A 72,089-nucleotide genomic window follows, 5' to 3' on the forward strand; every position below is an offset into this window, starting at 1 on the left:
TTATGCCAAAAAGAGGAATAGTGAAACTTGGATTTTAATTACCAGAAAATAGAAAAATGAAGAGCTACGAGATTTAGGAGTTGAATAAATTTCAATCTTTTTAGCCTTCCAACAATCTCAATAATACCAACTTCTTATGAGACATTCACACAAAAAAATAGCATAATTAACGATTGATTAAGAAAACTAAGATGATAATATTATATCATCGTGTCTAGGGGTGTATAAAATCGAACCAAAAATCAAATCAAATCAAAACGCAAATCGAGTCAAACCAAGAAAAAAAACCCGACTAGTGGTTGGTTTGACTTGGTTTGATATTGAAAAAAAATCCGACTATATTTGGGTTGGTTTGATTTTAACTAAAAAAAACCAATCCGAGACCAAACCAACCCGACATTATATATATAATTTTAAAATTTTATTGTATACATAAAAATAGTTACTTTGATATGATTTTTAAATATTTCTTATACTTTTTCATAGTTTTAATCTTTAATATATTATTTCAAGTTTGAAACTTAGAATTCTGAATGGTTCAATAAAGATTATAGTCCACAGATGTTGATAATTATAATAAAGCTTAAATCATAATCAAATTAATACTAATGCAAAAAGAAAATCAATTCAACACTAAGAATGACAATAATATTGAATATTTGTTCTTTAATTTTACATTGGTTTAGACAATTCAAATACATAATCTAATTTTAATTTCCTTTAATATTTAGTCATGTAACTAATACTTATTAAACTTATTTTAGCATGATTTAGTACTTTTAGATTATGATCATTTTCATTATGACTTGTTAATTTGCAATATTTGTTTTACGCGATTTCATTATTATTATTTTTTTGTTGGATATTTTAGTGTCATTACTCATATCATATTTTGTGTTATTTTCTTAAGAAACACCTTAGATAGTTGTATTTTGGTAGGACTAAAGAAATATTTGAAGTACAAGTAAATCATATGTTTGTATGAATACTTTACCGGAAAAACCCGAAAAATCCAAAAATTCGAAAAACCAGAAAAAATCCGAAAAAACCCGAGATTGAAAAACCCGACTTTTATTGGTTTGGTTTGGTTTATAGATTTAAAAAGCCAACACAAATGGTTTGATTTGATATTTGAAAAACCCGAACCAACCCGGTCATGTACACACCTAATTGTGTCATATATATATATATATATATATATATATATATATATATATATATATATTACCTTAAAAGCATGAACTTAACTTGAATGCTAAATTACTATAATATCCCTAACTTAGGTTATGACTTTTCTGATAAGTTGTGACTTTTTTCAAAGGGTTGTAATTTTTCGATGAGTTGTGACTTTTCCAAAGAGTTGTGACTTTTCCAAAGGGTTGTGACTTCTCGAAACGGTCATGACTTTTCAAATAAGACACAGAAAACATTTGTTCATACTACCATTTGTTGACTATAAATAGAGGGGCTTCCTCTTATTTTTCAACCACAATTTTTTTAATCTTTTATTCTTCTTCTTCTTGCATTTTAAAAAATCTCGTGTGATTTATTGTCGTTGAGTGACTTCGAAATTTAGCGGAATATGAGGTACCACTATTCTGATTAAGCAAGTCGTTTTATCCTAAAGGGTATATTTCTTAACCTCGGGTATTTAAGGAAAATAATTATGATGATACAATAATAATTTTTTTGCTTACTATATACATTATTATGTAATGTTCCAATATATGAAGTAAACATTATGTAGTCTAAATTTATTTGGTTTTGTTAAAAATTATCTTGTGAGTAGATATATGCTTCTGAATATATTTTTCCAACATTATTAGATTATCAGGAGTTAGAGAATTGTCACTGTTTGTTTTTTGGATGATCAAGACAAAATAATGACTTTATTTGGCTTCTTATGTGATTTAGATTGTCAGAAAATTTGCATCAAAATAGTTATTACTATATAAATATTGAACGTTTGTTTAACCGATTTTACTATTTCTTAATATTTCAGTATTTTCAACGAAGAAAAGTTCATATGACTTGTAATAACGTTAGTTGAAGTTTGTATTAGTTTAATTTTTATTATTTATTTAATAGCTAATTTTTATGATATATATATATATATATATATATATATATATATATATATATATATATATTTGAATAGGTATTTATGTATGTCACGAATGTATTATCAAGTTAACAAGATCTTCTAACTTCAAAATATATTATTTTAAAATGTTCAAGTTCTTTTTTTTAAAACAAAAAAAAAACTCACATCAAATGTGAAAATATGTGAATATATATGAATCACTTAAAATTTATCATTAACAAAATAAATTTTATATTCTGTAATATGGAATACATATTTTCGACTTGTCCCTACACTAAATAAAAATCTAATAACTATAAAATAAATAGTAACATTAATTAAAAGTCCTATTTATTTATGTAAGTATAAAATTTATTAGAAATTCATCTATTGCACATTAATTCTTTAGTAATAACATTATAAATTCTCTTAGTTATTACTTATTATTAATTATTGCAAACATTATTCACACTCTTTTACATTCTTTAGTTATAATATTATGAATTCTCATAGTTATCACATTAATTATTTCTATTTTTCATCTTTCTTTATATTAAATTTTTATCAATAATTTTTCGTATTACTATACCGCCCCTATATTAACACGGTGTTGTTATTTTTCCTTGGACGAAATATGCTTGGTTGAATAAATTGAAGATTGTTACAAGTATATGAGCTATATCTTTGTTGGGAGTAAGATAAACAAGTGATTATATATATGATTTCACAGATAAAATATATTCTTTAATTTTAATTTTTAGTTTCTCCGGTAAATAAAAAGGAAACATTTCTAAGTTAACTATGGACAGTCAGATAACTATCTTTGATTTATGTCACAGTCAATCAAGAAGTCATAACTTATAAAATTAAAATAAAATATACAAAAATAGTTCTAAAATATAAAATGTAGTTGTTCTCCACATGTTCATATGACATCTAAATAGATTAACGTAGAATACACGTGGATAGCACATCTGGTTAGATGACAAGAAAAATACACAACAAATGTCGTCTATAAGGTAATATTAGTGAGATACGACTAATTACATGATTGAACCTCATCAAATTGAAATAAATATATACATTATTGCATTTAACTAATAAAATTTTTCATTGATCATCTTCATAGGTTCGCGTGAATAAGAGATATATATGACGATTCACATTGAACATTCACAAAAGAATCTGCAATATTATTTTGTGCAAAACTTATTATTCAAATATTCGCTTAAATTTTCTGAATTGATAATCACGCGCAGCACACGTGTTGAAAACCTAGTTACCTTAAAAGAATGAACTCTTAACTTGAATGTTAAATTACTATAATAACTCTAACTTAGGTTGTGACTTTTTCAATGAGTTGTGACTTTTTCGATAAGTTGTGACTTTTTTCAAAGGGTTGTGATTTTTCGATGAGTTGTGACTTTTCCAAAGAGTTGTGACTTTTTCAATAAGTTGTGACTTTTCCAAAGGGTTATGACTTCTCGGAAAGATCATGACTTTTCAGATAAGACACAAAAAACACATGTTCATACTACCCTTTTTTTACTATAAATAGAGGGTCTTCATCTCATTTTTCAACCATATTTTTTTTAATCTTCTACTCTTCTTCTTCTTGCATTTAAATTTTTTTGTGTGATTTATTGTCGTTGAGTGAATTCAAAGTTTAGCGGAATATGAGGTACCACTATTCTGATGAAATAAATCGTTCTATCCTAAGAGAGTATATTCCATAACCTCAAGTTCTTGAGGAAAATAATTTTAATGATATAATAATTATTTTTTTGCTTAATATATACATTAGTATGTAATGTTTCAATATATGAAGTTAACATGATGTAGTCTAAATTCTTTTTTTTTTTTGTTAACAATTTCTCTTGTGATATAGATATATGCTTCTGAATATCTTTTTTCATAATTTAGAGAATTGTTAGGATTTTTTTTTATGCTCAAGACAAAAAAATGACTTAAATTATCAATACTACTTATGTGATTTAGATTGTCAGGAAGTTTGCTTCAAAATAGTTATTACTATATAAACATTGCCCTTTTGTTTTACTTATTTACTATTTCTTACTATCTCTGTATTTTAGACGAAGAAAAGATCATATGACTTATAATAACGGCAGTTGAAATTTTTATTAGTTTAATTTTTATTATTTATTTAATAGCTAACTTTTATGAGATAAATATTTTCATTAATGCAAATATATATTTATATTTGGGTAGGTATTTATATTTAAATTAAAGTATTATATATGTCACCAATGTATTATCAAGTTAAAAGATCTTCTAACTTCAAAATATATTATTATAAAATGTTCCGAGTTCTTTTTAAAAAAAAACACACAACAAATGTGAAACTATGTGATTATATATAATTCATTTAAAATTTATCATTACACAAAATAAATTATATATTCAGTAATATGGAATAAACATTTACATTTTGTCCCTACACTAAATTAAAATCTAATATTTATACAAAAAAAATAGTAACATTAATTAAAAGTCCTATTTATTTATGTAAGTATAAAATTTATTAGAAATTCAGCTATTGCACATTAATTCTTTAGTTATAACATTATAAATACTCTTAGTTATTCTTAATTATTGCAAATGTTATTCACACTCTCTTACATTCTAAGTTATAATATTATGAATTTCATAGTTTTTGCATTAATTATTTTTATCTTTTATCTTTCCTTATATTAACTTGTGACCAATAATTTTTCACATTATTATACCACCCTACATATGTGATAACACAATACTGTTATTTTTCCTTTGAGGAATCATGCTTGGTTAAATAAATTAAAAATCATTTACAAGTATATGAACTATATCTTTGTTGGGTGTAAGATGAAGAAGTGATTATATATATATGATTTCACAGATAGAAATATTCTTTAATTTTACTTTTTAGTTTTTTCGATAAAAATAAAAGGAAACCTTTCTCAGTTAACTTTGGACAATCAAATAACTATCTTTGATTTATGTACACAGCCAATCAAGAAGTCAAATATGAGAGCCAACAACAAGAACATCATCTATTATGTTATAACTTATAAAATAAAAATTAATATACAACAAATAGTTATAAAAGATAAAATGTAGGTGTTCTCTTCACATGTTCATATGACATCTAAACAGTTTAACGTAGAACACACGTGCAAAGCACATCTGGTTAGATGACAAGAAAAATATACAACAAATATCGTCTATAAGGTAATTGGTGATATACGAATAATTACATGATTGAACCTCGTCAAATTGAAATAAATATATACATCATTACATTTAACTAATACAATTTTTCATTGATCATCTTCATAGGTTCGCGTGAATAAGATATATATATATATATATGACGATCCACATTAAACATTCACAAAAGAATCTACAATATTATTTTGTGCTAAGCTTATTATTCAAATTTTCGCTTAAATAAGAAATACTATTTACTATAACATATATTTTCTAAATTTGTAATCACGTGCAACGCACGTGTCAAAAAACTAGTATACGCTAAAAGTGGGAAGAATGTTAGGCAAAAGTTAGATTACAATTCTATCCCTACATTAAATTTAAATGTTATAAACTATTTAATAAATTATATTGAATAGTAAATCATCATATTAGTACATGAATCAACCACTTTCTTGAATGTATTCTTTTTATTAACTTCATGTTGGAGTTAAATTCATGAATTTTTTGTTTTGTTCATCTTCCAATTGGAAATATGAATGGTTATATTTACCCTTAACAAAAACAAGAAAAATCATATAGATCTATATTATATTCTTTTTTGTATATAAATATTTGTATTAATGTGAAGTACATTACATAGATTTTATTACCTCTAACTCTTCATTATGTAAATATATGCAACTCCCACTAATTATACTCATTATGATTTTTACTCACACCTCTCATCCATAATCAAATGGATTAATGTCATATTCATAACAACTTTAAGTGCTTTTCAATCATATCCTATAAATAGTGACATTTGACACAATATTATATACACTTGAAACAATTGGGAAATAAAAAAAGAGAAAATCTCTATGCTCTCTTCTCTTGTTTTTTTTTTATTTTTAAATGTTTATGTTTCTTGTTTGTTGTTATTGTATAACTTTTTATTGTTTTATTATTAATAATATTGAGAATTTACAGTGATTTTTTACTTTGTATACATTAACCTAGCATGTGGTATTTTAGTATACTTATTTGAATATTGTATTTGTACAATAATTAGTTATTTTTATTTTATGCACTTTTAGTCAATTTTATAACTAAGGATGTATTCTTTTTATTAGGAAGATATATGTAGTTTCTATTGTAAAAACGGTGGATTTTTTTAGTAAATACCAATAAATTTGAAGCGGAGAAAATATGTCATTTGCAATACAAAATTTATATAAAAATTTTTGAGATAAAGGTGCAACACACGTTTTCAGAATTAGTATTTTATAAATACGATAAACCTTGTATTGATTAGTGTGTTCGTACATGGAGCTTACTTTTTACCTCCAAAAAGAAAAGAAAGAATTTCAAATATAATCTTCTTAGACTAAAATATCTTATTTTAATAGATGTTTTTCTACACAAATATAGATGTCAACTAATTATTTTCACTTAACCTATTATTGTTAGTGTATATTCTTATTTGGGCTTTAATTAGCTATTGGAAAAATGGTATGAAATAGCAAACTTAATTCAAATTAAATATTATAGCCATAGTTTATTTTAATTGTAATTCGCAGAAAACATTCCATTTTTGCCATCTGATTCGGTATACAATTAGCCATTTTCGGTATACAATTAGTCATTTTATACATTTCGATATAAAATACGTTTGTGTTTGTATAAAGCGACAGAAAAGTGTATATACAAATATAAATACATATATATTTTTGTCATATACACTTATAATTATACAAATACAAATCTTATTATACAAATTACTATGTATAAATGAATTTATACAAAACTGAATAATTTGTATAAAATTGGATGTTTCTAGCGAATTATACAAATCAAAAGCTCCATATTAAACATAAAATTTGCCATGGAGCGCAATTATGCAAACTATAATTAGAACATACAAATATGATTTTTATGTTTGCTATATGTGAAAGTTGCTCTTAGTTATTTGTGATTTTATTGAAAACTTGCTAACAACATGACAACTTGTAGATTTAAGGAAAACTTACTTGGATGGGTATCTTTTGATAAATAATTACTGATTTTAGCGATATTTTTTTATTTATTAACATTTTTAGCAATACTATGTTAAATCTGCAATATGTATTAAAAGTGAATTATGTATACAATATATATGTATTATAATTTTTAAAAAAAATATATTATGCTTATTTGGTAAGAAATTGACACATTGTATTATAAGTGTATTAAAATGTGAGAAATATATTATCTATCAATAAAACTTGTATTATATGTGAATAATAAATTATTCTTTGTAATATGTATTAAAATTGTATTATAAATGTATTAAAAATGATCAAATGAGAAAAACAATGTTATTGCTATAAATGGTAAATATTTTTTTAATGTTATATATTTATGTAAGTTTCCGCAGATTTAATCGGCAATAAATGGCCCAGTTTTATTTATTTGGCAAATTTTTTTTTTAAATATTTACTTGACATTAAATAGTCATAATTATTTTTCTTGAAAACTGTTCTTTTTCTTATTTTCTCTCTCTAATTCTAGACACGTTATTTTCTCTCTCTCGTTATTTGTCATTATCAAATTCAAAATAGTTAAATAAAAGGAAAAATTACTTGGATGAGTATCTTTTAATAAATAATTACTGATTTTAGTGATATTTTTTATTTAATACCATTTATAAAAATATGTCGTAATACTATGATAAATCTGCAATATATATTAAAAGTGAATTATGTATGCAATATATATGTATTATAATTATTTCAAAATATATTATACTTGTTTGGTAAGAAATTGACATATTATATTAAAATGTGTGATAAATATATTACCCATCAATAAAACTTGTATTATATGTGTTTTATAAATTGCTCTTTGTAATATGTATTAAAACGGTATTATAAATGTATTAAAAGTGATCAAGTGAAGAAAAATGTTATTGCTATAAATGGTAAATATTTTCTTAATATAGAATATTTATGTGAATGTATACACTTTAATTTAATAATAGATATTTTAAATAATTTCCCTCCGTAAGGAATGTTAATATTAAAAATATATTGATACTTATTTTTTTTCACAATTTGATTCTCAAAAGTACTTTTTCAAAAAAAGATTGTCCAAACACAATTTGCTTATCAAAAACACTTTTCAAATGAATTAACTAAACAAAAAATATTATTTATTTCAAAACTTTTTTCGAAAAACTATTTTTAAAAGTAAACAAATTATAGCAATAATGTCAAACAGACTCTAAAACATGATCTATCGAGGATTTGAGTTTGGGAATATAGGTCACATATGTAGAAATTATAATGGGTCAACATATTGTGTACCACCAAAAATAAAGAATATGCTTTTTAAATTCATCTGAAAACAAATTCTTGTACATTTATGTTCAGCAATAACGATAAATAATCTTTAGCATAGACTCAAATAATCTCCAATATTGGATTACATCTACCTTGACATGAAATCTTGTTACATAGCTCCAATTTTATGATGCACTTTCAAGAGAAATATCAATACTGATAATAACTCAAGAAGAATCGTTCAAGTCTTGACAGATCAACAGAAATAAATGAAAATGATATGCAACAAGAATATGATATAAGGAATTAACTATATTTGTACCTTCATGTATAATTAAAAATTTACTTCAATAATTACTAACATTATTTTTCAGAATATACATTGTGCATGACTTGAAACAAACTAGTATATATAAATTTAATCAACTTGTTAAATGTTCTTGTGAAGTCTGCATGCGAATTCTTTCATTCCTAGCACATTCCACCTGGAAATAATAGAAGCATTACATTAGGAACTACTCATTTGCTGCTGACAAAACGATGTGCTAGTAATTTTGAACTAAAAATTCACATTCATATAACTGTTGAACAAGAAAAGGCTCTTTAACTGCGTAACTGCGATAAAAAGAAGATAAAAACTTAATGTGAGATGTTCTTTTTTAGATAAATTTCTTGTCTCACAGCATCATGATTCCTACAATTCGAACAAAATTAGATGTCCTTCACTAAAAATCTGAAAGAATACCCCCACCAACACCAACACCCCCTCCCACAAACCCCACCCCAAAAGAAACCCAAGGTTCTTGATGGGCTAAGTTCTTCTAAAGTACCTGCGCCACAAGTTTCCTTGAGTAATTATGATAAGAGGAGTCATAGTGGTTACAACACATACTTAGCTTGCACAAATGTGAATTTGAAGGTTAGACTAGTTTTCTTTAAAAGCCACACTAAACCTGTCCATATCCAACAAAGCCTGCTTCTATAGAGATGCAAAGCTGCAGAGTCCACATGCTACTCTTTTTATACGTTGTGTCCCTCAATGAGTCAAACTTTAGCAGGATGTATTCAAAAGGTGCAAAATAAATGCTCCCCTCAATGAGTCAAAGTTTAGATGGATGCATTATCAAAGTGCAACATCTTCAATAAAAATTAAAGTGAAATAGAAAGATTTTACGATTCATTTTCAAATATAGCTTCTAAATGTATTATGCTTTCTTCAGATCATATTAATAGGGACCATACCTGGAAAGCCTCTAAGATAGAATTGTAATGCCTTTGCTCTGAAACTGCAGCTGCATATTGCCCCTTGAGAGCTTCATGAGCTTTCTGCTCAGACTGTAGAGCAATTTGCACCTTTTCCAGCTTCTGGGATATGCAGCTCACTAGTAAGTGTTCATATTACAGACCATACAAGCGCCACTAAGAAATATTTTGATTTTTTAATGCTTATGCTGAAATTTGTTTCGGATGAGAGAAAAGCGTAGGCAATAGGCAAGAGCAAATATAAATGGCAGAAATATAACTGTCAGTGAAAAAATGGAATATGACACAGAGAAGATCCAGTACTCCTCTACACAATTTGCCAAAAGGAAAATAGGCAATGCAAAGAGCCATCGAGGAGATCTTCAAGCTTTCCTTTTAAAGGCATTATTGGTTTCATGAAAGGTACCCCCAATGTCACTTACACTCCCACTGAATTAATTACTATCATGCAGGGATTAAAGATTGCTTTACAACATAATCCTACTCCCATTGAAATAGCCTCAGATTCATCAGAGGTAATCAACATGCTACAAAATGGACATCTGACTTACTGTCCGTCAATCTCCAAATGCAGGTCATAGATGTGTTGGTGTTTTTTTAAAAGTGGGGCAGCACAAAAAGATTAAAAATGTCTCTCAATGGATTGAAATGACTTTCAATAAATTTATTAAGCATTGAGGGGCTTTAAATAGCCAACATAAAACATATAATCTGCATAATTTAAAATTTAAACAACCTAAAATATCTCAACAACATAAACAAACTAACTAAAATTCAAAATTCAAATTTATTCAAACTAAATAACTTATTTTGCTAAAAGTTACTGCAGTAACTAAAAGCAAACTTCAACACTCCTCCTTTGCTTTAGTTACTGCAATTGAAAAAAATGCTCCTCCTCAATTTTTGCTTTGGTAGTTGATGCTGGATTTTTTCATTGTTTTTGAACTTGCAAATTTTCTTCTTTTTTCTTTCTTCTTTTGATTTTGTTCTTCAAAAACACGTGCGATGACATAGGTTTCAAAATATGATTTTATTCTCAAAGACCAAATTTGATAGTTTTCGTCTGTGAAAATTTGTGGGGCATTCAAAGAGAGACAACTGCTTGCCATTATTTTGGTTAAAAAATGATTTAGAAAAGCCTGTGCGTTGAAAAAAGCACGGGTTGAAACGGTAGCCTTGATGGGTTAAAATGGGTAGCCCTTACGGGTTAAAAATGTATGGTAGTTTTTGGAAGATTTCACAGATCCCTTAAGATCAATGAAGCTCTTGTTACCACTGTTGGTGTTTTTTTAAAAGTGGGGCAGCACAAACAGATTAAAAATGTCTCTCAATGGATTGAAATGACTTTCAATAAATTTATTAAGCATTGAGGGGCTTTAAATAGCCAACATAAAACATATAATCTGCATAATTTAAAATTTAAACAACCTAAAATATCTCAACAACATAAACAAACTAACTAAAATTCAAAATTCAAATTTATTCAAACTAAATAACTTATTTTGCTAAAAGTTACTGCAGTAACTAAAAGCAAACTTCAACAAGATGCAGTCACAGGATAATCCAACAGTCAGTCACATACAGGGAGAAAAATCAAGTAGCTGATCTACTGGCAAAAGAAGGTGCAAAGAGGTAATGTTTAGATAGACTTACAATTTTGATAGTTCCTCTGATGTTTGCCAACAATGTGTTTGGACAGACATTCTAGAACTACTTTTGCTAGATATATCTCGGGCTATAACATTTCATGTGTTGGACACATCTGGCGAACAAATTATAGGAGCAATGCTCCCACTAATCTAGAATTTTGCCATATTGGTATGATAATCCTATCCAGTTAACATCCCCTCCCCCCCTCCCCAAAAAAAAAGCGTGCCTATTAATAATCACCAATTCACATGACACCGCCCCCTCCTCCAAGTCAATTTTTTGATGAGTTATAACGAAAGCATATTCCTAAACTTCTTGTATCTATCTAAAGGATCAGAGTCTGTGTATTGGTTTTAGTCCCTCCTCTAAACACTAAATTTCTGGTTATTATGAACCTTCTCATTGTTCTGAAAAAGCTTTTTTCTCACATACAGGAATTGATTAAATGCTCTGAAAAAATGAATTCTCAACTGTTCAAGAAAAGTCATACATGCTGCTCTTTCTTTGAGGTATTGGTATAGAGTTTTAAGTATTAAACTCTCCTCTAAACATTGAATATACAGCCATTATTCCAAAAAAAAAGGGTATCATTCAATTCTACTAATGGATTTACAATAGCACTATCATCTAAAGCTAGTTCTGTTTCATGGTGACAAAAGGGAAATAAAAAGTCAATCCAGCATACTCAACTTGACTTTACAGTCTAGAGTTGCAAATTCAAGTTTCTTTACCTTAAGTGATGGGGTAAGTAGGAAGTAAAAAAAAAGAAATCACATCATATATGTCTAAGGTTCTCAATATGTCAAGATTTATTGATTTTGAGTAGGAAAGATACTGTAGAATACTCCTTTTCTTTAAATTTGCTCGTCTTACTTTCCTTTATCCTTCATTTAAAAAAGAATGTCTCTTTCCTAATTTGGCAACTCCTTAATTTCAACATTCCACATTGCATGTTGAAGACCATAAATTTAAAGTGCATTTTGGTACATTGTATATCTTTAGTCAATAACCACAAGATTCAAGTCTTTTTTTATTTCTTAAACTCTATGTCTGGTTAAACTAAGACAACCAAATGAGAACGGAAGGAGTATTATATTAACACTAGTAAACGCGGGAATTTAATATCATGAAATTTATAAAATAATACTTAAAACCTATCCGTCATTAAAACTAAAACACTATATTATTTTACATACAAGATTACGTAGTAACGAACATTAATAATGTAAAGGAAAATGAAAATTATAACATCTTATCAATTATCCTTAATAACATAAGCATAAATTTATGATTGTAAAAAAAAACCAAGATATGTAACATAAGCAATGGTGTTAGTGAGCAACTCAACAGGAGCAAAGTACACGAATATTTAAAGAAGAAAAAGCAGAAAAATAAGAAGTTCAGAATTTTTGTTGTTTTAAAATGAAAGGAAATCCCTCTATTTACAAACAACAAAGGCTAGTGTGAACAAATGTTTGTTGTGCCTTATCAGAAAGGTCACAACTATTTGAAAAAGTTGCAACCCTTCGGAAAGATCACAACCTTTCATAAAAGTCACAACTTTTCATAAAAGTCGCAACTCTTCATTGAAGGCGCAACTTTTCATAAAAGTGGCAACTTTTCATGAAAGGGAAGGCTAGTTTTGGAAATAAATAAATTAAAGGGAATCCTAGTTTGTGGGAAGAAGAATAAGAAGTTCAAAATTTTCGTTATTTTAAACTGAAAGGAAATCCCTCTATTTATAGACAACAAAGGGTAGTGTGAACAAATGTTTGTTGTGCCTTATCTGAAAGGTCACAACTATTTGAAAAAGTTGCAATCCTTTGGAAAGATCACAACCTTTCATAAAAGTCACAACTTTTCATAAAAGTCGCAACTCTTCTTTTAAGTCGCAACTTTTCATAAAAGTCACAACTTTTCATGAAAGGGAAGACTAGTTTTGGAAATAAATAAATTAAAAGGAAATCCTGGTTAGTGGTGGCGCCACGTAGGCAGGCCTAGGGTTCTCTTTTATATATATGATATGATATAAGATAAAACAAGAAATTGTGTGTTTTTTTATAAAATAGTCACTAAATAGGCATAAAGAATAATAACCTAGCATATTGCATAATTAAAATGACAGTATAAGGAGCCTCTCTTCTACATTGATAATAATCAATCCATTATGAAGTAATCTCGCTTGTTTTTTCTTTTTCTTTTTTCGCATCAGATTTAGTAATCAATATCAATTTCAACTAATATATGAATTCTCTGTATCTAAGTGTTCAGCCAATTCACAATGATTATGATATTTTTCCGTCAGTTGTTAATCTACAGCACCTCTTCTACTTTTTCCAAGTTAGGAACTGGCTATACTTTGTGAAAGCGTAAGCAGAGCTTATTCTAGATCTTGCAAACAAATTTTTATTTGCGATCTACCATCACTTCATATAATACAAAAGAGCATCTCCTCTACCATTTGTCACAATAGAGATAAATGATGTTTCACAATACTATGTGATGTACAACAGTACTGAAATTTGGTGTAATATGATATATCATTTTTTGATCAATTCAGATTTTAGAACTTGAAATTGAGGGTGTCACGATAAGAGAAATTTTATGAAACTATTACACAGATACTATTTCCTCCAGATATAATAGCACTACAAAGTGTCAAAGCCATTTGTTTCAAACTAAAGAAAAACAAATAAAAATAAGATCTAACTCTTTTTTCAGTGCTACCTGAATAGACTGGTGAGAAAAGGAAAAGGAAGAGGAAATTATTTATCTTAACAAACACAAATAGAAAAGAGGCGGACATAAATATATTTAGAGTTCAACTTGTAACAGAAGAAGTGAAATTTATTTAACACCAGTAGTTCATAATCTTGAAATAAAGTAGCTTCTGACAATAGATAAATGTAACCTGACTGTAAAAAATCATTACACCGCAGATGTACATAAGTGTTTTAAAAGGAGTTTTTGGGGAGAATCAGGATGAGTCCCGGGGTGGGGCACAGTAAAAATGCACTAGGGAGACCCGGGGGTAAAAAAATATTGGGAGGTGTAAGCCCCATTGTTCTGGGCAGACGCCTAGTCACTGGGCGAGTTTTTGTTTTGGGGCGTAAGTCTAGAAAGCCTCTTCCAGATTACTAGAATTGCTAAACAAGTCTTTAATTTAATACCAAAACCACAACAGTCGGCTTGTTATAAAATTCTAAAAAGTTAAAAAACTTGAAAGTCAATTTTTAATTTTTTATTTTTAGTCCTAATTTTTATCCTCTCTCTTCATCTTTTGTCAGGTAAAGGGGAAAATGACTATTTTTGCAATTTAAAAGCAAAAAACTTCATCTTTCATCACTTGCTCTGGTTCAACGCTTTTGATTAGGTTTCTTTCTCACTTTTTCTTTCTTTTCAAGTTCTTTTGCTCTTTCAAGTTAGTTTATGAATTTCTACTTTAACTTTCTTTCCAAGTCTGGTTAGACTTTTTTGATGGATCAAGTTCTAATTAGTTTTTTCATAAATTGATTATTCTCATTAGCATCTTTAGATGAAGTAGTTCTATATACATTTTCCATCTTTTTTATATTTATTTCTATGACATTAATTTATAAACTATTAAAAATTAAGTCTCTTGGGGATTACGCCCAGTGTCTTGAGGCTTATGTCCAGCGCCTCGAGGCTTACACCTCACCCCTTATTAGAAAAAAATATCCCCCCTTGCACTCAGTCCTTTTAAGACACTGACGGATATCAGTTAAACTGATCTCTTTATCCTTTTTATTTTTAAAAAAATTCTCACTCAATCAAATAAATTGGAGAAAAAGCTTATAAGAGTAACCATGACAAACTGACATTTGCTAAAAGGTAGTAATATAAAAACCTTGGCAAAGACTAAGCGCCTAGGACTGAATTAGAACTATTATAAGATTTATTTTCCTGTTTTTAAGAGTTCCTCACTCATTCAAAAGAATTGGAGAAAAAGCTTATTAGAGTAACCATGACAAACTGACATTTGAAAAAAGTAGCAAACTAATTATATTGGCAAAGGCTGAGTGAATCCTAGGACTGAATTAAAACTACTATAAGATAATTATTTTCTGGTACTAAAATAAGAAAAGCTGTTTTCTTTTGGGAGTTTCTATTGAATGTATTTTCACTTTAAATCATTTTTCTTCTTACTCTTAGTTACATTGTGGCCCAATTTGCCAAAAGTAGCTCAGGTTAAAAGATGTTAGATTAATTTGTCTTAAATAATGAATCAATGGGTTATTTCAGATGTTAATAAATATCTGAAATATAAGATATAAAACTAAAAGACATGACATGGTTTTGTTAAATCATCAGAACATCCAGCTTTTCAACCACAGTGTGCATCTTTCCATGCACCAATTTTCTGTTCCATTTAATAATACATATTAAAATTTCAAATTTATCCCAAGCAGGACGACCAAGAAACTGCTTCACTCTCCCTTGTATATTAGTACAGATGCATTTCAAGAATGAGGAGCATGGATACCTGTTGAGTCCCGTGCAGAATTCCTTCCATGGAATCAATTAGTTTCTTTCGACCAGCAGGGCTAGTAAGAGCATCTTTGAACTATACAAAGAGAGACAAAAAATGACAAGATAGAAGAAATCAACACTGTCTACAGAAAAAATAGGATGGATCAGAACACAAAGGGAGGAAGATTCAAACAAAGTTTGGATATCAACAAGAAATCAATGTACATTTACATGGTAGAAACCCAAGAAAACTATCAGAGAACTACAAAGTGTATGAGATAGATTACAAAGTATTCTTTTAAATTTAATCTGTGTTAAATCAGTACAGTTACACAAAAGAAGAGTAACTCAGAAAAGCAGCAAAAGTCTTTCCACTCTTCAAGAGAACAAACAACCAAATACACCTCGCTCATTGATCGATAATAAGATCAATAGGTCATTTGACATATAATTTGATGCATTTCACCTCATACTTTGGTGTGTTTTAAGTGCTTTCATTAGTGAAAAATGACCTATTGATCTTAAATTTGAGGATTTAATGAGTAGGAAGTCATGAGCGAAAAGGAAGAAAATTTGAACTGAAATGAAGAAAAAAAGCAAAATCCAAAGTAATTGCATGCGGTTGGTGTGTTGCATGGTCATAGCATCGGCGACTGGCAGATTCTGATGAAGTAATTGCATGCTAAACAGTGAAGTAATTCCTCACTGCATGGTCATCATGTTGGGAGATTTAGTATCCCAACCTTTAGTTTTGAGTTTTTCCCTTTGGTTAATGGTTCGATACTTCCCTTAGGTGCATATGATGTTTTAGCGCTTTGGTTAATGGTTCGATACTTCCCTTAGGTGCATATGATGTTTTAGGACATTGTTGGGATGCTTGGTTTGGGACTCGAAAGACTGGGGCGAGTTTCTGCATCATCGGACAAGATGCTAAAATTTTAACAACTGAAACAGGGCCAAGTGCAGCCAGCACTTAGGAAGTACGGCCAACACTTGGCCAATTTAATAGCTGAAAATTGGTAGATGCTTACCCAAGTGCATCCAGCATTGCCCAAGTGAGGTACTGCAGATATAGCCCGGGTTTGATATTTTATTTCATTCTTTACCATTTGATACCTGAAGGGTTTTGACCTAGATCTTCATCTACAAGCTTGGTGTAAGTGACTCCAACTTGGAATTAAGTCTATTTCATGAAACTAACCAAAGATCTATCATCTAAACATGGAATTAGTTGGGTAAAATTAAGGATTTGAGACATAAACCAGAGAATCACTAAAGTGAGGTTTTGAGCAAGCAAATGGACTTGAAATAAGAATCTAACCATAGATTAGAAATCCTTAGAAAATGGATAACCCGATTGTGAATCTTGTTTCGAGGTTTGTCCATGCTGGTTGGAGTTGACTTACACCTAGTCTAGAATTATGGAACGATTCTAGAGACATTGTTTGACCTCATTGAGTATTATTTTGGATAGGCAGAATTGGTGGGATTTAGGACGGAATCGAATAGCAAATACACTTATGGTCAAGACAGGTCTTGCATCTCCTACCTTATGCAATTGACTGACCTGCTACTTCTTTCCTTCAATAATGCCTCGGCTTCACTTCAAGAACTATTTACCAAGGAAAGACTACTTTGTTTTGAATGGAAGTGGCAGGCTCGGTACGGTTCGCTTATCCATCGGCAAACAGGTGGCACACACTATACTCAATTGGACTATCGCCCAGTGAATCTTTCATAGAGAAGCACACCAGGTGCTCCCTTAATCTGCACTCCGGGCTACTCAAGTTCGTTTGGTAGATTGAGAGCGACAAAGGTGGTTCACAAAGGTTAAGGCTAGCTCGGACCGGGAAAAGTTAAGGATTTGACCTCAATGAGGAAACTCTTTCCAAATTGACTTGTTTTACACTAACGAGCGTACATGCGGATACTAGGGCTTATATGCTTTCCGAGATATAGGATTACATTGCTAGCTATGCTTAGCATGTGACTCCCTTTGTCCCAATTTATGTGGTACCCTTTCCTTTTTGTTCTGTCCCAAAACCTTTCTATAATTTATTGAACCTAGTAACTGTGTATGTATCTCATTCTTAGAAAAACAGTACATAGGTTGTACTGAAACCATATTTACAAGATTTACTTTAAAATCCTACTATCTTTTTCCTAAAATGAGTCTAAAACATCAACTAGAGATCGTATCATTTGAGTATAACTGATTACACCAAAAACATAGTATCTAAAGATTATTTAGCTTGACCTTCTACATACTATTCTCTATGCCATCAAACATCTAGATTCTAGAGTTCCTATCCTTCTAAATTGTCCACCAAATGTTAGCAGGACAATCCTCCATCTATCACGGTTTTTTGCATGCATACCTTCTTCGTCCCAGCTCTGGTTTGCTTCAGTAATCTTGCCTGGCAAAGTGCAAGATATGCATATGCCCTTGAGATTTAAGAATATCCTCCTCAGCTGTCCCGTGATTTTACAGTGAAGAAATAAATAGTTAACTGTCTCAGCAGTCTCACCACAAAAGAAACATCTAGGACATAATGGTATCCCTCTCTTCATCAAATTATCTTGAGTCAGTACTGCTTCATTAGTTAACAACCAGACAAAACAGCCCACTTTGTGTGGTATTTTGGTTTGCCAGATACCTTTCCATGGCCAATCGTTTGAACTCTGAGTGGAGGGATTCATCCAGTTGTAAGCATTACTCACCTTGAAAAGGTTCTTTCTCCATTTCCACCATAAAGTATCTTTTCCAGCCTCCAAGTCATTGAAGTGATCTATGATTGCTGAAAAAGTCTGTCACTCTTTGAATCTCCCAATCATTAAACTAACCCGCAAAAAATTTAAGCCACCGCCCCGCATAACAATTCTTTTCATTTTCAACCCGCCCTGCATAAACCCGCCCCGCATAAATTGTTTAATAATTTCCTTTTCTAGGTAAGTTTGATACTAAATTTTTTTTTCATAAAATCAAAGTTATTCTTTTATTAAGTTATATTAATTTAATAAAATATGACTTAAAATTTTATGTTTTATAGGTCAATTGGAAGTATGTAAGAAATTGTATTAGTTTTGATTGAACCATTTTCATTTACTATCTTGAACAATTTAGTAACTTTAAAGAAATATCTTAATAGATAATGCTCTACAACTGTTATAACATGTAAAAAGTTAAAATTAAGATTGAACCCGCATAAAATCGCATAGACCCGCAAGCCGCCCCGCATTAGTTTCTAAAAACCCACTTCAACCCGCCCCGCATAACCTTAAACCCGCACCACCCCGCATAGCCTTAAACCCACCTCGCCCCGCATCCGACCCCGCCCCATTGCCATTCCTACACCTACTGAAGATAAGACTCCATCCTTGAGGTGTCCGAGCTCTGCAAAAGTCTTCTGCTGATGAAAAGTTAAGGAGTGTATGTCTGGGAAAAGAGCTCCCACTTTGCCCGACTCGTGGCAGTCATCCTTCCAAAATCAGTTTTTTTCCCAATAACCACTTTGATCTTACTGTTGGCCTTGAATTCATTCCACAGTTCTGATAGACCTCAATAAGGCGTGCTTATCTCCTTGGTCATCCAATTACCTTTCTCTTCATACTTTGCACAGATGACATCCTTGCATAGAGACTAATTTTCATGGCTATATTTCCAAAACCATTCATTTTGAGAGCCTTACTCCGTATTTTCAGATTCTTGAAACCTAATACACCTCTCTCTTCCCAACTGTCACTCTTTCCCACTTAACCAAATTATATCCCTTCCTTTCTTTATTTTCTTGCCATAGAAATTTCCTCCTAATTTAATCCAAACTGTTGATAATTGAAGTGCTGGGAAATTACGGCACATTTAATACTTTTTGATAAGGAATTTATGCAAGCCTTAAGCACATTTTGTATGATATGATGGATTTTTGCCAGTGTTTCAGGTAAACAACTAAAATGGCAAGAAATGTGAAGTTACAGACGGATGAGTCCACGGTCCGTCAATGGCATTGACGGACCTTCATTGGTGCCGTGTAAGGCCAAAATCCTGCAGACAAGGACGAATTCAACCACGGTCCATAGAAGGAAATGACGGACCATCAAAGTCACCATAAATATCCAAAAAAAACCTGCAGACTAAAACTTTAAGGAAAGTGTAAAATTCAGAAGCATTTCACAGCGACACTACAGACCGTAAAATAGATCGACAATCCATAGGAGATCCTATAAGTAGAAGAATCGGAGACTTGAATATGCAGAGGATCCTGTTGATGATGAACAGGATGGCCTGTGGAAACAAATGAGGGGCCATAATTTCTCCCTTGGAGCAGACAGCTGAAGTTGACTTTTCCCTAACGGTTGACTATGAACGATTGACAAACTGTCATAGAGGGTTGCGGTCTGTTTGAAGCAGCGTCAAAAGCCTTTCCCAGTTCTGATAGGACTCATTATTTATTGTCTATTAATATTTTCCTTAGGTTTTTAGAACAGAATGTTGTATGTCATAGGAGTTTTTGCGATTTTTGAGTTTGTCTTCAAGTTTGTGGAAACTTTACTACGCTTTTCTAATTCAATCTCTCAGTTTACTTCAATCTAATTCTTCATATGTATTATGCTTTCAGTTATTAAGTTTGTTTGTACTCCAATTATGAGCAGCTAAACCTCTTGCTAGGGTTGTTAACCTGTATGATGGGAAGTTCTTAAGATACATAAATCGGTATACATGGTTAGAAGGTTTTTGATGAATAATTAATTTGTAATTCTCTCATAGAGATTAATGGTTGCAGAGGTTGATCACACCATTGCTCAAATTCAATTCGGAAGAGTGAGTTAGGTTTTGGTCGATTAATTATCAAGAACTCAAGGCAGTAACCTTGTTTAATAAATCTGCATAGGAATATGTTGGCTTTACTTGGCTTAGTATGATCAATAATTGATATCACTTCAGTTGTTTGCAAATTTAGTAAACGGAAAGTATGTTTAACTGTTGGAAACCACTAGATGTTAGAATATAAGATCATTGCTCATCAAAAACAACCTGACAAACTGCCCGTATCATGGGATTGGAAATTAGGGCAATGAGAGGGCCAAGGAAGACGCATTTGCAGACTTGACAGTACTATGTGAGGAGGTCTCACAAGCCAGAGCAGATATTGCTGAGTTGCTGTCCAGATCAGCCCCCTTATTCGATGACCCCGCCTCTCATAAGCATCCTTAACAGAGAGGGGTGTGGTCCTATGAAGATCAAATAGAAAAAAACATGTTCCATATTTTCTGAGGCGACTTCACAGTGAAGAAGGAAATGTCCAGTAGTTTCAGCCTCCTCTTTGCACATATAGCAGCATCTGTTTGGGAGTTGGATTTTCCTTTTCTTCATATTATCTTGAGTAATACATGCCTCATATAGAGTTGTCCAAGTAACACATACAACCTTAGTGGGAGATATAGAATAAAATGTATGGGAAAAGACATCAATTGGTACCTACTCATTTGCCTCCTCTTCCTGGTTTTGTTGGGAATTCAATTTCCGCTATTAGGTACAATGAGTAGCCATGTGCAGACCACAGCATGTAAAACACCCACTTCTCTGCATGAAGGCCCCTTTGTGGATGCAACACTATTGCTACCTGATGAGAGTCTTAAGAGTTATTTGCACCGGATCTCCCCCACCTCTATTAAGACCACCCCGGCTAGGTTGGTCCCCTGTGTAGTTTTGAAGGTTGTAACTGATTGTCCCTCCAGGATTCCACCTAATAATCCACAAGGCACTCAACAGTTTGCATTGCCTTGACAAAATTATCCACCCTTCACTGCGGCAGCTCCAAGTGAGCAAAAGGCTTCGTCCCTTCCATGAGAGCAGAAAACTCATGCACATAATCCCTTATTGACTTCATTTGGTGTAGCTCCCAGAGTCATCTTCATGCATTGTACTACATAAGTCCTCTCATGTCTCCAGAGTGTCTTCACCAGCCCTAATGGCTTCATACTTCACTCACCACCAAAGCTTGGTATCCCCTCGCAAATACATGGCAGCAGTTGCTACCTTCTTTGCTTCTTCTAGCTCCCCACGGCCTTAACGTACTGGTCGATGTCGAAGATGAAGTTCTCAACTTCATTGGCATTCCGAGCACCGTGCTAGGACTTTCAGGAAGATGCTTATCGTGGAAGAAGAGCCCAAGCATGAGTCCAAAAATTGTGGAGAAGAGTGGACTAAGTGTTACACATTTCATGGTCCATGTCAAAATCCCAGAGGAAAATTGGTGTCACATGGAGCTCAAAGGGAGCTGAAAATCAAGCCCACATGGAGTCAAAGGGTGCTGCAAATCAAGCCTAAAATAGGCTGAAATTCACGCCCAAAACATCCTAAATTGGGCTTGTGTTTTTGGAGCAAAACAAAGGCATTCTTTCCTTTTATTTTTTTTGTTTGATTGTTTGGCAGAAAGTGTGACATTAATTTTTACTTGTTTTCCTAGTTTAAAGTTTTCTAGTTAGGATTTACTATTAATTATTTTCATAAAAAAAGGATTAGAATCCCATGCTATTTGCGATAAAGTGTTCGACATCTCCCTATATATAGCTGTGGATTTTGTTCTTTGAGTAAACAACATTATTATCAATATTATTGAGAGTTCTTTTCTTTAAACCTTCGTGCATTGGCTACTTGGGATTTACCTTATAACCTTACAAGAAAGATTTCTTTAAGAGATAAGACAAATCATGTGGTTGATATCTATGGTTCTTATTTGAGCTAATAATTAGATAAGGTAATTTATTTTTGAGACAAGGGTAACTTTGTATTCACACCAAAAAATTCATCATCCAAAAAATGATGAATTGGAAACTTACATCCCACCCATGGGTATACTTTACAAGTTTCCTATAAAATCAACTAAATCTACTATATCCCCTACAAGATTCTGTTTACACCAAAAAAACAAAAGGCTTATACAATTCATTCTAATCTTCTGTAAGTTAGTCTTTTGTCCCTCAAAACTTCTTAAATTTCTTTCTTCTGTAAGTTAGTCTTATACTAATCATTTTAATTATTCAACTAGGAGTCTAAATCACTTGCATCTAAGTTGTTGAATTGAATTTACTAGTAAAAAGGATTAGTCTTATTTCGCAAATTAGGTCTACTACAATTAATTAGGGTTCTTAGCACTTTTTTTTTTTTTTGATAACCGTCTGTGACCCGCCCTTTGGACCAATCACAGCCTTCTAAACTCGGGTTCTTAGCACTTCATTTCGAAGTTTGGAGATTCTATTCTCTAATTGCGGTTATCTTAATTCCATGTCTGTAATCTTTGTATTTAACTTCTGCATAATTTTCTTGTTTTTCTTCAAGTAACTCGATTTTTATCAAATGGTATCAAAGTGGTTCTATCAAGATTCCGTTCTTGATAATATTGGGAGTTTATTCACCAAAAAATAAAAATAAAATTAGAACTCTTGCTCATCGCGGCCCTCTATGGAGTGAATCAGGACTCTTGTTTTTTCCTGTTTGTTAGAACTCTTGCTTATCGCAACCCTTTAAGAAATTTGACATTTATCAATAAAACAGGTTGGACCTCCATCAAATTACAGATATTAGGAATTTTCTCAAAAAAGTTCCAAGGTCTGTAATTCCCCTTAATGAATTGCAAAATTCAGCAATCATAGGCAAGTCAAGGAACAAAATAACAAGAGATTAGACCTACGTGTTGGGCTTGATTTTCCTGTTAATCATCCAGTGGCTCAATAAAAAATTAGGGACCTTAACACAGAGACACAGGATGAAAGAGCAAGCATTGTGGAGAAAGATCCTTGCAGACAAGTATGGGAAGAAATGGAAAGATGGAGAACCTACCACAATATGAAGCCACATGGGATATCTTTATGGAGAGACATAATGAAATAGCATATAAGGGGCCCTACAAAAAGATTTTGGCAAGAAAGGTGATGGGAAATGCTCTACAATGATGCCTCCCTGACAACATACACTATATTGAGCAAGAAGAAAGCAGAAGTGGCCGAGATTGCAAGGAATAAAGAAGAAAGAATACTAAGGGATTTGACTTCTGAAGAAACAAACATGCCATACTGAGATATGAAAGAGCCGAATAGTTTGTTGGGAAATATCATATAAAATGAATGTCAGTCATGGAAAGAGAAGAACGATCATGTATTCAGTGTTTAAGTCTTTCTATAGTGACTGTTGAAAAGGGAGAAGACTCGGAAGAGAGTTTCTGCATACCCAACATGGATCCAGAGGGCATCAAGGAAAATTTCAATCTTTACTTGGACAGCAGAATGGGGAACCATTTAACAGGAGATCTTGAGGAGAAGAAAGATATCCACCTCAATTGGTGTTTCATGCGCAAGCACGCAGAGTGGATGCCAACCATTTACAACTTTGTTTCTTGGTTGCATACAGTTTATGATGTAAGATGTTAAGAATATCTACGGTTGGAATGGTGACTCCATTGACAATAAGAGAATTATTCCTGCATGGAAATTCAGAAGAAAGACGATAGAAGGGGGAATAGCGCCCTTAACATGGACAATTCGGAAAGAGAAAAAGAAGAGATTTTGAAAGTGGTGGAAAGTGCTTTCAAACAGATCAGCCTTTTTTTTTTGGTATACTCTTGAAGAACTTTTTGATATCCCTACAAGTGTTGATAATTGATATCTCTACACTCTCTGAAGAATCATGACCTTTTAGTAAGATTCTCTACATTTTTTATGCGGGGATCCCACCATATCAGTAGCATTAGCTTAAACAGAAAAAACATAAAAGTATTATATACACCAAAAGGATATAGGTTTTGTTGGTGTTTTTTAAAAAATGGGGCCGCAAAAAGAATGATTGACATATCTCACAATGGATTGAAATGACTTTCAATAGCTTTCAATAGTTTAATTAAGCATTGAGGGACTTTAAATAGCCAACATAAAAAACATAATCTGCATAATTTGAAATTTAAAAAAACCTAAAATATCTGAATAGTTCAAACAACCTAACTAAAATTCAAAATTCATATACATCTTAAACTAAACAACTTATTTTACTAAAAGTTACTACAGTAACTAAAAGCAAACTTCAACACTCCTCTTTTGCTTTAGTTACTGCAATTGAAAAAATGCTCCTCCTCAATTTCTGCTTTGGTAGTTGATGTTGGATTTTTCAGTATTTATGAACTTGCAAAATTTCTTCTTTTTTTCTTTTTCTTTTTGATTTTGTGCTTCAAAAACACCTTCCATGACATTGTCTTGTGTAGAAGTTTTTTTGAAAGTGCTTTTATTTGGATATTTGTAGGATTTGCAAAATATTGTTGTAAATTTTCTTCCTTTACAACATCACATATCACATAGGTTTCAAAATATGATTTTAGCCTCACACACCAAATTTGATAGTTTTCGTATGTGAAAACTTTTGGGGGATTCAAAGAGAGACTACTGCTTGCTGTTATTTTTGGTTAAAAATTGGTTTAAAAAAGCCTGTGCATTGAAAAAAGCACGAGTTGAAAATAGTAGCCTTGACGGGTTAAATGGATAGCCCTGATGGGTAGAGTAGCCCTTACGGGTTAAAAGAGTAGCCCTTACGGGTTAAAAGTGTAGCCCTTACGGGTTAAAAATGGTATGGTAGTTCTTTGAAAGATTTCAAAAATCCCGTGGGATCAATGAAGCTTTGATATCACTGTTGGTGTTTTTTAAAAAATGGGCAACAAAAAGAATTGAATTGAAATGTCTCTCAAAGGATTGAAATGACTTTCAATCGCTTTCAATAGTTTAATTAAGCATTGAGGGGCTTTAAATAGCAAACATAAAAAACATAATCTGCATAATTTGAAATTTAAAACAACCTAAAATATCTCAACAATTCAAACAACCTAACTAAAATTCAAAATTCAAATTCATCTTAAACTAAACAACTTATTTTACTAAAAGTTACTACAGTAACTAAAAGCAAACTTCAACAGGTTTCTTTTGCTTAGTACAATACCTGTGAGTGTATGGAGTTCAGTAATGATGTTTCCTTTAGCATCAATTCTTTTATCCCCAACAATGTATTGTAAGTAGCATAGTATTTACGGGTTTGACGATCCTTGGCCTGCATGACTCATTTTAGAGGTTAACAAAGTGATTGACAAGGAAGTGAAAAAAAATTTGTTATAGGAAAACTTATGCTCCTAGGGACAGGTCCCAAGAACCCTCTCTCTCCTACTTCTTAGGAGAAAGAAACCACTTTTTCCTGCGGTAACCTGCCGGAATCCTTCCTATCTTTCGCCTCTCACACAAGCTACCACTTTTTGTGTTAGCTTCATCCTCTCTTCTTTTCTTTCCAGAACTGATCATGAGGGAAAGCAGAATATATTTCAATGCAGGGCACACGTCTTTCAACATTACAAGGTGGAAAGCCAACAACTCGGTGTGGTACGATTGGGTGGAAAGAAGTCGCTGGTTGATGGGAAGATCTTAGATGAGCAGTAAGACCATGGAGTGGATCTACATCACTCTAAAGGAAGCATCTACAGATCAAAATAACAGTCACTTTTATATGAGAGAGAAAAATGAGCACGGAAGATACATGAGCATCCTCTCCTTAAATAAGGTAGGTATTGATCACCCCTGAACTGGCCTTGAATGTGGGTTGGTGTGACATTGCTTTCAAAATCGAAAAATCCATTAACGTCCTCTGAGACAGTAAGGGCAGGTCCCCCAAGAATGACTGAAGCCAACTACCCTTATGCAAAAGCAGTACAAAACGGTAAATGGTCATCAAAGAATCTCTGAGAAGCTGAGGTAAGGAGCAAGAAAGGTATCATTGAAGTCTCTGCAAAATCTGGGAAGCAAGAGGATGGGCTTTTGAAAGGGTGCCTAATTGGAGGTCTAGACGAAAACATATAGGAGAACCCAACCCTTTGCTATGAGAAGATGGTCATCAAGTTCATGGAAAAGTACCTTCGGGGTAAATATCTATGAAATGAATGAACATAAGTTCCCTTTTTGAGTTCTCTAACAGACTCATGGCAGAACAGGCAGTGTTATCAAAGGCGCGCTTAAGCCCTGAAGCGAGGCTCAAAACGTGTTGAGCGCTTCACCTCGCTTTATGTGCGCTTCAGTGTCGTCATCAAGGTTTTAAGGCAAGCGTTTCCTTGCCAATGAGCCTTTTATGAAGAAGTGAAACTAAATAATTGATATTTCACTTAACCATAATTTTTTTTCAATTTCTTTGGTCATATATTTGTCATTCATGTTTATAATTATTAGTCTTGGACTAAACATATATATTTGTATTCTTTTCTCCCTTTGCGCCTTTTTTCATTAAAGCCCACGCTTTATTTGCACTTAAAGCCCCCATGGACCTTAGAGCTTTTTTGCGCTTTTCGCCTTTGATAACACTGAGAACAGGTGGTGAAAAAACAAAGGGAATGGCAGAAAGGAATTTCAATCTTGAATGGTTGAGCCCTACGTTGGGATGCAAATCAAATTGCAGCTTTGTCAAGGAAACTTGGGTAAGAGCAGTTGGAATCCTTTTACACCTATGGTCACAAAAGGTGTTTCATGAAATTGGCGAGGTATGTAGGGAGTGGTTGGCAATGGAAAAAGACAGCTTTGAAATCATCTAAAATATGGGCCAAAATTTTAGTCTCAAATGACGGGAGAAGTGTTCCGAGATAGGTAGCACTTTCTCATGACGGGTTCACGTATGACATTCCGATATGGGTCGAGAGGAAAACGAGAGTGGAAATCTCGCCGGAACTCACCAGAAAATCAGTCGGAGAAGAAGATGATTTGAATTACTCTTTGATGTGGCTAGAGTGGAAGCCTAGAAGTGACTCATATGCAGATGATACACTCATCTTCTGTGGGACTGAAGAAGATCAACTCAAGCATCTGAGGGTGATCCTGGTTTTGTTTGAAGGGATTTCGGGGCTTCGTATCAACTGGAGAAAGAGTTCTCTGTATCCTATAAATGATGTAGCTAACATGGAGGCTCTGAATATAATACTGGGTGGCCAGGTGGGATTCCTTCCTACCACATACTTTGGGATGCCTTTCGGAAATCATTCGAGATTTGGAATACAGTGATTGGAAAATGTGAGAAGAAATTGGCCGGATGGAAGGGACAATACTTGTCTCTTGGAGGCAGAGTCACACTAATCAACTCTGTTCTAGTTTCCATTCCAACCTACATGATGTCACTATTTCCAACCCTAGCAAGGACTATCAACAGATTGGACAGAATCAGAAGGAAGTTCCTATGCAGGAAAATAAAGAAAGAAAATGATATAATCTAGGAAGGAAGTTCCTATGGCAGCGAAATTAAGAAAGAAAATGGTATAATCTAGTTAAATGGAAGGAGGTGATTGTATAAAAGAGATAAGGGGAAATGGGAATAAAGAACTTGAAAAACTATAAAAGCACCTTAGAACGAAGTGGCTCTGAAGGTATGCAAAGGACAAGTAGCACTTGTAGGGAAAGACTAAGAAGCAAAATATGAGGAGGATAGGTGGATGACAAAGGAAATTACTGGACCATATGGAGTGAACCTATGGAGGTCTATCAGAACTCTATGGAATGAACTTGAGAGAAACACCAAGATCAAAGTGAACAACGGGGGAAAGACGAGGTTTTGGAAATAGGAATGGCATGAGGCAGGCATCCTAGAAAACCTCTTTCTAGACTTGCACAACATAGCAATACAACAACACAGTACCATAGCAGAAATTTGGACACAGGATGGGACATCACCTTCAGGAGACAGAGTAATGATTGGGAAAATGTAAGAGTGGCAGAGTTTCTCAACATAATTAGTCAGTTCAGTGGGACACAAGAGGGGGAAGATGAGCTATGGTGGCAGGGCTGTGGGAAAGGCACATTCAAGGTTAGCAAAGCATACAAGAAATTTCCCCAACCAACAGCTTATCAACTGGCCATGGAAGAATATCTGGAGGGTCAAATTCCTTATAAGGTTGTCTGTTTCGACTGGCTCTTATCCAAAGAGGCAGTGCTTTCACAGGATAACTTAATGAAGAGGGGATAACGTTATGCCCTAGATATTTATTTTATCCAGAGAAGGCGGAAACCGTAAACCAACTCTTTTTGCACTGTAAGTTTACAGAACAATTATGGAGGTTGTTTCTAAACTTGAGAGGTATATCTTGGTCCATGCCAGGAAAGATCAAACAGAAACTTCAAAGCTGGGAAGAGATAGGGGTACTGGCCAAAAGCAGAAGCAGATGGAGAATCATACTAGCCAATAGATGGTAGACTATATGGAGGAAAGAAATTCTAGGTGATTTGAGAACATAGAAAATAGCATATATCGGATCAAGTTGAATTAAATCTTGACTCCATGTTTTTTGGTGTAATCAGATTTGGTCTATTATCATATATCTATTATTGACGTTCTAACTTCATTATAGACATAGGATTTTGTAAATATGGTTGTAGTTCAATCCATGTACTACTCTTTACTTATATATAAATATAAATTTGCCAGTTTCAAAAGAATAAGAAGTGATTAACAAGGACCTGAAATGTGAGTCATGGTCAAACAAAGGTTCATGTCACTGACTATGGTTGTACCTGAATATGAGTATAAAGTTCTGACAATCGGAGTTCATACCTGCAGAAGAAAAGCTCCGTCATAAGTATGAGTACAGTACAAGGCATTAATAAATCCAACCACATTCATGGCTAATAACAAGCATACCAACACAGAAATAAATACCTAGTGATCCGAATATAAAATTCAGAAACAAAGGAAATTCAGTTGACCAAAGTCAATATCAAAGGCTAGTGGGGAAGTTGATCTACTTATCACACACTCGACCTAATATGGCTTTTGTTGTAAGCTTAGTGAGTCAATTTATGCACTCTCTGAAGAAGGAGCACCAAGAAGCGGTCTACAGGATTCTAAGATATTTGAAAAGCTCACCAGGGAAAGGATTGTTTTGCAAAAAAGGTCAAGATAGGGGCATTGAAAGCTTTACAGATGCAGATTAGGCAGATTCTACTATTGATAGGAGGTCTACATGAGGATATTGTACTTTAATATGGGGAAATCTTGTGACTTGGAGGAGTAAAAGCAGAATGTTGTAGCCCGTAGCAGTGTTGAAGTTGAATATCGATATATGGCCCATGGGATCTGTGAAATGATTTGGCTCAAGAAGATGATGAGAGAACTAAAATAGTGTTTGTGTTATCAATGAAGTTGTACTGTGACAACAAAGCCGCCATAAGTATTGCTTGCAATTCAGTTCAACATGACCGAACAAAGCATGATGAAGTGGATAGACACTTCATAAAAGAGAAAATTGAAGAAGAAAATGTGTGCATGCCTTTCATCCCAAATCAGCAAATTGCGGATATTTTCACAAAAGACTTGTTTAAACCAAAGTAGGAAATTCTTGTAAGCAAGTTCGGCACGACAAATATTTACATGTCAACTTGAGGGGGAGTGTTGATTTAAAAATCTAAGTGTGATCAGATATGATTTTGTAGGATTTAAATTGATCTAATAAAATCATATATGATATGCTATTGAATAGGTTAGGATATTAGATCAAACAAAATCATCCCTTGAATCTCAAATCCCCTTGAATCAAGGAATTTGATTGCTAGTTAGTTTATTTTTCTATGCTATAAATTTGTATGTTTATGGATGAATTATATTGTAAAACTTTGGTACCAAAACATACAAAAAGCTCAAGTAGTGAGAATTTCACAACAACTTATAAGGAGGCAACAACACATACACTTACAGATTTCAGATTTCCTCATGGCCTTGACTAATCATTTGAAGCTTGTAGTAATATAACAAAGTGGCCCAATGTTGGGTAACCCAACATCAGAGAAGGATCTAACTTTAATATCATGTTAGGAAAATGCACATTGGGCATGTTACGACCCCAAAAGTTAGCTCAAGTGATGAGGATTGACCCAAAGCAAAATACAACTCATTTAACCGGTGTGGAACTCTAACAATAACAAATAAAGGTTCAACAACTCACTTTTTGACAGAAAGAGAGAATGTGTGTATTAATGAATGTTAGAATCCTAGGAATATTGTATAGCATATGTGTAAATATAGTAGGTAGCTTATTTACTCCTACATCTACTCCTATTTTAATTAGGTATTGATTTGTATTGATTTCCTTTCCTTTTTAGGACATGTAAACTTAGCTATTTAAATCCCAATAGTTGGTGGGAATAATCAGGTTGAGTTCTCTCTCAAACTCCTGTCTTCTCACAACGAGCATGTTTCAATCACCTAAGAGAAGGATAGTAAGTTAATGGTGTTTCACCACCACTTTAATTGTTATGCTTAGTGAATGAAAGCATGAACACAATTTGCTATCTGTTGTGCTCAATGGGCTAATGGATGAACTTCTACGGGAATTATGATATTAGAACATGCCGACCCCAATTAGAATATTTTTTCCCTTAAACTAGTATGACTGGGCACCTTAGTTGTGGTTCAAGAAAATAAATATAGATCAGAAGACATCGAAATTGAGGAACTAAACTTCTTATACCTGGATAAACTCATTAAAAAGAAAAAAACAATTTGATGGGTTCTATAAGGGCTAATTGGTACGTGATGCCATCTAATTTTCTATTCTTTGTTCTGTCATCTTTCTAGAGTAATTTCAATACTACCCAAACTGTTGAATTTGTTTTTAGTTACTGCAGTATTATTTTAGCATAGTAAGTTACCTAGCTTTAGGATGAATTTGAATTTTAAATATTTCTTAGGTTATTCTATTGTTGAGATTATTTAGCCTTTTTTGAATTATTTTTTTTGCAGATTTTCTGCAAATTATGTTATCAAGTTGGCTATTTAAAGCCCTATTATGCTTAATAAAAATATTGAGAGATATTTCAATCAATACATTTTGCTAGCCCGCTATTAAAAACACCAACAGTGGTATCAAGAGCTTTAATGATCTTACGAGATCTGTAAGTTCTTCCAAAGAACTATCATATCATTTTTAACCCGTCAGGTCCACTTTTAACCCGCAAGAGCTATTTTTCAATCAATTTTACCACGTCAAGCTATTTTTAACTCATGCTTTTTTCAATGCACAAGTTTTTCTCAACCAATTTTTAACCTAAAAATAGCAAGCAACAGTCTCTCTTTGAATGCACAAAAATTTCAACTAGTGAAAACTATCAGATTTGGTCAATGAAAATGAAATCATATCTTGAAGCCTATGATCCGTGGAAGTTGTAACGGAAGATATACCCTTACAACCCTCCCTACAAATCCTATCCTTTTCCAAATTAAATCTCATTCGGATGAAAAAACCAAATAATTCAAAGTCAAAACTGTAATTCAAAATTCAGTTGCGGATTCAATATTTCTAAAATCATTGGTTGTGAGACAGCAAAAGAAGCTTGGGAGAAATTTTAAAGAAAAAATATAAAGGAAGTGATCAAGTCAGACAAATGCAAATTTTGAATTTGGAAAGGGATTTTGAATCTCTTAGGATGCAAGAGGATAAAAAAATTGTTAAGTATTCTGACAAGATTTCTTTGATTGTTAATAAAATCAGGTTGCTTGACGAGAATTTCAAAGATGACAGAATAGTAAAAAAAATTCTTGTGACAATTTCAGAGATATTCGAGTCTAAAATTTCATCTTTGGAAGAATCTAAAGATCTCTCTACTATCTCTGTTGAAGAACTAATAAATTCTCTTCAAGCACAAGAGCAAAGAAGAGCCTTTAGACAAGATAATGTTACTGAGGATGTTTTTTATGTATAAAACAGAAAAGAAAAAGGTAATTATCCTCTTTGCAATTACTGTAAAAGACAAACACACTTGAATTTTTTTTGTTAGTGGAGACGTGATGCAATATGTGGAAATTGCAACCAAGCCAGCCATGTTCCAAAAGTGTGCAAGCTTAAAAACAATCCTCAAGCACAAGCAACAAAAGTAGAAAAAGAGGAGAAGCAACTTTTTAAAATTGTAGTATCTAAAGGAAAGGAGGAGTGTTGAATTTGCTTTTAGTTATTGCAGTAATTTTTAGCATTATAAGTTACCTAACTTTAGGATGAATTTTAAATATTTGTTAGGTTGTTTTAGTCGCTGAGATTATTTAGCCTTTTTTTATTTTTGTAATGCATATTCTCTGCAAATTATGTTATCAAGTTGGGTATTTAATGCCCTATTATTCTTGATAAAAAATATTGAGAAAATATTTCAATCAATACTTTTTGTTGCCCCATTTTTAAAAACACCAACACAAACAACCAAGAAACTATGGAGGCCATCAAACCTATAATCTATTAAAATATCTAAAGCCTACAAGCTAATATGCTCCTATGCAGTTTTTATCTCCAAATCATCATGGTGGGATGCTGGAGAATCAAATCCCACCTCCTACTAAGATATTCACAATAGTAAGACTCTGAAACTTGGAGTCTTGGACAAAAGTCGAACATAAAATCCTCTAATTTTGTATACTGGTACTCTTTCACTAAATAAACTTGAAGCATCTATAAAGTAGTTAGACAGCTTGTGTAGATTGTATCATTAACAAACTAAAACCAGATAATCAACAGCTGAAAGCCAATTCCAGGGTTTTCTAAATCAATATCATAACAAATTGCTTTCATTCATCTCAGCTAAATGCTACCCTATTAATTCTAGAAGCAAACACTTCTTCACAAATGTAAGGGCTTACAAGATTTAGGCTAGGATGAAATGAGGTTTCATTGATAAATAATGAAAGCTTAAAGAGTTCAAGTACCTTTAGATAAGGATAGACTCTCACATAACCTTGCACCCAAGGAGAGTGGCCTAATAGTCAACGTAGTGGGTCAACAACCATTAGGTATCAGGTTCAAATCTCAGTCGAGGCAAAAACATAGTGATTTCTTTCCATCTATCAAAACCTTGGTGGAAAGAGTTACCCAGTACCTATGATGGTGGGAAAGTTGACCAAGACTTCACAGTTATCAAAACAGAACGAAACAAAAAAGACCCCCCCCCCCCCACCCATAATCTTTAGTGCTCCAGATAAACATTTCAGAGAGCTAGAATTTAATTGGTTTTCGATTCAATAAAACAATTCCACACCGATTCAAAACTTATGCTCTTTGTACACCGAACATATTAAAGAGGGATTACCACATTCAGCAGGTATGAGGAGTATAATGCACAAAATGGAAAAGCACTAATAGAGGAACATACTGAATGAGTTCAGCTTGTGATTGCACGTCATCGAGCTGCCGTTTAAATGACAGAGTTGACCTCAATTTAGCTGCAAGTTCCTATAAAAGAAAAAGAATTGTAATTTTAATATGACATACATCATCAAGGTTCAGTTTATTGGATAGTGGTGAACTTAAGTACAATGGTGCTGTGTTTTAAGTAGAAAGATGCTAAATCTAAATCTTATCTTATCCAAAAACAAAGATGAAGCTACAAGAACTGATTGCATATCAAGGATGCTGTCATACTTGAATTAGCAATCCTGATGGTTGTTAGCCTAAACATCTTAATGTAGAACTAATAATGGTCCATCGGCTATCCAACAAATAGTCCAAATTGCTATCGACTTTCCCTGGATGATTAAAACTTGAAACACAAAAGCAATTAATGTGCAGAGCTGCCCACTCGACATTGTTTTCTTAAGGCCTGAAAAGAAGGAAATGCATCAACATGGGGTTTATCATGAGGTATGCAAGAAGTACAAAACAAGAAACCAAGATCCATGTTAAGGACCAGACCTGGGGAAATCCTTTAGCCAAGGAGAGGACGAATACAAAGGTTTCCCTATGTCAGACTAAAGAAATATCTCACAAGCAGCAAAGAAGTTTGTGGTCCTTTTTTACTTTAGGGAGTATATCTGTTGGCTAATAGAGGATTTCCAAGAAGATATTCTTGTTATCAAGATATGATCTTCTAAGATCTTAGGATTATTGTGGTAATCTAGAATATCATATCTCTGATTCTTTTTCTTAATGTAAAATATATGATTCTGATTTCATGGGATTTAGGTGATTCTATTCCACAATTTCTTATGTATATATAAAGCCATGTATATGACATAGACACATATGAATGAAATTATTCAACAATCTTATTTCACATGGTACCAGACCAATTTTATTCATCCTATCTTGAAAATTCCCATTTTGCTATCTTTGTCTGCCCAAACCATGTCTGAAAATGGTACATCCGCAAATATTCCAGCCTCTGAAAATGTTTCTGCAACAGTAGAGAATAACTCTACAGTTTCAACTGGAGATTTGCAACATTCAGCTTCAACAGGTAGTTGTTCATTGTCCTTCACAGGTATTTCTTACTCTTTTATTACTAATGTCTTTGACAAACTTTCTCAACATGGGTGATTGATTCCGGGGCAACTGATCACATCTTTTCATATCATATTTCCCTTGTCCTAGCTATAAAAAAATAACTATAGCTAATGGTTCAGTTATTACTGTAGCTAGACAAGGAGATATAACCACTTGGAAAATCCTTGATACTTTGCAAATCTCATTTCTATCCAGAAATTCACCAAAGATTCCAAATGCCAAGTAACTTTCTTCCCTTCATATTGCTTATTTCAGGAACAGGAACAAAACACGAAGGAGATGATTGGGCGTGCTAGTGAGAAAGGTGGTCTTTATTGTTTGGATTTCCACAGTGGTGAATATATATCTAAGAATTCCTTGTCTAGTTCATTCTTGTCTGAATCTATCAAGTCTAATAAAGAGGAAGTTTATGTAATGAAGACTTTGGAGTGCTTGTGGTGTATGGCTTTATGATCGTCAATTAGGTCACCCATCCTTTTTTGTAATCAAAAGGATGTTTCCATCTTTGTTCAAGATTTGATAGTTGAGTCTTTTCATTGTGATGATTGTGAAATTGCAAAATACAAACGTGCTTCCTTTCCAAGAAGTCACAAAAGATGTCAAATTCCTTTCTCTGTTATTCATAGTGATATTTGGGGACCCTCTCCCATTCCTAATATTTCTGGTGCTAGATGGTTTTTTTCATTCATTGATGATTGTACAAGAGTTACGTGGATCTATTTGCTAAAGCGAAAATCAGATGTCAGTCAAATTCTTCCTACCTTTTTTAATATGATCAAAACCCGATATGATGTGTCAATTAAAAGACTCTGATCTGATAATGCCAAGGACTACTTCAATCAAAACCTCTTTTGTTTTCTTCCAAAAAAGAGGGAATTATTCATGAATCTTCATGTGTCAATACTCCTCAACAAAATGGGATAGCAGAGAGAAGAAACGGTTGTTACTTGACATTACTAGATCACTATTGTTTCACAAAAAGGTGCCAAAACAGTATTGGGGGAAGCTGTCCTAACTGCTGCACATCTTAGTAACATAATACCATCAAGAATTTTGAACTTTCAAAGTCCGCTTGATACTCTTAGGAATTTCTTTCCAAATTTTGAAATATCCAATAGATTGGTTCCTAGAATCTTCGGAAGTGTTGCCTATGTTCATATTCATTCTCAAAATAGAGGCAAATTAGAACCACATGCTCTTAAGTGTATTTTCATAGGATATTCTCCTACTCAAAAAGGTTACAAGTGCTATCAACCATCATCAAACAAATTCTTTGTTTCAGCGGATGTCACATTTGATGAGAGTGAATCATTTTTTAATCATTCTTACGGCCAGGGGGAGTCATTGAAGGGAGAGGAACCTCTAGACTTTCACTATTTGATTTGTCCATTTCTAGTCGCGCCAAATCCTTGCACCATTTCTTCGGTCACATGAGCCTCTAAATCCAAATGAGCCCATTGAGTCTCCCAATCCGAATATAGATAATGGAATTCTAGAAAATAATCTACCATTGCAGGTATATTCCAGAAGAAAGAGACTAACTGATCAAACTACTCGGTTGCAATCATCTCCTTAGGTTACTACTCCTAATACCCATCTTAAACTTGTTGAACCATCAGAAACACCAAACCAAACTGATCATGAAGAAGAATTTAACCAACCTAATGATTGCACTCAGAAAAGGAACTAGAACTTGCACACAACACCCTTTGAGCCTCTCCGTGACATATCAAAATTTATCCCCAAGTCATAAAGCTTTTCCCTGTAACCTCCACACAATTCCTATCCCCAGAAATTTGTCTAAAGCATTAGGAAATAGAGAATGGGAGAAAGCTATGAAGGTAGAAATGGAAGAGTTGGAGAAAAACAAAACTTGGGATATTGGGAGGAAATCTGGTGACTTGAAGGAGTAAAAAACAAAATGTAGTAGCTAGATGAAGTGCAGAATCCGAGTTTAGATCTATGGCTATGGGAGTTTGTGAGTTGTTATGGTTAAAGATAATCCTTGATGATTTGAAAATAAGATGGGAAGGACCTATGAGACTATATTGTGACAACAAATCAGCAGTAAGTATAGCTCATAATCCTGTACAACATGATCGCACTAAGCATATTGAGGTGGACAGACATTTCATTAAGGAGAAATTAGATAGTGGACTCATTTGTACGCCATTTGTATCTACAAAAGATCAGGTGGCTGATGTTTTAACAAAAGGACTGCCAAACAATGTGTTTCAAAATCTAATAAGCAAGCTAGGAATAGAAGATATCCATTCACCCGCTTGAGGGAAGAGAAAGAATAAAAAAAGTGGATTCAACATTCGGGAGTGTTGGCTGATAGAAGATTTCCAAGAAGATATTCTTGTTATCAAGATATGATCTTCTAAGATCTTAGGATTATTGTGGTAATCTAGAATATCATATCTTTGATTCTTTCTCTTAATGTAAAATATATGATTCTGATTTCATGGGATGTAGGTGATTCTATTCCACAATTTCTTATGTATATATAAAGCCATGCATATGAAATAGAAACATATGCATGAAATTATTCATGAATCTTATTTCACAATATCCTAGGAAAATAACTCTGCTTAACTTTCAAAAAAACACCTAAAAATGCAAAATTTACACAAAGATATGAAAAGAGAAAGCATTCCCGTTTTGAATAACTTTATTTGCTTTTTGGACTTTCACAAGACGATTTCTATAATCCTTTTTTGTCTTCATTGATCATTTATGTTGAATAATGACGGCAAGGAACACATAGCATATCATATGCATCTTATTAGATAGTTCGTATAATAATATACTAAGGGGTTGATTGGTTGGTGGGTTGGGATAGACAAGGATATCTCATGGGATTATTTCATAACAATCTATAGGGGATAACTTTTCCCACCATTTTATACTTAAATAGTGGGATAAAATAATCATGGGACTAAATAATACACAATACCAAACGCATGACAAAATAATCTCATGGGATATCCTAGGATTATTATCCTTATCCCACAAACCAAACAACCCCTAAGCGGTTGTTTGGTTGGTGGGATAAGGATAACAATCCTGGGATAAAATTCAGGATTATTTTATCATGTGTTTGGTTATTATTTCCCATCATTTGTACTAAAATGGTGGGGTTAACTATCCCATATAAAAGGTGGGATAGATAATCCATGGGATATCTTGTCTATCTCATCCCTCATACCAAACGACCTACGAGTTCCATATTGGAAGATATGTATTGAGTATTGTGTAAAGTTTGTATATAAACAGGGTTCAACGCAAAAAAAATAATTCACGCATCTTAATAATATTTTCTCGGCTCACTATTACACACATGGTATGTGGTGAAAAATATTCAGATAAAGAAAACACAGTTACACAGTCAGCGAGCCTCAATTATTTGATGACTAGCTCAGATGTTTTGCATCATCCTCTTCTTACATAAAAAAAAAAACCAACACTACCATAAAATTCATCATCGACTGGAGATCAAATCCCAATAAGACTTTCCGGCAGCCAATTCTGCATGTGCCGTCAGCATCTAGTGTTCAGACGAGCCAGTAAAGTCACACGCCGATGTGTGAGGTAGTTTCCTGGTATTTGTCAAGTTGGAGTCTTTTCCTATGGTGGTCACTTGTTGTTTCCAACCCCACTCACGGGGATTTTTCTAGTAAACGGTCACTGAAACAGTGTTTTCCAATGGTACAATGACTTTTTCAGCTTTTGTTATTTTTCAGCCAGTTTTTAGTGGTTTCTTCACTGTTTTCAGCTGTGATTTTGCGAGTCATCTTTTCCATCGAATAGGTCTTTCAAGTTTGATATTTTTGGCTCCAAAAATACAGAATAGGAAATTCAGGTTTTATGATTACTTAAAAACCCTTAATTGGAAGTTCAAACTATTTAGCCTGGACTTCCTCGATTGAGTTGTGATGCAAAGACCAAGGTGTTCAAGATCACTTGACCAAAAGGACTATTGAGGGAGATGACAAGGCTCAAGCACAGCGGTAAAAGACTGATACTCAATTATGTAATCACTTGTGGCAATCTATCGACTCCAAGTTGATGCCTTCATTTCATCCTTTTAATACATTTTATTCAGTTTGGGAAAAGGCCCACACTTTATACACTAATAACATCTCATTTATGATGTAATATCAAGGGTGACAAACTTAAAAGAAACATGAATTGGATGTCTACTCACTTAGGACAGGTACAGGCAATCATGGAGTAATTTGATTACTAACTTTTACAGAATATTTCATCCTAACCAAAGTGGAACTCTGAAGGAAGATCTGAAAAATAATGTCTCAGAAACAAGGAAAAGTTAGTGAGAACATCGATTTTGACTCTCCAACGTAAGAGAAACTTGAAACCTTGAGCCATAATATTGACTTTTTGTTAGATATAATCTGATTAACTCAAACATTTATACCTTAAATCCACATTTAACCTCTACATTTACCACTGACTGCAAGCTTTTGCCTGCACCTAACTATAGTCCTCAGATGGAGTTCAAATAAATCTACTTTGGAGGTGATTTCACTTTTGCAGAACAGTTGAAATGAGCTCTTTTTCAAACACATGAGTATAATTTAAAGCTTATAATTAGTTGAAGGTCAATGTTAAGTGTGTCCTTTTCACCCCATCATATCTTCAATTCTCACAATAACCATCAAGTCTAGCAGAGAGAATTTATACCACAAGTTTGTACTTCCATCTTAGATTACCTTTCTTGAGCCAGAAGATACCCTTCTATTTAGTATGTTTCTCAACACCCTCCTTAAACAAGTGTGGATTTGTTTACTTACGTTTTCTCTGTGATCAATTGAGTAATAATTTCATTAATAAAAGGAAAAGACTCCCGTATACAAGTAGAATACCAAAAAAAGAGATCTGAACAAATAGGAATCTCATGGGTGCACCAAAGAAACATGAGGGATAAAGGGCCATTCTTCAAATATACAAAGTGATATTTAATTCCTTCAGAAGTTCTTGTATTTCTTTCTCTCCACACTACACACATAAGAGCAAATGGAGCAATGTCCCATGCCCATCTTCTCTTCTGTCTTCCCTTCTTGTGGTAAAGCAGAACCTAGTAATTACGGTATCAGTCCTTACCAAGTAGAAATTCTTCAAAATCAACACAACAACAACTACCTCCAAAAATATCATGAAAAGGGAAATAATAATGTAGAAGTGATGTACAAAAGATTCATACAGAATAATAAGCCAAGACAATAAGAACATTGATTAAACAGAATAGGTTGATGTAATTCAGACTAGATATAATCCTTCATATTTTTGGTAAAACTGAAGCAATATCTAAGTTTGTGTGATGAACATCCAAACCAACAAACAAAGCATAAACTTTTGTAAGAAGCATAAACATAGCATATCAGATAAAGGCTACTCAAATTGGCCCCGCCATGAGAAATAAGAGAGAAACCAAGTAAGAAGCTTGACTAATCCCTCAAGTTTGGTTTGGATTTTATTGCAACTTCTTTAACAATATAGTAAGTGTATAATCACGAAATCAAGTCATAATCAAATTCCTAATGAAATCAATTCTAAGTATTGTAAATCTTGTACAATCTTACCTCAAGTTGGAGCGTACATAATCTTGTTACAAATATACTCGACTCGAGGTCTTCCTACAGATGATAAGAACATCTACTAGATTATCATTCTGACTGAAAAAGTTGGTGGCTATGCATCTGGACTCAATCTATAATGCCCCACATGTATTTAGGTAATTTTAAACTCATTCCATGAATTAAAACATGTCAATTGAGTGATACTCTGTGATGGTAATTAATTATGACGTTTGAATATTGATGTAGCTGTCGATTTGGGTGTTGGAAGTGAGTTAGAGGTAAGTAGACATAGCAAAAAGGAATTGAAATTGTCACAACCCAAGGCCATGGGATGTATTATACGAGCGGATTTATCACTCATGCTACGCAACATCAATCCCCAAAAGTGTGCATACCAGGTGAACTTGAGTTATGCCTTATAAAACTCTTTATTTTCCTCTCCAGTTTCGATATGGAATTCGCCTAAGGTGTTATGTGCACCTCATCTTCAGAAGTTTACCAACCTAGAAGCCTGCTAGTCCTGCTAGGCCCACCCTCATCAGTCCGCCCATTGTCAAGGGGCTCATATAAATTTAAAAGTTTGTCTGGCTGTGGTGGGTCGCGCCATGGTGTGCCCACCATGTGAAAGGGGCATAACTCAATCTATTAGTTCCTTGTTATTGTTAGCAAAAAAGTAAAGCATTTTCTTACCCTCTTCGCGAAATCAAGCTTCTCAGTGGAGTCCCGAAAAGTATGGTCCAAATTTTCAGAGAACGTCATCTCTTCGCCTCTTTGCAGTAGCTCCTCAAACTCATCAACGTTAGTTTGCAATTTAGCATGTTCTAATATGCACCTAGATTGGAGTTCAGACTCTTGGCTGTCAAGGGCCTAAAAGAATCAAGAGCAAAAGTTGGTCATATGCATTTAATCATGGTCAGAAGGACATCAAAGAAAAAGGTCGCATGAAACAAGATAATCTTTTAAAATGAAATTAAAAAAGAAAATGCTACCAAGATATTGAGTATAAATAAGAGAAGAAAGATGATGAGAACGTCGAGAAAAGGATATTGAGCTCAATAGAATTGCATGTAATCCTTTTATTTTTTAAGATTTAAAATCTGACCAAGGTTGAGATATTGGTTAAGCAACAAATGATGCTCATCTACAAGATCGCAAAAGGCAGCAGATATCAGGTTAAATATTTCATGTCAAGAAAAGGATTTCATCCAAAAAAATATAGAAACAATTTTAACAGTGTAATCTTAAGCATCCACAACAACCAGAATGCAACAATATGATTGTATTGGCAAACATATACCGGAAGCGAAGACTATTTGACAGAGACACGTCGCAAGTGTAGATAGGATTACAGTCCAACTGTCTAGTCAGTGAACGCCATTCAAACCAAAGATTTCTTGGACCATCCCCGAGAATCATCTCCCGGACCCGCCTTATTCTCACCAAACAGCAGGAGTCTGGAAGAATCCATCCGGGGAGGTTCAAAGTGCCTGGACGGTAGATAACTCAAACAACGGCCAGATTCCAAGATATCTGGTTTTCCATTTAATCTCATTTAATGGCAATGAACTTAGCCATGTAACAGCTGAAATGAGCGTGAATCATGAAGCAATCACCACTGGCCTACCTTTTAAACTCCGCCACTGTTCCCCACTATTAATACCATTTGAATTCACCTGAATACACATGTTACTTTCGTCTTTTATCTCTTCTTTTATCAGTTATCTAAATTTGGCTAATGTCTTGTTATTTTTCATATCATTATTCCAATTAAATTCACATTATGAAGAATCACTATGAATTAATTACAATAATTTAATTGATTGATCTGATAAATGAATTTTAGGTTAAACAATGATAGGTTTTCTACCGCTGTTAGAAGCGAAAAACTATTTCAAAACACAGAGTTCACTAAACTCATCAAAAACTAAGCATATAAAAGTAATGTACCATCTATTACCGAAAGAGAGAGAACTTCAGCACCCACCTTGGACGTTTCGAGAAGCGATAATATCTTCTGCGCAGTGGGATCACCGTCAATTCTTTCTTGTAGTTGCTTTATCTCACTCATCAAATCATCTTTTTTCTGATTCAAAGCAAATACGGATCAATAATTGCTGATTGATGGACATGACCAAATTCAAAAATGTCAGTTTTCAATTACCCACTTGATTCTGCAATTCTAATAGCTTCTTACCAGTTCTTCCATTATTATTTCCGAACGATTCCTCCTGCAAGTTCCGTACAAACAATTTGAGTTATATCAAGGAGATGGTGGAATAGTTGATAGGATTACCTGTTCTATCAAATAGAAAATTGAATTAAAGGTGTCAAATAAGTTTTGGTTTTTGGTTTTGTTTTGGGTGATATTGACTTAGTCAAAGAGGATTAAATGAAAAGTGGGAGCTTTTGATTAAAATCATTCCTTAAGTATGACTTAAATCTAAAGGATAAGAGTCTGAAAAATACCTCAACTTTGGTCGAATTTGTTGTTCGATCAAAGTTGGGGTATTTTTCAAACCCTTATTCCTAAATCTAAAGTACATCCTTATCTATCTATATCTAACTTCTCTATATCTATACTACATTAAAAGCATGAACTCCGAAAGATCAATGTTAAATTACGGAAAAACCCCTCACTTAAAACGTAAAAAGATTACACAAATACCCCTCACTTAAAACTTAAAAAGATTACACAAATACCCCTCACCTAAAAGAACCCCTAACTTCACAGCCCTTCCGCAACAAACACCTTTGCTGCGAATAGTCACCGCTTTCACTGGAAAGCCGCCAAATTCCCCTGCAACTGCCCAACGTTCAATAAATAACCAAACAACACAACCTCTGGAGATTGCCCTATTTATATCAACCACACCCACAACATCGGTTCCCATTGTTAATTCAACTTCTGTTGTAGTCACAAAGGTCTTCCATGTTTCCTCCTCTTGGTACCATCTACTTTTTAGCAAACTCAACTCTTACGTGTGCAATTTGTAATTAAATTAGGTAAATATTGATCATCCATCTTCAACCACACTACAATATTGGACTTGTGCTTCAAATATTTCACTCCACATCAAGGTTGTAAGTTTTCACTCTATTTAGGTTTTGATTTATGGTTTTTATTGGACTACTTGCAGCACCTAACAATGTTACAATCGACTTAGTAATTCCTTTCCTTTAACTACTACACACTGTTGCCCAGAATTAACATTGATATTCGCTTTCCGCTATGCACCTCTAACCATCCAGATTCATCACAAATGGCGACTGAAACCGAACTATCAAAGCAGAGTGTCCCCATTAACAAGATACCAAAGCACTCTGTTGATTGGGTGATGAGATTATTGGTTATTCGCAAGGGTTCTGTAATTTCGTACAACAATTCATGCCATGAAAGAACTTTCCAAACTGTAATATTAGTGGACTACGAGGTAACACTTTTGCTAAGCTTACATGTTATCGTTCCTGTTTATTCCCTTTTACTTCTCTAATGACATCACATGTTGCTTACATCAATAATAGGGGACAAAGTTGCAAGCGACACTATTTAACAAGCATATCAATACATGGAAAGACTTCTTGAAGATAAATAAGACATACTACATTGCTAAAGGGTTGCTAGATCGGGTCAACCCCAACTACACTTATGTGCACAAAGAGATTGAACTGACCATTACAGACAATACAATCATAAAGGAGAGTGACCATGTTGTTTCAACACACAACTTCTCTAATGGTTTTGTATCTTTGGAACATGCAGAGAAATTGCCTAATGGTGCCATATTTGGTAACTCTTCACACGACTTATTAATAATTTCCTTCAAGTACATCATACATATCACTAATTTATATGTCCACTATTCAGACTTGATTTGTGTGTTAGTTACGGTGAATCCCATCATTGTAAAAGGCGATAGCAAAAGACGCGAAATTGCTGTTACAAATGAACTGTAAGTTGCCATTCTTTGTTCTTCGCCCACCGTCCATAATAATCTGCCAGTGCATTCATATTACTTGTCTATTTCATAATCCAGCATGGAGTGTACAACTGTTACTCTTTGGGGAGATTTTGCAGAAAACGATGGCGCCTTTCTTGAAAAGCTGAAAAATGACCAACCTATTCTAGGCTTATGCGATGTGCGAGTCTCAATCTATAAAGGTATAGATAACCTCTCCTCTTTTCTGATTGTACAAATTTCAAGTATATTTGTTTATTCCTTGATTAAATATGTTGTTTCCAATGTAGGGACTTTTGGGATATCAACTATACCCGTGAGCAGTGTGTTGATCAATCCAATATTTCAAAAAGCACTAGATCTTCGAGCCTGGTACACAACCTCATTTACTAAATTGCTCGGCAGAATTAATCTAACCTTACTGCCACAACTTCTGTTCAATGAAGAATATAACAACAGAGCCACAATTTGTTTTTTATGGAGAACTATATATAACCAGTCCTATCAAATTTTCATTTAATCTAACAAATTTTAAACGCACTAACTTTTCCTCAAATATGTGCAACAGTTAACTCACATATTTTCTATATATAGGTGTGAAGTCATAAAGGCCGAAAAGAAAGCTATCACAACCACACCAAGTAAGGTAATGAGAAAAGCCACAGAAGTGATATTACCCAATATTATGGATGGCACACTTGTTGATACGCATGTACCTACAAATAGAGCCTTTCTTTATCCAAATAGGACCATTGCTTACCAAAATTAATGTTGAATATTGGTTATTAATAATGTCCAGGAAGCTTTATACAAGTTCAAAGCCAAAATTGTAGACATACTCAATATAGAAGAGCCATGGTACTCGTCCTGCAAAAAGTGCCACAAGAAAGTGCAAGTTAAACAAGATACAGTGACGTGTCCCAATTGCAATATCCAAAATGGGGAGTACGAAATGAGATTAGACTTGCCTGAAATGAGCAATCAACATTTTTTGATAATATACACCCAGTTTAGCTATGAACACTAACTTATTCACCCTATTTTAAAGATACTCCTTACGACTTGAAGTTTGTGATGAAGAACAACGTGCCCGAGTGACACTATTTGACGCGGCACAAATGTTAGTAGGTTGCAATGTCGAAGACTACTTCAAAACAACCTTGGAAAAGGTTCGCCCTGTACTTATACCATCTTACACTATAGTTAAACCTACTTTAATCCCAACAAAAAAAATGTCTGACTAACTTTCAGAATTATTTTTAACCTAATATATCCTATTGTTGATGTTTCTTATAGAAGGAAGAAAGTATGTACTACTGCAGATTGGTGTTCAGTAAAGACAAGGAATTCAAGTTCCTTGTCCGCATCGATATGAATAATTCGAACCCGCGCAGGAGTCTAATTTCCTAGGAAATACATCCCATTGAAGATGAAGCAGTAATTTTAATGGCAGATGAATCAAAATCACAGACACCACCCACAAACAGGGCCAAAAAATCCAATGCACTAGAAAGACATGCTCTTGAGGATGAAGCACCAATCATAATGGAAGAAGCACAACCTGTGAGGCCGCGAAGCAATAGGTGTAAGAAATCCAATGTGATACATGTCCTTGAAGATGAAGCACCACACATAGTGGCGAAAGTACAATCCGTGAGACTGCAAACGAAGAGGGGCAAAAAAACCAATGAGCTAGAAAAACATGATGTTGGAGAAGGAGCACCAGACATAGTGCAAGAAGCCCAATTTGTGAGGCCGCAAAGGAAGAGGTGTAACAAATTCAATGTGCTACATGTCCTTGAAGATGAAGCACCACACATTGTGTCGGAGGTACAATCCGTGAGGCTGCGAAGGAAGAGGGGAAAGAAATCCAATGTGCTAGAAATACATGATGTTGGAGAAGAAGCAACAAACATAGTGGAAGAAGTACAATCCGTTATGCCACCAACAAGCCGGAACAAGAAAATCAATGATGAACATCTCCAAATTAAAACTAAGATCAGGTCACAGAAATTGAGTCATAATGGATGAGTTCCTTGATAGTGTTACCGAGCATTGCGTACCGTCTCCAAATAATGAAACGTCTACAACATAATGTTTGTATGTTAGTAATATCTGTATTTTATTGGCTTCATCGGCTGCTTAGCTAATGTATGTATGTTTTTTCTTACCTAATTAAATGTGAATTATGGAAATAATAGCACCTTAATAATTAATATCTCAATCGCTTCGGTTGCTTTTTATATTGTCCTATCTCCCCCTCCAATATAATAACGTATGCTCCTCGACATTGAAAGGATTATATGATTGACTAAATTAAGAAATTATCACATTATAAATAGTTCTTATAGTTGTGTTAAATGGTATAACATTGTACATACATCAACTAAAGTAATAGTCAAAAGGCATTTTGGGAGGATGCTTCTCAAAATTCGCTATCATGTACACACCAAATAAGCAATTACTAAACCACGTATTTCATCATCGAGAGTCCAACAATCTTTTGTACCAAATCACTACAAATATAAAGTGATATAGCGATTTAACTTGAAAATACATGTTTTCCCTCAATAACATGATTAACGTAATTACACACTTATAGAACAACATTGTACAGTTCCAGCACACCCAAATAACAAAAAAAAACCTCAAAAAACCAACGGTGAACCACTGATTGACCTTCAAAAGATCCAATGTCGATAACGTGATAAACATGTTTGTATATTTTCTTTGCATCAGAAATTGATTGGGTGACACCTCTTAGTATTGTAATACTTATTTTGAAGTTGTATTCTACATAAAGAATCTTAATAAAAGTTGAAATGTGAAAGTGTCTCGGAACCTTGTTTGGTATTGCTGTTTGGAGTAGTTAGACATTTAGTTCTAAAGTTTAAGTAGGCGTTTGGACATAAAAAATGTGATATTTGAATAAAAGTAGTATTTGAAGTTAAGTTGAAAACTGTATTTGGAAATCAAAGTTGTGTACATGCATTCAACTTGAAACTCATCTGCAAAAAAAAGAAATTCAAAATAATCAGTCCTATATATAACCAAATGCTGGTTTTGAAATTTTTGTTATTGGAAATAAGGAAAAAGTTTCCATGGATATGACTCCTAATGGTATATTTCTTAACAGATTCTTTTGTAATAGATGCTCTGACTTTTAATAATCATTTTCATGGATGGTGGAACCGGAGATTGGTCCAACTTCTAGGTGGTTACAACATTGCTTCATGTATTCTCCTGGAACGCTCTCATGCAATGAGTTAATTTGGTATGATAGTAAAATAGAGAGATATAGTGAACTGTGCCTACATGGTAAATTAGATACCACATCCCTTTTCCGAAGCGTTACAGTAAAAATTGCAAAATTTGAGATGGTAATCCAGTATGCCGAATTAAGAATTGCATATCGATTAACTGTTACACGCGTAATGTTTGGTCTTACCAATTTACGGACAAACTCAACAAGAAAAATACTAAGAAACTACAAATTAACAATTTAAACAAGAAAATATGAAAAGACACGAACCCCTGGGAACACCCATCACCGAAAGAATATTTAAAATAGTAACATCCTCACTACAAATTCACATTCAAAAACAGCAAGTAACATCGTAAAAACACAAAAAAAAATCACTACACTTCAAAAAAATAAATATACGGTATATACAAAGTACCCTATAAAATAAGAATTTAAATGTATTCCACTAATACGACGGTACAATTGAACGATATTTGACGCCGACATGAATGGCACCTCTAGAGCATCACGCCTCTCCAGAGAAGTTACAACCCCCTAAAAACTTACGCCCTCCTGAAAAGTTACAATCAAACCCAAAAGAGGCCAGTTCAAGAAATGCCACCAGTTCGCCAAGGATATCCTTAAAACAAATGCCAATGCACATCAAACTAAAAAACCACAAAAAACTTTGAAAATTTTGTAAGATATTGCCGCACCATTACAATACTATTGACTACACATATTCATTGTTTCAGCCACTGTAGACTGTGAGTATCACACCATTCATTTCATAAAAGACTATTGTCGTTATACATTGCACAACTATCTGTACAACTTCACTGAACTGGGACATCTACACGATTTTCTGAATTGTTGGGGAAAATTGGCAATTCAAACTGCAAATTGTAAGTAACAAATCATTCTTTTTTACCATTTTTGAATCTTCTTACTACTCCACCTTAGTGAACTTCTCTCAATAATCTCTGAATTGGTATGCGCATGTTGGGAGACTAAAATAACATAAACAAACTACTGGTGTGCACCATGGATAGAAAACAAACACCCCTGCCGAGATTTGCTCGGCTAACCTACGGGCTACTACTTGCTTCACCCTGGTAACCTAAGACAAGAGATACAAAGGTAACTGCACACACACTTAAGGGATGCACACACAAAAAATAACAGGAAGATGAAAATACAATAAGTAAATGCTACAAAGAAAACGCACTTGCAGATGTTCTACTAACTAAACCAACATGCTCTGATTGTCGGTTGATCAGGGCTACATTGAATAAAAAAATAAAAACATAGATGATGACGTATGTATGGAATTGTCATGAACTAAAGATGTACATCTATATTCCTACACAATAAAATTACCCCGTACCAATTGTACACATACGTAAATCAATATTTAGTAAAAACCTTGTGAGGGCAGACCATGATGAAGATGTCCTATAAATTATTTCTTACGGTGTACAATAACTTCAATACGTGGTACCGCGTTTACATTGAATGTATTACTTTCATTATTTTATACCTGATTGACTATTTAAGAAAAAAATACACACAATTGATGCATTTACATAGTCACAATATTCAAACAGGTCAGTCATTACTCAAAGGGAGGATAATAAAACATGGAATGCCAATCTAATCAGCGGATGAAAACAACAGGTCAAATATACATGACATAAATTTAACTGTTAATTTAGAAAGAAAGATCGTTTCGAATGAGAAAATACTAACATGCTCACATCACAAATTCAATAGGACACAAGCGAAAAATACTGACAGATGTAGAAAGGGCATTGCGCAGGGTGCAAAAATATGATGCCTCAACAAAGCCATCGGAAGTTGGATATATTGAACCAAAGTTGAAGAAGCGGAAAAAAAGTTGGCTACTTGAAGCTTTATCAGAGGAGAACTATAATGAAGGTAAATTGACTAAAATATAGTAGCCTAAGACTTACAGACCTTTGAGTGGAGTCAGCAAAGAAATATTCTTTGCTAAAAAGGTTGATTTCGAATTGTGAATGCAGGAGAAACAAATGTGAACTTATCAACAACATCTACTCATAAGCTGCAAAAACAATTAGATTGCATCTACTGTCATGCCAGGAGGCTTGAATATGAGCTTCCAACATTTTGTTGCGCAAGTGGATATATTAAGTTGGCACCCAACGAAGTTGGAGAGGACTTATACAAATTATTTACAGATGAGTAAAAAGAGGCTGAGTTATTTCGGAAACACATTCGAGCCTATAATAGAATCTTTGCTTTTACATCATTTGGAGTACAACTCAACAAAGAACTGGCGTCTTCAAGGAAAGGCATTTACAGCTTTAAGGCACAAGGACAAATCTATCACGATCTACCCTCATTAATCCCAAAGGACGACATGCCATATTTCTTCCAGCTGTACTTCTATGATACAGATCATGAAGTGGCCAACAGAATGTCAATACTATAAGATGCAAATTTATCAGAGGAAGTCATGGAAAAAATCAGGAAAATAATGGAGCAAAATCCGTATGCTGAATTTTTTACACAACTCAAACACCATTCAAGTTTTGAGAACATAGTAATACGCATAGCTGCAAATGCTTCTTTAGATCAACGGGTGTATTACAAACCTTCGGTGGATCAAGTTGCAGCAATTTGGGTTGATGGAAACAATCCAAATATCCTGTTTGAAAGAGATATTGTAGTACACGAACATTCTGGGAACAAACATCGAGTAAAACATTATTATGGTTGTTATGATCCTTTACAATATCCATTGATTCTACCCAATGGCAAAGGAGATTGGCATCAAGGAATAGTGAAATCACGCAATCCAAATATCGGCAGTACTACAGATGCAACAACAAGTGCCAATATATGCCCTCGATCATATGCCAGTGCAACAGAGGTTTTGAACAATGAAGAACAAGGTTAGCACATTTACATTCTACATTCATTCAAGTAATTCACACACCACACATAGTATAATAACAAACTCAATTAATATTGCAACTAACAACTTCATATGGAGAGGAAATATATGGCAACAAATATGAAACAACATCAAGATATGTAATGGCTTGAAATATCATATTCCAACAGGTCTGTGACTAAATCCAATGAAGGTGGAAAATTTTCACACATACGTGTAAAAAAACATTCTATTACAATATGTTTGTGAACGTGATATTGTAATAATATTACATTCATAGAAGGCCACACACTTTTGATAAACTGAACTCCAAACTAAACTTATTTAAATTATTTGTAGGTGTACGCCGTGAAAAAACAATTGCGTTTCCTGCAGAGAGTACTACTGCTATAAACTACAAGTACGAACAAATGAGAAAACAATTTTGTTACTATGTGGTAGATTGTTACAACAATTTGTAGTGGACATGTACATCAAATTGGAAACCACACGACTTGAATATTACAGATTCGAACAATCAAATTACAGAAGAGAGATATTACAAGGTATCGTTGATAGTGTTACGTCAGGAAAATGTAGAGGAGAGAATGTTGGTCAGAGGGTCTTACTGCCAGGATCATTCATTGGAGGCCCTAGGGATATGCGACGACACTATATGGATGCTATGGCTCTGGTTCAAGAGTTTGGAAGACCAGATCTATTTATCACCATGACGTGTAACCTTGAATGGACAGAGATTCAAGAACAACTATGTGTGGGGCAAGTCGCTCAAGATCGGCCAGATTTGGTGACCAGAGTGTTTAGAGCAAAATTACAGGACCTAAAAGACCAAATATTTAAAAAGGAGATTTTTGGCCTACGGCAGCACATGTTTTTGTGGTTGAATTCTAGAAGAGAGGACTACCACATATACACCTACTACTAATATCAAAAGAAGGTCATAAAATAAGATCAGCAGATCGATATGATCGATATATTTCAGCAGAGTTGCCTACAAAAGATAAGCCACCATAATTACATGAATTAGTTATTAGACATATGATTCACGGGCCTTGTGGTATAAAACGACAATCAAGTCCATGTATGAAGGACGGACAATGTAAGTTTCACTACCCTCGAGCATTCAACAACAAAACAATACAATGGAGGGATGGATATCTGATTTACCAAAGAAGAAATGATGGGAGGACAAGTGAGGTCCGAGGTATGAAGATGAATAATTAGTGGATTGTCCCTTATAACCCATATTTATTGAAGAGATATAATTGTCACATTAATGTAGAGGTTTGCTCAGGTGTTAAAGCAATAAAGTACCTGTACAAGTATATATATAAAGGACGTGATAACTGTGTAGTTTACATAGAGTCAGACGATGGTGAAAAGTTCATAGATGAAATCCACAGCTTTTAAGATGCACGTTGGGTGTCACCACCAGAAGCGATGTGAAGGATTTACGAGTTTACTCTAAGCGAAATGCAACCGGCTGTTATAAACCTACAACTACATCTACCCGGCAAACAAGCAGGCACTCTTAAACATATTCTCACATAGTATAAACAAGAGTCACATTTCTCCAACCAAGGCCATTATTATTAATAAGAACCTTATGTTTTAAAATGTAGTCTACTACTGGAAGAAGCAAAATCTTCAAAATATTGCAGGCTCCCAGTTTGTTCAACAAACTATGCTTACTGAGTATTTCAGGATGTGCTTGAATGTCACTGAGGCTCGCAATTATCTATATAGAGAATTCCCCAAGCATTATGTTTGGAATTCCCAATCTAAAATATGGACTAAAAGAAAATCACGCTCTGTGATCGGCAGAATAAATATTGGTAAGTACTACCTTCATTATGTGCTCTTTATGACTTGTGGTAACCTAACTAGGCTGCCCGATATCACAGCTAATCCTAGAGAAGGTGAAAGGTATTACGAGAGATTATTATTTAATCATGTTTGAGGTCCGACATCATTTGAAGACTTACTCACTGTTAGTGGGTTACATTGTCATACTTTCAAAGAAGCTGCCAAAGAAAGAGGCTTATTAGAATCAGATGATAGCATTTCAGAATGTTTACGCGAGGCCGTAATCTTCAAGATGCCTATAGTTCTTCGAAGTCTGTTTGCGACAATCTTAGTTCATTCCAACCCAACAGATGTGAGATGACTATGGGAAACATATTATAACGATATGTCAGAAGACATTCAAAGGACCCATGACAAATCACCCGAGACAAAACTCCAGAGTACATTGCAAAGTGTAAATATATACTTGGAGAGTATGGGTCAGAGTGTTGCAAAATTTGATATGCCACAAATCCAACAAGAATTAAATAAGTGTGACACATATGAATGCCGAGAAATAATCGAAGAAATGTCTGTGAAGGTGCCAATGGAAGATATGGAGGCACAATCAAACTTGAATGAACAACAAGCACAAGCTTTCAAGACTATCTTGGAAAGGGCCGACTCTGGAACACCAGAATTATTCTTTGTAGACGGACTAGGTGGAACTGGAAAAACATATCTATATCGCACATTGCTGGCACATATTAGATCAAGAGGTATGATAGCATTGGCATCCGCCAGCAGCGGAGTAGTAGCAGCAATCTTACCGGGAGGCCGTACAGCTCACTCGCGATTTGAAATACCTCTACAAGCTAATGAATCAACAATGACAAATGTCAAAACAAAGTGGCGGGGCTAAACTTATTAGACAAGCTAAACTAATAATATGGGACGAAGCGCCAATGGCTAAGAGACACACAATTGAAACTGTCGATAGAAGCTTTCGTGATATAATGGACAAGAATGTACCTTTTGGTGGAAAAGTAATGGTCTTTGGAGGTGAATTTCGACAAGTGCTATCGGTGGTTCCTAAATCAACGCGAGTAGAGACAGTGAATGCAAGTTTGGTGAGGTTATATTTGTGGCCTTTGATGGAAAAGATTCATTTAACGTCCAGCATGAGAGCTAGAGCAGATCCAAATTTTAGTGCCTTCTTGCTTCGAGTTGGAAACGGGGAGGAAACCACAATACGGGATAATTTAATACTACTACCACAACAAATGGTGGTCCACCCAAGTGGTCAGGGAAAGCCAGAAGAATGCTTGGTAAGGGAAATTTTTAAAGGGCTACAACAGAATTACAGATCAGCAAAGTTTATTACTGAAAGGGCAATCTTAGCAAGCCGAAATGAATTTGTAGACAATATAAATGAAATGATGATCACTCAATTCCCGGGAGAAACGAAAACATATATCAGCTTTGACTCGGCAGAAGACGATACCAACAATTATTATCAAGAAGAATACCTGAATACATTAACTCTGAATGGTCTACCGCCACATAGGTACATCACTATACTCAATCAATCGATAACATTTATAATATTATATTAGTTTCAATCTGTGTACCATCTCAACAACACATGTTTGGTAAAATACATAACATATTATGTATCTTTGAATTCAACATATTAGATTAGTTTTGAAAGAAAATACACCTATCATGATGTTGAGGAAGTTAGACCCATCAAATGGTTTATGCAATGGGACACGATTGATTTTGTAGAGGTTTTGACAACAATGTCATACATGCCGAAATAACGACAGGAGAATATGCAACAAAATAATTGTTCAAACCAAGAATCCAATTATCACCACCTGAGAATGAAGGATATCCTTTTAAGTTTATTCGGAAGCAATTTCCAATACGTCTATGTTTTGCAATGACGATAAATAAGGCTCAAGGTCAAATAATTCCTAATGTTGGATTGTATCTTCCACAACATGTTTTCTCGCATGGGCAACTATATGTAGCAGTATCAAGAGGAATTTCAATGGCAACAACAAAGGTATTGGTTATGACTGAACAACCAGATATTAAGACAGGGACATATACAAGAAATATCGTATACAAAGAAGTATTAGGTTAGACAAGTTCTCAAACTTTTTTACCGTAATGAATTTGCAACAAAACTAACACATGACATGAAGCTAATCAAAATGTCTTGGCTTATATTTCTAGGTTCAATTGTTAAAGAGACGAGCTAACCATCGAAATGCAACTTATGAAGGAGATGCAACTATTGTGAAAACTTTTATATTGTTAATTAGGATACAAATGACTTCATACTCCTAGAAGGTATCCTATATTTTGGAACAATGTCATAACATGAACCAAATGTGGCATTGTCCAATATTACATATCCTCTTATAGATAGAGCTTTGGCACCATTAAGTGCATCTAATACATGCCAATTAGCCGGACTTAATGGAGTAATTGAACAAATGGAGATTTCATGATTTACTCATTCACAATTGTAGGCATCACGAGACTAGGCAGCCACGTGCAACGCACGTGCGGTAAATCTAGTTACCTTAAAAGCATGAACTCTTGATTTGAATGTTAAATTACTATAATATCCCTAACTTAGGTTGTGACTTTTTCGATAAATTGTGACTTTTTTCGAAGGCTTGTTGAGACTTTTTCGATGAGTTGTGACTTTTACGATAAGTTGTGACTTTTTTCGAAGGGTTGTGATTTTTTGATGAGTTGTGACTTTTCCAAAGAGTTGTGACTTTTTCAATAAGTTGTGACTTTTCCAAAGAGTTGTGACTTTTTCAATAAGTTGTGACTTTTCCAAAGGATTGTGACTTCTCGAAAAGTTAATGACTTTTCAAATAAGACACAAAAAACGTTTGTTCATACTACCCTTTGTTGACTATAAATAGAGGGGCATCCTCTCATTTTTCAACCACAATTTTTTCATTCTTCTACTTTTCTTCTTCTTGCATTTCAAAACTTTTTGTGTGATTTATGGTCGTTGAGGGAATTCGAAGTTTAGCGGAATATGAGGTACCACTATTTTGAGAAGTAAGTCTAAATTCATTTGTTTTTGTTAACAATTTATCTTGTGATGTAGATATATGCTTCTGAATATCTTTCCCAAAATTTAGAGAATTGTCACAATTTGTTTTTGATGCTCAAGACAAAATAATGATTTTATTTATCAATGTTACTTATGTGATTTAGACTCTAATGAAGTTTGCTTCAAAATAGTCATTACTATATAAACATTGCCCTTTTGTTTTACTTATTCACTATTTCTTAATATTTCAGCATCTTAGACGAAGAAAAGTTCATATGAATTGTAATAACGTCAGTTGGAGTTTGTATTAGTTTAATTTCTATTGTTTATTTAATAGTTAATTTTATGAGATAAATATTTTCATTAACGCAAACATATATTTATATTTGGGTAGATATTTGTATTTAAATTAAAGTATTATATATGTCACAAATGTATTATCAATAGAACTGTCAATATGTGCTGGCCCACCCCATCCGAGCTAACCCATACAGTCTTTGAAATTTGATGGGTCAAGCCGGGCTAGCCCATTTTTGGTGTGGGCCAGAAAATGGTTGACCCAGCCCACAAGTATGTGGGCTACGAGCTTGCCGGGCCAGCCCTTTTTTCGTAAAAATATATATTTTTATAATTTTTTAAATTAAATTATAATTTTTTAAATTAAATTATAATTTAAAAATATTATTATAAATATCGACAAGATAATATTATATGGTGTTAGTGTTACTACTTGTTAATCAAATCCACAAATAAAATTATCTTTATAATATTTATTAAGTTTGATTTCAAGTAAAAGCATAAATAGCTAAATAAAAATATAAACCTAATTGTTTTCCAATGATCATAATAAAACACAAAAACTATGACAATAATCCATAGGCTACGGCCTATGTAGTGATTCCTAGAAATTTTAGGGTATTTTTATTTTACGTAATACGTATTTTATAAACATAATTTGTATTTAAATTGTAATATTTCAAACTTTAAACTGATTTTGAGTTTAGACTCTTGTTAATTTTAATGCTCTATTTTATTTTTTATTTTTTAATTAATTTTTATTTGGCCCACGGGTCGGCCCTATCCATATTTCTCAAGTCCCACAAATCGGCAGACTTATTCAAGCCAAGCTAAAAAGCCCTTTTCTTAAATGGGCTAAAAAAATCGTAGCCCAGCCCTATCAAATCCCAGGTTAGCTCAAGCCCATATTGATGGCTCTAATTGTCAAGTTAACAAGATCTTCTAACTTCAAAATATATTATTTTAAAGTGTTCCGAAAACTCGCAACATATGTGAAAATATGTGAATATATAAAATGTAGTTATTCTATTCACATATTCATATGACATCTATACAATTTAAAGTGGAATACATATGCAAAGCACATCTTGTTAGATGACAAGAAAAATACAAAGCAATTATTATCTATAAGGTAATATTAATGAGATAAGACTAATTGCATGATTGAACCTCATCAAATTGAAATAAATATATACATTATTACATTTAACTAATAAAAATTTTCATTGACCATCTTCATAGGTTTGCGTAAATAAGAGATATATATGATGATCCACGTTGAACATTCACAAAAGAATCTGCACTATTATTTTTTCCTAAGCTTAGTATTCAAATCTTCACTTAAATAAGCAATACTATTTACTATAACATATATTCCTATTTCTAGACTTGATTTGTTTTAGTTTCAGTTTCGGTGAATCACAGTCCCCTGACATTTGTAATTACAAGTTTCCCATTTATGTATTACTTCTGACCTTTACATCTTACTGCTACCCTCTTGTATGCATCACAGTCACACAACTCTGCTTCACAGTCCAAAAAGAAAATACCATACAAACTAGCATGTACAAGGCACTAATCAACTTTGTTACATCCCCTTGAGGCAACAATTATATGGACTATTATTGGTTCTTCTGCTTACCTGCAATCCCATGTCAATTATAAAAACTGTCTTTATAATATATAAATATATATGTTACTACTAGCCTTAAGTTACCCACACGGTGCATCTTATTGATAACGTTTTTTATGCATCAAATTATTACAGACTATTACCATACACTACCCTCATCAATGGTACTAATACGCATTTATCCTTGGAGTTAACATTGTTACACTCATCTCCCCAGGCACCTGCACTCATCGAGATTTAGGCCACATGGCGGCTGAGACACAAAGATTGTTGTGAACAAACTACATCACTTGTTGAACATCTTAGTAGGGGTTATCATACTGGTCGTCTGTCTTCTTATACTCAATGTTGCCACTACACATTTCCTGGTCTTTATGAGCTCTTAGGTTCTTCTGGTCGTATTCATGTTTGGAAACACTGCCAAGACAACATTCAAGGCAATAATATTCTTATTTGAGATGTACCCATTTGATATAGGGCATTGCGTTGAAATAGACAGAGTTCATGTAAGAATTCATCCACTCTAATATTGATCTTTAGATACCATTCGACTTTGTATATTAAAGGACTTTTTCTGATTATTGGGTTTCAGCTGATTGTAGAATAGATGAATACATTGACAACAATACTCCTGAAGTATGATAACCTGAAGATCCTATATCCCAACAATGTCTTATCGACAAAGCCCATAAGTAACTACTATTGCAGTCCTGAGATGCAATCGAATTCTGCATGCATATCTCAACTCTTACGGAAAAAATAGCATTGATGAAAGAGAAAATAACAAGGTATATACAACTATTCATCTTCCATTGATAAATTTTAGTTGTTTCCTTTATGGATCTCTTGAGTTATAGTGGTTGACTTGCTCTTTTATGATGCTCACAATAAGAATATACTCATCTTAGCAGTCTCTCTACACACAAATCACCTATCCTGACTCTTTTTTTGGAATTATTATTGTTGGTAAAATAAACAGAACAAAATGCCCCCTTTTGACTTGCTTCTCAGCATAAGCAAGAAACCAGTTACTCCTTCGTTTCAATTTCTTTGTCTTACTTTTCTTTTGAGTTCGTCTAAAAAAAACATCTCTTTCCTTTTTGCAACCTTTTAACATCAACTTTCCACATCACAATGCTTAAGACCATAAGATTCAAAAGTATTCTTAACTCCCTAAAACTTCATATACCAAGTCAAAACCAAACAAACAAATTGAAACGAAGTGAGTAATATTATTTCCGTTATAATAATTTATGGTATGGCTTCTGTTCTGTTAGGTATATTCAGATCAAAACAAAAGTGATCATTGGTATCCAGATACCTCAGTTGCGATGAGGGATATTGAAGACTTAAACAAGATAAGATGGTCAGTATGGATTACACACATAAATAATTTTAAAGACATGAGAGAGAGATGGGCAAGGAGAGCCCTTTTAGTTGAGGAAATGATTAATATATTCAGAGAGCTAGATATTGAGTATCATATGCTCCCTCTCGATGTCAATGTTCATAATATGCCACAGTTGTTGTCAAGCAGAGTCCCTTCTAACTGGTCTCTTTGTGCATAATCAATGATTGAAGCGTCTACTCATTTGAAAATCCTCATCAGAGACCATTAATGAAAGGTGCGTTTGTTAATGAAGCATTGTAATCTTGAAAATTGTCTATGAGTTCAGATGGTAAAGCAGTTTTGATCAGTCAATATATGGGGAGTTATGTACCTAATGAGCTGGTCTCACTTTCAGTTGAAAATTTAGTCAGCTATTTAGTTTGATACAACTCAATACAAGTGGAATCCACACCCTTTACGATTGCGCCAAACAAAGACAACTACTAAAGAAACAAATACCAAATTTTATGTTCATATTGTTGCGTGTTGTATAAATAATACCCTGATGAAATATGTAACAAATAGTGAGGGCAGCACTACTGTAACTTTTATCGGTGGTATCACCACTTCACCATTTGTATGGAATTTATGGTTATCAACAATTCAGTAAGTTACTTTTATAACAAAGGCAGCGCCAAAAACCACCATGAATAAGTAAATCACTCGAGCGTAAGGAAGTAATATTTAGGAATCTATAATTGGAGACCCATAAATAATGGTTACAACTGTAGGAAAAGGCATCTACAAAATAAACAATATATTGTGACTAATATAGTCTAATACATTTACATATTCATGTCAATCTCAAGACGAGGCAACCACGTGCAATGCACGTGCGGTGAATCTAGTATTATATAAGTGAACAAAAAGCATTATTGCACTATTAAAAAAGTTGAAAGATTCATCTTTTTGTCTATTTTTTTTTTAAGAAACTCACGCCACTAACAAAAAAAAGTGTCAAGTCGAATGAATATATGTGACACGGTTAAACTAGTCAAGTTGGGTGATTTTTAAAATTTTTAGATATTAAGGGTTTAAATCATGTTCAGACAAAATATATTCAAATTCGAAATATTCTTTGTAAAAAAGTATGACCAAGTACAACTCCAACTTCAAAAAATTTAATAAAATAATAATTTATTTTTATTTTCGTAACTAAATGACTACGTAGTTTCACTAAATTTCAAGCATTTTGTACATCGTATAAAATGTGATTTGCATTGTATATCGTTATGTACTAAATATTTTATTAAAGAAAATTTCTAAATAGTTGAGTGTAATATTTTTAAAATGAATTTTTTTACATAATTTTTCTAATCATCGGAACCTAATGTATAAATATTTCAAGACTTATGTATTATTGCAAGTCAATTTACTTGATGATGCAAAAAATGAGAAAATGATCAAAATGATCCTTAATGTATAGGGGTTGAAGTGTTTTGGTCCTCTGCATATACCACTTAATAGATATAGTCCTTAATGTATGTAAAATGTGATCATTTTGATCCTAACCCTAAAATATAACATAGTATCTGTTAGCTTTAACGGGAAACTCAAAAAGCATCATCCTCCTCTACACTCTCTCTCCTCCTTTCTTCTCTTTTTTTTTTTTTTTTTCTTTTTAAAGATTGTTACACAATTGGTTCCAGATGAAAGTTTATTTGCTTTTATTTATAAGCAACATATATTTTAAATTGATTTTGAAAATTCTTCAAGCCGCACTATGTGCATCTGTGTTGCGTTTCTTCCCTCGATCTTCACAATTTTCTCCTAAAGTTTTATCAGATTCCACCCATTTTGATCGACGAGGCTTATCATTTGCCTCCATGGATCGATTTTGATTTTAAATTGTGATCTTAAACTTGATTCATATTGTAAGTTGACCCAATAGTTTTTTTCTCTCTTTAAATCTCCTTCATTATCAATGTTTTCTCTGGGAGTATGTGGGAGTTTCTTAAATTGTTGAATTGTTTTCTCGTGATAGCAGTTATAGCAGGGAGGAAGAAAGGAGGAGAGAGAATGTACATGAAGATTTGGATTTCTCTGTCAACATTAACAAATACTTTGTTAAGTTTTAGGGTTACGACCAAAATGATCACATTTTACATACATTAAGGACTATATCTATTAAGTGGTATATATAAAGGGCCAAAACACTTCAACCTCCATACATTAAGGATCATTTTGATCATTTTCTCTGCAAAAAACATATAAACTAACAACACACAAAATCTAAATTTTGAGAATAAAAGATTCATTTCCTATCTATATCCTTATTTTTTTTAGGTAACTTTTATCTTCTTGTCGTGGCTAATACATGACAAACTTAAAAAAATATTTTTTTTATTGATTCAGTTAGTTTCTTAATAAGAATAGAGTGAAGGATGATTTTTGTTATTTTTTGAATAGTACATGACCAACTTTTATCTTTCTCTTTCTTTTTTTCTTTTTTTCGTTTTGGGTTCCCTTCCTTTTTAGTTAAAATTGAGATTTTAATCTTTTGCTTTTTTACCCCTTATTTAATATAATGGACCAAACTGTCAATTTAAAAACTTAAAGGAAACTCCCACACATTTCTAATAAATCATTAATCCTTAATTACATAATTGTCACCTACATTCAATAATTAAAACTTATGTCACCGCCATTTAATTTTGATACCTGAATGTCACCCTTAATTCAAAATCCCTTCTATCAACAACCCATATTATTAAGGTTTAATAATATGAGGCCCCTTGAAGTTATTTGTATATTACATTTTAGATATCTTAGTTTAAACTTGTACTTATTGAACATTTTAAATTTTAGAAATTTATACCTATTAGATATAAAATGATAATCAATTGATTTTTTTTTTTGTGTATCTATAAAGCAAATACATAGCAGTTGTACTAATGAAACAATGATGTGGCAATTGAATCCAACTCTTTTAGAAACTCTATGTAAAGAATTCAAAAAAATAATCTTTTTTTAATTAACACCTCCCCCCCCCCCCCCCCACACTTTCGTCTTCTTCTTTGTGTTGGGACCAACCGCGCAAACAACTTGTTTAAGATCTAATTTGTTTGCACTTAATGGAGGTCTGAGTCTGAACAAACATTACGTTATTAAGTGTGTTTGTTTTTTCTACTTAAAAATCTCTCAATGACTCTGAAAGGGTCTGAATAAATCAGATCTCTGAAAGAGTCTTATTCTTATTCAGACTCTTTTAAAGACACTTATTTTCGAGGAAAAAATGTGTTACATATTTTTTTTCTTAAAAAATAAATTCAAGTCTCTCTCATTCTCCAACTTAATTAGTTATTCAAATTATTTCCTTTAAACTTTTAATTTTTGTTCTTCCTGCTTATTTGTCAAGAATTGTTAAAATTTATTGTAAAAAATTTATTTGATTAAAGTACAAAACAACTTCATAAATATGTGTTATTGTAATCGATCGGACGCCTTTAAAAATTTGTTTAAAATCATTTTAATGTATCAAGTTCATTATTTGTTTTAGAGAAAAGTACATGGCAAACACATTATAGAACATAGAGATGCTTCACTTATTTATTTAAGATTAGTTTGTGTTGAATTTTTATTCTTCAAGAAAAGATGTGTGCATTTTTTTTCTAACAATTATTTTTAATATTATAATTTATACATGTAGTTCATATAATTGCATTTTATTTTTATTAAACTTAAAATATTTATTTATAATTCAAATATATTAAAATTTATCAAAGAATGACCTTTTTTCAAATACTTTTTTAATGTAATATTTATCTACTATTTTATTTGAATTGTAATATTTATTATGTTTACACACACACACACACATATATATATAAATATAATCCATTCAGTGTTCTGATCTACAAATCATTCAGATGTGCATTCAAATTTAGACGTTTTAATCTTAATAAAAGCGAACGAGGCTATAAGTGAATTATGCAAACAACTTGCCACGACCCAAGACTACCCCTAGATGTGACATGGTCCTTAGAATTCCCAGAGCCTCTAAGCTTAACCACATAGCATAGCATGATACTAAGATGATAACGTAACTGAAATAACATGAAAGTGGAATATAATCTCAAATGACAATCTCAACATAAATGGAAAATTAAGTACAATGACCATAATGTAGAAAAAAATACTATGTCTGATAGAAAACCTCTAGTACATAATAAGTGGTTAGGACAAGTCCTAGCTTACTAGAGCAAATCTGCAAACTGACAGTCTGAAATGAACATGAAAGAACTTATATGTGTGGCAAGGTTCCCGAATGATGAGGACTCACCAAAAGTTGTGCTAGGCATGAGAGATGTATGTGGATAGTACTCATAATGTACTGAACCACCCTTCACCCGACGGAGGAGAGTAAAATTGATTCACAGCATGAGAAAAGATACATGAACATAACATAAACATGATAAGTATGAAAACATGATAATGCAATGATCAAGTAAGCATGACATGAAAATTGATAATCTGGTTTTGAATAACATAGTACAAGGTCAATGTAGTATTCTGAAAAAGTCATAATCATAACACAAGTAGAAACCATAATCTTGTGTGGGAGATACCATTAACCGACATAAACTTGTAAGTTATAACATGGAATTAAGTGTACTACCCTCACACCGAGAAGAGAGTATCTTACTTGACAAGGTAAAGAACATAATCATGAGCTTAAGTGGATCCACTAGCTAATGTCTATTTGAGACAATCCTACGAGGGCATATAATTTTGGGACCTAAGTAATCGCCACTAGTCCAACTCGGTGCTAAGTAAACTCCCATAAAAACATGCATAAACATATCATATTTATATTCATAATTTTGTGAAATGGTAAGAATCTAGTAACACAAATCATTCTTAAAAATCTCATAGTCATAAGAATAGCTCCGTTAAAAAATCATGATTTCATAACATATTCATAAGAGACACCTAATCGAGAGCATTTAAATCATGATAATCTTTCATAATGAGAGTACTTCAATCGGAAACAACCTAATTTTATAAAAACAGGTTGATACTTTATTTGAAAGCATCCTTGATTCATAAACTCTTCAAATCATAATAAACATATATCATCATAGCTTGGATTCAAATCAAAATTACCCGCATGACATGAGTTCATGAAAATATCATTAAAAATATTGAATTATGATCAAATCATGCATAATAAGATCAATCATGATAAATAAAATTATAATCAATTGAGTCCATAAGAAAATCATGAAACCCTAGAATTGGGTAAAAATTATAAAAAGAGAATTTGAGATTTTTTTGGGACTCAATGGGTGAAGATGAATCCATTGATAAATTTCCCACATACCTTGATGAAACCCTAGATTGAAATCTTTAAAGGAGACTTGAAGTTTTGATCCTTGGAGATGAGGAATCCTTGTCTTGGGGAAAAAGACTTGAGAGAGACTTTGGGTTTTGAGAGAATGTGAGTGAATGGGGAGGAGTTAGGGTCTTAGAAATGGTTATAGTCTTAGAAATAAGTTGAAGATGACATAGTATATGAATTAAAAGAGTAGAAAAAGACTCAAATAGCCTAGATAAAATAAATGTTGGATAGGTCTACATACACCATGTACGGTCCGTACAATGTTCCACGTAATCCAAGTGACTGGAACTAACTCTCTAATGAAGAACGACGAGCTAACTTCCAAGGTTCATCCTTTCTTATACGACCCATACAACACCCTCGCTTACTAAGTCTTGAACTTAGGCTCCATCTTAAGGCCTCAAACCAGGAATGCCAAGTACGGATCATGCTCCCTTTTACGAGTTGTACTAGCCAGTTGTATACCCACTTACTAGAAACACCAACTTTTGGAATGGTAAAAATGAAAACCAATCCACAAGACTTATTTTAGTGCACGACCCGACATTCCCTTTGTATTTTCTAATTACTAGATTTTTGACTTTCTGAAGGACAAGTCTATGAGGCCAACTACGACTCTTGTTCCTAACCATTGGTTGTACTGGTGACTCGTAAAACATCATCTAGGAGTTGACATTTTTTAGAAATTTCAAAGCATATACAATGATTGGGTTTCACAATTCGTGGTTTGATGTACGTCTCTTACATGCCACTCGAGAAACCTTGCACCAATAGTTTTCTGCAACTTTTAAATTTCCTTGCTAACTGTTACACTTTCGAAGTGTTACAATATCTTCCCCTTGGAAACATTTATCCTTGAATGGGACTCAACTAAACATGAATAAAGTAGGGAAGGGAAGAATGCATAAAACCAATGAGTAATCAACCCCAAGCTAAAACATGAAGTTTAAAACTGATTTCATGAACATGCATACAAATGGAAACATGAGAATAGCTAAAACGCATGAATTTAAAAGAGTACATAAGAAGGACTAATACCTCAAACTGAAACTGAAGCTGAGGGAAAGATAAGGTGGTACTTGGACATCAAATCGTCTTCTACCTCCCAAATAGCAACCTTAACATCATCTATGAGTGAAAGTGTATGCTTCCTAGCATAATGAATGGGTGTCATTGATTTTGACATTTGAGTGTGTGTAAAGTCGAATCGCGGGATAGTTCTTGAATGAAAGATGAAATTGTGTCCAACTGTAAGTCCACAATGGAGTTAATGGGTCGTATACACCACTACGAACCGTTATACCTATCGTGGACCACACTTAGAAACCATCTCCTGCACGTACCAATTACGGAAGCTTGTACAGATCGTATAACCTCCCGTATAAAAAATAAAAATCATATATTAAAACCAAAAAGGTTTTATGTGTCTTTGTAGACTAAGTGACATTTCCCCATGATAGATTGAGTGGCGACAATCTTAAGGGAAATTGTCACTATTGTATACTTGCACAAGAGAAGTTTGAGTAGACGTTAGTGTAGTTATTTACAATGTACCCAAGTTCTAACTCTTTTGTTTTACAGGTACTATAACACCTCAAAAATCTGAACTAAGAATGACCAAGAGAGAAGGGCAAACCACGGAGGAGTCCATGGGTTGTGAAGAGGACCACGACTCGTTACCCTGCTCGTGGTTGTGCACCCAACAAAAGGTGAAAAACCACAAATCACTAGACAGTTCGAGGAGCTCCACACGGGCTGTGAAGTGGTACATGAATGGGACTCTGAACCACCATGGCTACTATGAAGGACCATAAACCACTAGACATTTCGTGGAACTTCACACGGGCCATGGAGTGGCCCGTGAAAAGAGGCGCAGGTATCCCAAGCCTCTGTGAAGAACCACAGTCACCTAAAAAAACTGTGGAGCTTCACACGAGCCAAGAAGTGGCTCGTGAAAAAGGGTTTACTGACTATGAGGTTTGGGTCAACTTCAAACTATTATATCTTTCAGCACAAAATGAATTAGGTGGCCCATGACCTGTCAAATTAAAGATCTTGGAAATCTCCTTTCCAACGCCATTGAGTTTGCCTAATTCCGAGCTGGGAGTAAAAAGTTATGCTTGTTTTAGTAAAGCCCTATCGGTCAGGGCAAGAACCCCGACCCACTAGACGGGCCGTAATGCTCTAGATGACCCGTCTAGCCTCTCTTAAAGTCATTTCATTGAGTGGGCACTTAAACAACATTGTTTGGTGCTTAAACTACGCCGTTTTACTTAGTCTAAGCCTAATAATCTAGTTAGAAACTACCTCAAAACCTCATTCTCCTAAAATCATTCAACTTAGAAAGAAAAGAAGAGAAAGAGGCGACTGTTTCTCCCAAGAACAAAAAATCCAAAGGATTTCTTCATAGTTTTCATCACCAGGTATGTGGGATTTCACTAGTGGGTTCCTTTCACCCATTAGGTCCCTAGGATTAAGCTGGTTCTTCAATTTCTCATAAATTGTTCAGACCTAGGGTTCCCAAAACCTTGGAGATTCATTGTGATTTTAGCTGTTATAGTTTCCACAATCTAAATGACATGTTTCTTGGAAAGTTTGCATAGTCCCATGTATAGAACTCAGAACGCTAGCTTATATTAATTATCAGTACTTCATGAATTATACTTGCTAGGCAGATCAGTCAGAAAATCATGCTTGAGAATTCGAATGCCATATTTTTCAGTATATTTATGTTGCATTCTCAGATAGCATTTCAGTATTTTGAGCTACTCAATATTTCATTTGTATTTTAGCTATGCATATTCAGTTGGGAGTCGACTTAGCACCTAGTTGGACTAGGGTTCAGCGTACCCTCAAAGTCCTAGAACTACCTGCCAACGTAGGTTCATAAGTCCCCTCTGATGGGCATTAATTTTTATGATAACGCCACAGTCATGCCTTTATATCCCTGTAAAGGTATATTGAGTCCTTCGAGATGAAAAAATTCAAGAAACTTATTTTCTTCCAAGAAATAGATTCAGAATTAAGGTAAGGAATGATAAATATGAAAATAAGAGCTTTCTTTCGTAAAAATTGTGAAAAATGTAGACTAATCTGTAGGAGGGGGCGCATTATAGTAATTTGTTCCAATCCGAGACATAAACAAAGACAGGGCTAATCAGACTTGCCAGTATACATCGGACTCCACGTTTAGCACGCATGGTTTATGTCGGTTAATAGTAGCTCCTATAGTGGTACTCTTATTTCATTGACCATGTTATCAACATTTACTTCAGTATTCAGTTCCACATGTTATCTTCATGATTAGAACCTGGTCATTGCATCTAGCTTAGTTTTCAGTTATACTTTAGTACAATCTTCTTCCATGTCAGTCTATATTGTTCAATTTAGATTGTTCAGCTTAGTATCTATATCATGCATGCTCAGTACATTCAAAGTACTAACACATACTTTTGCGCTTTATGTTTGTATGATGTAGGTTCAGGTGCTCAGCATCCAGATTACACTTAGTTTGACCTCCAGCCCATACTCAACAATTTCAGTGGTAAGTCCTAATAGTTCAAGGACATTTCTTTATGCTTTTGGTTAAGTTAGCTTACTATCAGTCTTTTAGTACTTTTAGAGTTAGCTGGGGACTTGTCCTAGAAGCTCATCTGTATTAGAGGCTTACATACATAGAGTCTATATTCAGCTGTTTTAGGTTGTTCCCGATTGATATTCAATTATATTCTCACTTGAAGTTTTTTTAGTTTTTGATTCACTTTACAGTTATGCTTCTGCTTTATTAGTTGTATTTCAATATGCTTGTGATATGCCAAAATCAAGGTTAGCTTGGGGTCACTTGTGATCCTAGGTCCCATGTTGCGTCTAGGGAGTAGCCTCGGGGATGACAAACTTGGTATCATAGCATCAATTTCAAGAGTCCTAGAGGTTTGAAAGTCGCACTAAGTAGAGTCTCTTTAATGAGTGTGAAGCACGCCACACCTGTGAGGGGGAGGCTATTAGGTGTTCTAAGAAAATTTCACTTATTTTCCTATTCCTATCATGCATGAAGTGTGATTCAACTTCTCCTTTCGAATCCATCGTTATGGGTTTATACTATGCCTCATCGCAAAGCTAACACACAGAATGCTAACATGATTCCTCCAGTGCCAAACCGTGTGGTTACGAATGCAGAGTTTCGAAATGCGATCCAGTTATTGGCTTAGACCGTAACCAATCAGAACAATCAGCAGGCCCCAGATCCTGCAAACCCTACTGGTGGATCAATTGTAGCCAGGGTTCGAGACTTTATTCGTATGAATCCACCAAATTTTCTAGGGTCAAAGGTTGGTAAGGACCCATAAAACTTCATTGATGAGGTCAAGAAGATTCTTGAGGTAATGCAAGTGGCTGGTATTGATAGTGCTGATCTAGCATACTATCAACTTAAGGATATGGCTCATATCTAGTTCACGTAGTAGAAAGACAACAGGGGTGTGGATGGAGCTTCTGTGATATGTGACTGTTTTACTGGAGCTTTTTTTGAACATGTTCTTCCCGAGAGAGTTGAGGGAGGCTAAGGCCCAGGTGTTTATGAACTTGAGGCAAGGTTTGATATTAGTCCAAGAACTTGAGGCAAGGTTTGATATTAGTCCAAGAATACAGGCTGAAGTTCACTCAGCTCTCCAAGTATGCTTCATATATGGTTGCGGATCTGAGATTACAAATAAGCAATTTCTTTTTTGAAGTATCCAATCTGGTAAAAATCGAGTGCATGAATGTTATGCTATTATGGGATAAGGATATCTAATGACCCATGCTCAACAGGTTGTTGGAGATAAGCTCAAGGAAATGTCCAAGGATAACAAAAAGGCTAGAATATGCAACTATGTATACTCTCAGCATGGGTCGGGTGGTGGAAATCGCTCATAATTTCAGTAGAGGTCTACAGCCCCAACGCCTTCATCAGCTAGCGCTCCAACTCCCAGGTTTCAACAGGATGAGAAAGGAAGGGCATCATGCTCTAAGTCTCAAGGGAGTGCTTCGGGTAACAGGACTATTCCATCATGCCCAAAGTGTGGTAAGAACCATCCGGGTGAGTGTATTTCTAGCAACGAAGGGAGTCTGAACGATTGCTCTTCTGCCAGGCAATGACAAGGAGGTAACGTTAACAGGGATCAGTCTACAACTTCAGCCGCGCCAATAGGGTGCCTTGTTTGGTACATGTGGTGGTCAGTTCCAGAATAGGTTGTATGCTCTTCAGGCTTGCCATAACCAGATAGATTCTCCAAATGTGATCACTGGTACGTTGCAAGTATTCCATTTCGATGTTTATGCATTGTTAGATCCAAGGACTACACTGTCTTTTGTAACTCCATATATAGCAATAAACTTTGGTGTCAGTCCAAAAACTATAACTAGATGGGTATATAGAAATTTCCCTATCACAATTTCTCAGAAAGTCACCTCAGCAAACCTTGTAGAGTTAGTAATGGTGGATTTCGATATCATTCTAGGCATGTATTGGCTACATTCTTGTTATGCCTTAGTCGATTGTAGAACTAGGATCGTTCAGTTTTAGTTTCCAAACAAGCTAGTCGATGAATGGAAGGGTAGTAACTCAATGCCTATGGGTTGATTTATCTCTTACCTTAAAGGCTAGGAAAATGATTTCCAAAGGGTATATCTATCATCTTGTTCAGGTTAATGATTCAAACTTCGAAATCCAAACTCTTGAGTCAGTCCCAAATCTGAATGAGTTTCTAGAAGTGTTACTAGAAGATCTTCCCAGTGTTCCCCCGAAAGGGAAATCAACTTCGAAATAGATCTCCTTCCAGATACGCAGCCTATTTCGATTCCTCCTTATAGAATGGCTCCAACCGAGCTTAAGAAATTGAAAGAACAATTGAAAGACCTTATAGATAAGGGATTTGTCATACCTATCATCTCTCCATAGGGTACTCCAGTGTTGTTCATGCGTAAGAAAGACGATTCTCTTAGGTAGTGCATGGACTATCATTAGTTGAACAAAGTCACAATCAAGAATAAGTATCCATCCCCAGGATTGATGACTTGTTCAACCAACTTCAAGGTGCTAGTTGTTTTTCTAAAAAAGATATCAAATCTGGCTATCATCAACATAGAGTCAGAGATAGTGACATCACGAAGACAACCCTTAGGACTCGGTCTGATCACTATGAATTTGTAGGTGTGTCTTTTGGCTCACGAATGCTCTGCAACTTTTATGGACTTAATGAACAGGGTGTTCAAACAGTATTTGGACTTGTTCGTCGTCATCTTTATTGATGATATCCTCATTTATTCTCAGAGTGAGGAAGAGTGTGTGTTTGATTTGAGAGTTGTTCTGCAAACCCTCCAAGATCGCCAACTATTTTCTAAGTTCAACAAATATGAATTGTGGTTACAGCCGGTCGCTTTCCTTGGTCATGTGGTATCCAATGAAGGGATTCGAGTGGATTCTCATAAATTTGAGGCAGTACAACACTGTACCAGTCCATCTCTCTAACAAATATCATGAGTTTCTTGGGTTTGGCAGGTTACTACATAAGGTTTGTTGAAGGATTTTCATCCATAGCTTCCCCATTAACCAAGTGGACTTAGAAGAAGGTTAAGTTTCAATGGTCAGTTGAGTATGAGAAAAACTTCTTAGAACCAAAGACTAGGTTGACTACAACTCCAATCTTGACTCTACCAGATGGTTCAGACGGTTATGTTATTTATTGTGATGCATCCAGGGTAGGCCTAGGTTGTAGGTTTATATAACAAGGTAAGGTCATAACTTATGCTTTTAGACATCATAAGTTCAATGAGAAGAACTACCTGACTCATGACCTCGAGCTTGCAGCCGTAGTGTTTGCCCTAAAGATTTGGAGACACTACTTGTATGGTGTTCATGTTGATGTGTTCATAGATCATAAGAGCCTCCCGTATGTGTTCACACAGAAATAGTTGAATCTTCGTCAGAGGAGATGACTTGAATTCCTCAAAGACTATGACATGAATGTGCTCTACCTTCCGGGTAGGGCCAATGTAGTAGCTGACGCCCTTAACAGACTATCCATGGGCAGTGTGGCACATGTTGAGGAAGAAAAGAAGGAATTATCCAAAGATGTTCACCATCTTGATCGCTTAGGAGTTTGCCTTTTGTACTCGTCAGATGGTGGTGTGATAGTTAAGAACATGTCAGAATCTTTATTGGTATCGGAGGTTAAGGAGAAACAAGACAGTGATCCCATACTGCTTCAGTTAAAAGGTGTAGTTCATCAATAGAGAGTTAAGGTGTTCTCCCAAGGGGGAAATGGTGTGCTTCGTTACTAGGATCGCTTATATGTTTAAAATGTGGGTGAGTTGAGGCACCTGATCCTTACAAAATCCCATAATTCCAAATATTATACTCATCCAGGTGCCACTAAGATGTACTGTAGTCTACGAGAAGTCTATTGGTGGAACAACATGAAAATAGACATTGCAGATTTTTTGGCTAAGTGTCCTAACTGTCAAAAGGT

At 33.9% G+C, this 72,089-nt stretch overlaps 1 protein-coding gene across 1 annotated transcript; it reads right to left on the bottom strand.

The window, feature by feature from the left end:
• Window positions 1-9,014: 9,014 nt before the first annotated feature.
• On the bottom strand, window positions 9,015-43,123 carry LOC125833318 (uncharacterized). The gene is made up of 9 exons (XM_049512463.1): window positions 43,104-43,123; window positions 42,894-42,992; window positions 41,600-41,776; window positions 34,177-34,256; window positions 29,563-29,602; window positions 25,973-26,080; window positions 16,010-16,090; window positions 9,835-9,957; window positions 9,015-9,077 (listed from the first exon to the last, which is right to left on the bottom strand). Exons 1-9 carry the CDS (start codon window positions 43,113-43,115, stop codon window positions 9,015-9,017), a joined length of 783 nt encoding a protein of 260 aa, XP_049368420.1. The 5' UTR covers window positions 43,116-43,123.
• Window positions 43,124-72,089: the final 28,966 nt, after the last annotated feature.

This window comes from Solanum verrucosum, unplaced genomic scaffold (genome assembly GCF_900185275.1).
Source record: "Solanum verrucosum unplaced genomic scaffold, falcon-dt-bn FXZP01000274.1, whole genome shotgun sequence".
NCBI classification, from domain to species: Eukaryota; Viridiplantae; Streptophyta; class Magnoliopsida; order Solanales; family Solanaceae; genus Solanum; species Solanum verrucosum.

Bases quoted from the DNA above. Each gene is read 5' to 3' on its own strand.
- LOC125833318 (XM_049512463.1), bottom strand. The intron at 29,603-34,176 runs GTATGTTCCTCT...TTTCTTCTGCAG, and splicing joins TCACAAGCTGAACTCATTCA to GTATGAACTCCGATTGTCAG. The intron at 9,078-9,834 runs GTATGGTCCCTA...TATTATTTCCAG, and splicing joins CTATCTTAGAGGCTTTCCAG to GTGGAATGTGCTAGGAATGA.